At 60.0% G+C, this 69533-nt stretch overlaps 1 protein-coding gene and 1 long non-coding RNA gene across 3 annotated transcripts; both read right to left on the reverse strand.

Annotated features, from left to right (window-relative positions):
• Nucleotides 1-709: 709 nt before the first annotated feature.
• Nucleotides 710-32794, reverse strand: NKD2 (NKD inhibitor of WNT signaling pathway 2). 2 transcript variants are annotated; one of them, XM_023625894.2, is made up of 10 exons: nucleotides 32569-32794; nucleotides 32444-32479; nucleotides 32055-32155; nucleotides 7298-7358; nucleotides 5875-6002; nucleotides 5368-5463; nucleotides 4559-4706; nucleotides 3849-3933; nucleotides 3116-3243; nucleotides 710-2244 (listed from the first exon to the last, which is right to left on the reverse strand). In XM_023625894.2, the coding sequence occupies exons 1-10, from the start codon at nucleotides 32591-32593 to the stop codon at nucleotides 1679-1681; spliced, it is 1374 nt and encodes a 457-aa protein (XP_023481662.1). In that variant the 5' UTR covers nucleotides 32594-32794; the 3' UTR covers nucleotides 710-1678. The 2 variants fall into 2 exon arrangements, with proteins under 2 accessions (XP_023481662.1, XP_070102245.1); XM_070246144.1 differs by lacking the exon at nucleotides 32569-32794 and having other exon boundaries at nucleotides 6870-7358.
• On the reverse strand, nucleotides 16622-19405 carry LOC138919769 (uncharacterized). Its single transcript, XR_011430304.1, has 2 exons — nucleotides 19202-19405; nucleotides 16622-17049 (listed from the first exon to the last, which is right to left on the reverse strand). It is a non-coding gene; the product is annotated as an uncharacterized lncRNA (long non-coding RNA).
• Nucleotides 32795-69533: the final 36739 nt, after the last annotated feature.

Consider the following 69533-nt stretch of genomic DNA (forward strand, 5'->3'; position numbering starts at 1 on the left):
TTCCTCACTCCCTCATTCCTCACTCACTCACTCGGTCACTCACTCCCCACTCACTCCTCACTCCTCACTCCTTCACACACTTGCTCACATGCTCACTCACATGCTCATTCACTCACTCTTAAAACAGCATCAACAGGAACGTGATGTCTAAAGGGGAAGAGAAGACAGTGGTGGAAGATGCATCAGCCTCTCCAGATCCTTGTTTGCAAAGAGCCAGTGTCTCCGTATGAACCTTGGTCCACACAGCCCAGACAGGAGTGTGAAGTGTGCCCTTGCCATGAGCCCAATATTGGACTGAGGTTTTCTTTTTTTTTCTGAGGAAGATTGGCCCTGGGCTAACATCTGTGCCATCTTGCTCTATTTTTTGTATGTGGGACGCTGCCACAGCACGGCTTGAAGAGCAGTGTGTAGGTCCATGCCTGGGTTCAGAACCAGTGAACCCCGGACCACCAAAGCAGAGCACATGAACTTAACTGCTGCGCCACCTGGTCGGCCCCATGGCTGAGGTTTTTTTGAGCAGTAAAATGGGAAAAGAAACTTGCCCATAAATATGGGGTTGTGTGTGCCCGTGTATATGTTGATTTTCCTTCCACAAATGTACAAACAGTGTGGCCCACCCAGCAGGGCTGCCTGCCCGCTGCACCGAGGCTACAGGCTGGTGCAGGTGGACTGACCACATCTATTTAAAAAGCTCGTTTTAAAACAGGTATAACATGTTATAAAATGCAGGTTTTTATTATGACTCAGGGGAAAAAGCTCAAGCACGAGTTGACCACCAATTTGCTTTATCCTTAAAGACAGAGCCAAGAAGGCAGAGCAACGTCTCTGGCACAGACACACAGGTTGCCAGCACGCCCACTGGCTCCTCTCGGACGGAGCAGCAGCCTCCTGCCTCAGTGGGACCACTGCCAGCCGAGGTTCCTGGACTCAGCGACACCATCATTACCCACACATCCTGGCACCTCCTGCCGACCTGGGACCCTCTCCTAACCCCCAGGAGGGGATCACGCTTCCCCAGAGCTGAGTGTCATGGAAGCTGCGCCACGAGTATTGCGATGCCTGGGTGAGTCCTCTGAGGACGAGAACCTGGCCTCCTGCCCAGCTGTCTGCGTGGTTTAGGCAGAGTCCACCACCTCCCCTGGCCCTGCTGTTGCGTCTGTGTCCACTTAAGATGCTGGTGGCACGTGAGACCAGAGCTGCCCGCAGCCGTGCCAGCCCGCCTGCCTCTGCTCTCTATGCTCTCCCAGGAACTGTCCCGTCTGTCCCGTGTGGCCGTGTCCCGGAGTGGAACTCACCACCACACACACAGCGCTGAGGGGCAGCTCCCCAGACCCACGCCTTTGGCTTTATAAAGAAGACATTACACGAGGCTGCCATGCTGCACCTCCCAGCCCCGTGCGCCCAGAGCACGTGGCGCCCTGAGAAACAGACTCGAAGGCCGTCCAGCAGAGTCCCTTCAATGCTGCGGGGCCTCGTTTTGGAATCACAGACGAAAGATACAAGTGCGTTTTTCTAGGCTTATGTACGATCTTTATGGATTACACAAAATAGCTTTGTAAACCGGGAAACGTCAGTGGCATCAAATGAGTTGATCTCGACGCAGCGTCCGCGGCAGCAGGAGAGGAGCCGAGGCAGGGCCTGCTCTGCCGTGTCCTCGTGGCGTGGGGCTGGGGCCGCGCTAGGACGGGGCGTGGTGGTGGTAGTGGTGGTGGTGGTGGTGCTCGTGGTGGTGGTGGTGTTCGTGGCGCTGGACCACGGGCACCGCGTAGCCCTCGCCCACCAGCACGGGCGGCAGGTCCCTCACCACCTCGTGCTCCACTGCCGCGGGCTGGCCCAGCGTCGCCTTGAGTGGCGAGTGGCCGTCCCTGCCCTTCTGCCGGTACCGCTTGTGGCCGTAGGACTGTGGCTGGGGCTGCGGGAGGTGGTGGCCGTCCTGGGGGGCCTGCGGCAGGGCGGCCGGTGGGTGGTAGCTGAAGGATCTCCCGGACTTGCCCCCGCTGGGCCCCCCGGGCGGCCTCCCCGAGCCCTTGGGAGACTTGAGGAGCTGCTTCTCCTGCCCCTTCAGCCGGGGTTGCCCATCCAGGGCCCGGGCAGCGGGCTCCGTGGCCAGCAGGGTATGGTCAGCCAGCACCTGGGACCTGCGGTGGTGCATGGTGTGGGCGTCCGACTCCTGCGAGCGGGACCTACTCTGGGGGCACATGGCCTTGCCCTGGTGCTCCTGCTTGGCCTGTGCTGGTGGCGACCCTGCAGACACGGGCACCCAATGAGACCCTCTGCGGGCCCTGCAGACACGGGCACCCCGTGAGACCCTCTGTGAGGACCCTGCAGACACGGGCACCCCGTGAGACCCTCTGCGACAACCCTGCAGACATGGGCACCCCGTGAGACCCTCTGTGAGGACCCTGCAGACACGGGCACCCAATGAGACCCTCTGCGGGCCCTGCAGACACGGGCACCCCGTGAGACCCTCTGTGAGGACCCTGCAGACACGGGCACCCAATGAGACCCTCTGCGGGCCCTGCAGACACGGGCACCCCGTGAGACCCTCTGTGAGGACCCTGCAGACACGGGCACCCAATGAGACCCTCTGCGGGACCCTGCAGACACAGACACCCCGTGAGACCCTCTGCGACAACCCTGCAGACATGGGCACCCCGGGAGGCCCTCTGCGGGACCCTGCAGACATGGGCACCCCGTGAGACCCTCTGTGAGGACCCTGCAGACACGGGCACCCCGTGAGACCCTCTGCGACAACCCTGCAGACATGGGCACCCTGTGAGGCCCTCTGGGGGACCCTGCAGACACGGGCACCCGTGAGGCCCTCTGCGGGGACCCTGCAGACACAGACACCCCGTGAGACCCTCTGCGACAACCCTGCAGACATGGGCACCCCGTGAGGCCCTCTGCGGGGACCCTGCAGACACGGGCACCCCGTGAGGCTCTCCGTGGGGCCTGGGACATCTCACCTTGGACCAGGTACACCCACACACCTGGCCGGGGCACCCCGTTGGACGCATGGTGCACTGTGGTTGGCTGGAGGGACCTGGGACCCTTAGGTTGGGCTCGTGCTCCTGAGTGTGGTGTCCACGCCTGGGGCACGGTCTCCAGTACCTACCGGGCCCAAATCTGGATGTGTAGTTCTCAATGCCGGCCAGGTCCAGGTAGTGGTTTCTCCGCTCCGTGTTCTCGTCCACGCAGTAGGACCCGCGCACAGGGCAGGGGTGGGGGTCGGCGCTGGGCCTCCTGGGGACAAGGCACTGACATTGTGCCACTGCGAGGCTGGAGCAGGCGGCAGAGATGTGGGGGGCACCTGCACACGCGGTATGGGGGTCCCCTGGGCTCTGATCAGCCTCCACTGCCCAAGGGACAGCGAGACAAAGGGTGGGTGTCCCTGGGGGGCCCCAAGGGACCCCGGTATCACTGTCGCGAACGCCTCAGGGAACCCACAGGAGCCCCACTCTCCTCTGGGCCACCCGTGAGGGCCTCAAGGCAGAGAGCAGGTCACCGTTCTGGGACCTCCATGGCCGCTGTGCCATCACCACAGCCAGCAGGTGGAACCAGGGGCGCCAGGGTGTGCCCGACCGAGGGTCTGGAGGCCACCGGGCTGCCCTTCAGCCTCACCTGCCTCTCAGACAGACGCAGGCATGTGCACTCCAGCCGGAGCGCCAGGTGCAGGGCCCCAAGATGCCACCTCCCCCACAGCAGGCAGTGCTGGGCTCCTCAGCGCCCAGGGCCGTCCTGGCCATCTGCCCTGAGGGGACAGCCCCCAGATCTGCAGGAAGCAGGGGCAGCAGCTGCTCCCACCTGAGGAGGCCCGCCTGGGGCGGACCCAGACCCCAGCCCCTCACCTGATGTGGGCGGACAGCCTCTTGTCAGCCACCCTTGAGTCCTCGGTCAGCTCGCCCTCCATCCCGCAGCGAGCGGGCTCCCGGTCTGGAAGAGGTGGTGGGGCACTCACTCCCTCATCCTCTGGCTGGTTCACTCAGTCGTCCAGTCGTCCGTTCACTCTCGAATGCATTCACTCATTCATCCATTTGGTCAGTCACTATTCATGCATTCATTCATCATTCATTCACTCAGTTACTACTAATGTACTCATTCATCCTCCACTCCCATGCATTCGCCCACTCAAGCATTCATGCCCTCGTTCATTCAGTCAGTCACTATTCATACACTCATTCATCAGTCAGTCACTATTCATGCATTCATTCATCATTCATTCACTCAGTTACTACCAATGTAGTCATTCATTTGTCCGCTCCCATGCATTCGCTCACTGGAGCATTCACGCATTCATTCATTCCTTCATTCACTGGAGAAGCAGTTTTGAGCCCCTGCCAGGTGCCAGGCCCTGCTCTGCATCTTCCGGAACCATGGGTGGGGATTCGTGCCCTGGGGGACAGGGGACACTGAACAGTAGACAGGAGTGACCAGGAACCCCTGGCTCTGCGGTGGGAGGCAAGAGCTGGGGGACGTTGTGGCGGGGGGCTGCCGTCTAAAGCAGGTCCTCAGGGCCTCTGAGCAGGGGACCTGCTGCTGTGGGGACTCCGGCCCTCACCCTGGCCAGCGGGGGGCCCCTCCTTCCTCTTGCCAGATGGCTCGGGGCTGACGGTCAGCTTCACACGGAGCGTCTTGCTGCTGCCCGATGAGTGGTTGACCGAGGCGTCCACAACCTCGTAGATGGTGTGCATCAGGCTGGACATGTCCTGCGGACAGCAGCAATGTCAGGGATGCAGGCGGTGCACGCTGCCAGGACACCACCGCCCGACGCCTCCTCCGGGCTGCCAGCCTGTCCAACTCACTCAGCGGCCCAGGCGCCCTGGCTCAGACACGACCGACTGTCTGGGCCGCCTGCTCTGACCCCATCCACCCCGTGCAGGCACCAAGCTGTCTGAGTAAGCGGCCCTGCTGTTGTAGCAATTGCATCTCTCTGATCTTTTAAATTTCAAACTGAATCCATGTTCAAAGGACTTAGCAATCAGGAAAACTACCCAAGTTTTGCTTTTTAACCCAAACACGCTTATTTTAGTCGCCCTACGTGCTGCTTCCTTTCAAGGGGCGTTTTGCCCGTCGTGGACACACAGGCCGGCAGAGGTGGGTGGGGCTCAGCGCCTCACGGGTGCTGCTGGCCCCGGCTGGAGTTCCCGCTGCACCAGAAAAGGTGCCGATGGCGCTGGGCCCCAGGGAGGAGACGTGGCCTCCAGCAGCTCCATGGTCACCGGGTCCCCTGCCCGCCTGCCTCCCTCACCCTGGAGCGGGGCCCAGCCCATCTCCCCATCACGAGACCAGGGGCCTGGTCGTCTGTCTGTCTGTCTGCTGCCAGCGCCCTTCCCCGGGGACCAGGCGATGCGGGCACAGGCAGATCACCTCCCTGGTGGCCTTTCCGCTGTTGTCAAAGCCGTAGAGCGTGAATGTCCACTCCTGGCGGTTGTCCTCCTCCACCGAGACGTCGCACTGGAGCGCCTGCAGGGCACGCAGGGCAGAGCGCGGGCTTGTCCTCCCCCTGCGCCGGGACCCTGAGCCTCCGCCTGCCCCCTCCCGCTGCTCCGTCACACTCCTGCCCTGTGCGGCCGGGGAGACAGGACGGTTTGTAAAGTCGCCTCCCATACCATTCCTGTGGTGGGGCACGCCACGCCTGGGAAAGTCCCGCAAGTTATTTGGTGCCACATCGGCCAGTTTTGGCGGAATTCACGGCAACACCCTCTGCCCACAGGAGCACGGGATGCTGGGAGCACGTTCAACCCTTCCAACCAGCTGAACCTCAGGTGAACCGTCCAGGCTGCCAGGTCCACAGATGCCCACTTTAGGGCCGATACGCACCACACGGGCCCCGGGACCTGCCTGCAGGAGAGCCAGGCTGGGGCAAAGACCTACGTCGATGTCCAGGCGCTTCCTGCCCAGTCCTCGCGGGGCCTCGCGGTGTGCTGCTCTCTCTCCATCGTCCGCGCTGAAGAGCTGTCCTGGGCCCTCGAGGCCCTCGGCCTTCTCAGGTGGAAGCACCACTGGGGGGACGAGAGGTGGAGAAGGGGCTCATTTCCCCCTGGTTCAGCCCAAGCAGGTGATGCTGGGCAGTGGGGACGCTGGAAGGTGTGGCCCCGGGAGCCGTCCAAGCCCTGACCCTCTCCAGACGGGCCTGAGTGGAGAGCCTGTCCTTCCAGAACAAGGGCATCAAGGGACCCGTGCCGGGGTCGGCCGTCGCCCGGGTCGGCCACGGCCTGGTGCTCCCTCAGCCCTCGCCCGGGTCGGCCACGGCTGGGTGCGCCCTCCTGCCTGTGCCCCAACCGCCCAGCAGTGGCTTTGGAGTACAGGGTGGGGAGGAGGCTGCCCCACAGGCCCCTGAGGGCTGGTCCCTCCTGTGGGCTCCAGGGGGTCACTGCATTGTCTGGCTTCCCCTCCCCGTCGACACGTCCAGTTTCCCAACAGCCCTCAATGCCAGGATCCACAGAAGCCGCCTGCACTGAGCCTGTCAGCTGAGTGGCCTCCGGGCGTGATGGACGGTGAGCATCTCCGCTCTGGCTCATGTTCTCCAGGAAGGGGACCAGGCGTCTCCCGTTCAGACCTGCCGAGAGGTGCTTGGACAGGTGCGAGCTGGGAAGATGGCTAAGGGCCCGAGTTCCCAGCGAGGAAGCTCTCAGAGCCCCTCTGACAGTAGCCCTGCTGGTTTGCCCCCTGCACCCCGTGTGACGCCTGCCCTGCATGATGCTGAGGACACTCACCCTGGGCCCTGCCCGCGGGCAAGCTTGGGGATAACCTGCCGTGGATCTGCTCTTGGCAGTGACTCAAGCCGTCAACACTCACAGCTGACCGTTTCCGACAGCCTGATGATGCTGACGCAGGACATCAGACCCAGAGCCGACCCGTGGACTCACCCGATCCCTCTCTTGGGAGTTGGGCCATGCCGCCTGCATGTCCAGGCTCACGGGAACTCTGAAGGTGGACAAGCTCCTGTGACTCGAGCTTTGGCTTCTCTGATGCCCAGACCCAAGACCCAAGACCCAAGGCGCCTGCTTTGGGTAAGGAGGCCGAGTGAAAGGCGTTCCCAAGTCCATTTCAGGAACAAATTGCTTATAAAAGTAGGGGATGGATGCAGCTCACAGCTCGCCTGCGCCTGAGAGCGGCCATCACTGGGGACCTGTAGCCACCAGGGTTGGGCCGGGTCTGGTGGGCCAAGCTGAGGAGATGGCGTGTGGGTGGTCCTCGTCTTCAGGGGCTCAGCTCGTCCGGGCGGGCCTGAGGGCAGGTCCCGGGCAGGTGCCTCGGGTGCGAGGGAGTCCATGAGGTTTGGGGAAGGACTTACCCTCTAGGGGACACTGGTCCTCCCGAGAAAGTCCCTCCTTGGGGTCCCCACTGGGCAGCTCCTGCAGGGAGGAGAGTGGAGCTGCGTGACCACGCAGCTGAGCGGGGCACATCGTGGACACCCCACGAACTCCAGGTGCCAGAGCCGACTCCAGCTTCCCGGGAGGCCACATGCTCAGTCCACGGCCTCTCCGTGCCCCACTTAGCCTCAGATCTTGAGACAGCAAAGCACACGCACATCCCACCGTGTTGTTGTTTCCACCAGACCCGTCCCCAGGACGAGGCTCGGCGGCTGCCACTGCACCGGCTGCCTCACGCTGAGACCCACATGCCCGTGGAGGGCCTGGCCTCTGTCTGACAGCGCGGCCCGATGAGAACAGAACTCACGTGTGACCTTTGCTGAGAGAGGCAGGCACGGGACAGACATCAGGCTGCAGACGGGGGACCCACCTGCCCTCTGCTGCCCAGCCCCGCTCGAGGCACTTCCCGCCAGAGCCGGACACAAGAAAGGAAGTGATGCTCCTCAGCTGCCCGAGAACCTGGGCAGTCGGACCTGGGCGGCAGACAGGGAGGCGCCTCCCCCAGGGCGCCTGGCACCCCAGACGCTCAGCAGTCCTTGGTCAGGGTCCTCACAGGGGATGGTAGAAGGTTCCAGACAGACCCGCTGCCCCCCGAGGGTACAGGCAGTGGGGAGGGGACGGGACCCCCGCTCTTACCCACAAACAGGCCTAAAGTTGCCCCCACAGTGGTGAGTACTGTTGGGTGGAACCAATGCGTCCCGCCAGCTCTCCTCTTGTGCAGATGCACAACTCGAAGAGGTCAAGTGTACAGCAGGCCGTCCCAGGGAGCCTGGGTGGGCACGGACCCCTCAGGCCCAGGTGGCCAGAGAGAGATCAAGCCACACTCGGCCGTGGGAGCCGCCTCGTCCCTCCCCCTTTCTGTTTCATCAAAGCCTCTGAACCCCCTGGGGTGGCCTGGTGGCATCCTCACGCTGGCCGGTGACCACAGGAGCCTCTGTCGCCCCGAGGCACCCCTGGTCACGGGAGGAAACTGGGGGACGTGCGTCAGCTCTGCCTCCACAGCCCCAGCCACGCGGCCCCCACCTTTCACGCGCCCTCAGGTTTCCTGTCCCAGGGACCTGGGTCCACCAGCTGCTGGACACTGCGGCTTTGTGCCAGCACCCTCCCCCCAGGGCTGTGTCCATCGGCCAGAGGAAAAGGGACACAGATCTTCCTCAAAGTGAGGACGCCCAACATGGTCAGAGAGCACAGCATCGTCAGCTTGCGCTTTCCGAGAGGCTCCACAGCAAACAAAACAAAAACCACGAGAAACCAGAACGCTTTCACCCAAGTGCACAAACTGATTAGTCAGCAGAGGTGTTGACGAGGAACATGGACGCCCTCAAACGCCCAGGTGCAGGTAAACGAGGAGGTGAGCGCAGACCCACCAGCCCGGCACTTGCTGGCCCAGGTTTGGGGAGGAGCCGGACTGCCCCTCCGCAGGGAGGAGGGGACCCAATGGGCCTCGGGTCTCCCCAGGACCACCGGGGTGCGGCAGGGGAGGACACGAGGGAGGGAGCGTGGACAGCAGACAGCAGACAGCAGATGTCCACTGGCTGCAGGCACCACCTCGGGCCCACTGAAGCAACCTGGCAGTGGGACAGTGCCTGGGAAGGACGATCGGGCCAGCGTCCCTGGGCCGGGCCGGGCTCTCGGCGGCAGAGGGAGGACCTGGCACCTTCCCGCCTCCTGGCCCCGCGGCCGTCATGCCCTCAGGATGACACTGCCTCCAGTCTGTCTTCAGGATGCCAGCTGGGAAATATGCTTGGACTCGTTTTAATAAGAAACAAAACACCCAGTTCTGAAAAGGTGCCACTTCCCTCCTCATGTAAAGCCCTGACACGCAAAGGGCTTGGCTTCGCGCCGTGCTGCGGGTAGGCTCGGTGTCCCAGAGCCCCAAGCCAGCCTGAAGAACTTCTCTCACCAGTGCGACAGGGCTGAGCTCCGACCCAGGTGACATTAAGATAAAACCAACACTTCTAAAAACCTGACTTTCAGTGAAATTTTTCTGCAGAATTAAAACTAGCTGTGAAGCTGAGGTCCAGGCATTCGTGGGGGGCAGGAGGGCGCCGGGACTCTGGGACGTGGCCTCAGGGGGCAGGGCCAGGGCAGAGGGCTGCGGGTCAGCGGCATCCGAGACCACAAGCAGAGGGTGCCAGGGTCAGCTGCAGCTGCAAGCTTTAAGGCCATCAAGTGTGCGGGGCTGGAGCCCGGGGCGGGGGGGCCGTGGCTCCCAGTATCAGTACCCCGAATACTGGGACCTCGGGGGCTCCAGCTCAGAACTTCTCCCCTGGGACTCAGGGTGGGGTGGGGTGGGGTGGACAGGGAGCCTGCCTGGTGAAGAGCCCCTCCAGGGCTCTGACCATCCCCTCCTCCACCACATCCCCCGAAAGGTACCCGGCCAGGCTCCGTGTTTGGCTAACGGTCAGAATGCTTAGATCCTGCATGATTCTAGATGCTTCCACCCCGGCCCGAGCACTCGACGCCCATCTAGTTACAGTCAGAGAAGTAAAAGGAATGCAGTAACTATCCTGGGTCGAAGGGTGTGAGAGCAAGCTGTGCACGGCGAGTCTCGCTGAGAGAGCTAGGGTCGCTCAGTGACACGCCAGGAAGCCTCCAAGACCCGCTTCCAGGAAGGGCTGCGTCCCGGAGGAGCCCTGCTGCAGAGGCTTCTGTAGGACCACGGACACCAGCAGACGGACAAGCGGGGACCAGCAGTTTCACGTCACTTCAACTCGGCTGAAAATGTCAAAGGAAAACCAAAACCTACCCACGTACTCTCCATGTGAGGTCAAAATAGTTAAAAATTCAAAAATACATTCCCCTTCTTGTTTTCAAAATAATCTGAGCATTTTGGTGTACTGTGTTGGTTACAGACAGGAGTATAATAAATGCATTGGGATGGGGGAAGGTTCCAGAAGAAACCCAGCAACTCAAAGCAGACCAGTCTGCACAGATCCTGGGCTGGTCTCCTGGAGACGCTCCCAAAGCTCCACTAATGATGCGCTAACACGGTGATGGCACGGTAACCAGGATGGACACAGTGATCAGCGACGGATACAGTAGCCACTCACCACTTATTTCCCTAACGCGCCTGGAGGTTCCACTGGAAAGGAGGTTCATCCACGTACAGCCCAACATTAGAACACACAGTGTTCACCTAAGAGCCAGATCAACAACCACCCCGGGGATGCAGAGGACCAAATAAGGAGCAAGAGCTTTTGTGGGGAGGTAACAATTCTCGTCCTGTAACTGGCGATTTCAGTGAAGCCCGTCCTGGTTACACATAAATGCCCTTTCATCTGTGCTCCTTTGGTAAATGGAAGGGCCAAGAGCGCTAATTGCAACCTATAAAACCTACCTCAGGGCTTCTGGCCAGTGCAGCCCCTCCCCGCCGTGATCTGCGAGGCAGCCGAACCCCACATAACTGGGGCCCTCTAGTGAGACTGGGGTGCAAACGGACACCCATGTCCTGATGTCCCAAGCAGGGGCCCGCCTCCAGAGGCAGTGACCCCCGGGGTGGGGACCAGCCCACCATGCTGAGCGTGGCCCCCTCCCCTGCTCTGAGCCCCCCTTCTGGAGCACCCCTCACTCCCTTTGCCCCCCAAAGAAGCCCCAGCCTCCCGCATATAAGACCCTCCAAGCCAGCTCTCACTCTCCTCTGGCCCCAGTTCCTCACCTCCCTGCCTGGCCAAGCTCCCGTGGAGGGTCCTCGGCACCACCCTCCTTACTCCCTGTGGCTGACGGTGGCTCTGACCCCACTCTGTCCCTGCCGTGACCTGGGACGTCCTCATCAAGCCAGCAGGGGCCTCTTGGCCGCTCAGCCCACCCAGTGATGTTCAGGCCTGATCTGGGGCACCTGGCCCTGGGGGGCAGCCCTCTTCTCAGGCCCCAGCTCCACCTCCTGCTGCCCTGGCAGCATTGGCCATTCCTTCTCCGGCATCTGCTGGACCCTCCTGTGGCAGGGTGCTCTGGGGACTGGATCAGAGCCACGGCCCCCTACGCTTTACAAGCGCCCAGGTCATTCTTTCGCATGTCAATGCCCAGCGTGCACTAGGGTGCTTGTCCAGCTTCTGAACTCTCAGAATCCACCCGAGGTCCTGGCATGGACACGGGGTCTGTGGCCGGTGCTCAGTGGCCAACAAGCTTACCGGGGCTGCACCTTCCGACCTTCCCCAGAGCTTGTCAACACCCCCACCTCCTAAGATGCTGCCACCAGGCAAAGTGAAGTCCCTCGGGCCAGCAGTGCTCAGGGCAAATTCAGTCCTTGCTCTGTCCCGGGAAGGGCCGGTGGCTCCCGTTTTCAACACAGACAAATCCTGTGCAGTGTTTCCCTCAGAAGACCCGGGTTAGTCCGGCCTAGAGTCTTTCAAGGAGGGGAGCATGGAGTTGGGTGTATTTGGGCTTCAATAAGCAGGAGCCGTAAGGACAACAAGGCTCGGGGGACAGGCCGTTAATGTCCTGTGGCTGCAGAACAAATGGCCACAAACTGAATTGCTGCTTAAAACAACAGGAATTCATCCTCTCACAGTTCTGGGGCCAGAAGTCAGAAACTAAGGTGTCTGCAGGACCAGGCTCCCTCCGGAGGCTGGGGGGGGGCAGAAGCGGGGGACCTTCCTGCCTTCTCCTCTAGCGGGTGCCCCCATGTCCCTGGGCTTGTGGCCATGCCGCTCCAACCTCTGCTCTGTTGTGACGTGGGCTCCTCCTGCGTCGTCTCCTCCGTGTCACATCTCCCACTGCCTCCCTCCCACAGACACGTGCGAGGCAGCTGGGGCCACCTCCTAACCCCCATCCCAAGAGCCTTCACTTCACCACATCTGCAAAGACATGTTTTCCATGTAAGGCCACAGCCACAGGGTCGAGGGATGACGACAGGGACGTTCTTGGGGCCATGACTCAGCTCACCACCTTCTGGAAGCTGGGCCTGGTCTCGGGTTTGCTACAAACTGGTTGACAGTCCTGAATCAGCCACCTAATCGTTCCGGCCGCCATTTCCTTCTGGAGAAACAAGGAAGGGGTTCCCTGAGCGCCACCGCGTGCCAGCAGCATTCCACACACGCAGGCCGAGGCACCGAGGCACCCTGCGCACCAGGCCGAGGCACTGGGGGACCCCCACGCACGCAGGCCATGGCACTGGTGCCACCGGCGCATGCACGCACGCCAAGGGACTGGCCCCCAAACTAGGCGGAGCGCTGCCACACGCTGCCATACAGGTTAACACCACCGGCTGTGATTATGACCTGAGCTTGCTCTCTGGGGCTTCCTTCTTCTCAACAAGCCTGAGGGTAAAGGAGAGACGGGTTCCTGCCTCAGAGCTGGGGTTACATCTGGAAGTGTGAGGAACAGACTGTGCCAGGAGCGGCGACGTGTCTGCTTCCAAAAGTGGATTCTTCACAGACTCGAGAGGCCTCTCCAGCTTTCGTTTTGGGGAATCCCATCTTGCCCTGGGGGCAAATATTTACTCCCACCCGGAAATCCAGTTGAGGCCAGAGGAGCAAGAGCATAGTTTTCTCTCTGTGAAAGATCCAGGGACATTCTGTTGTGACAAGTATCCAGAGTGTCCCTCGTGGAGAGCTGGGCCGCTGGCTCTGGGCAGGCAGAGCACGTGTGCACACCTGCCTCGACCCCCTACGCGGGTGCGGAACTGCCCCTCGCGTCCGTTAAAGATACTGTGAGATGCTCCAAGCTCTAGGTTCTGGACGCACTGGCCCCATTGAATGTGAGGTCAAGGCTGCTTCCGAGGGCGGGGCCCGGTACACTTGCGTCCTGCGTCTGCTCCGAGGCGCAGTGGAGGTGGGGGCAGGAGGGGCTCCGAGGTGGGGGGAACAGGAGGTGGGGGAGACAGAGATGGGGAGGGCAGGGCTGACAGGAGGGGAGAACGGAGCAGGCCTGTTGGTGGCATTTTCCAGAACTAACTGCTCTTGACAGAACAGTCACTAGACGCCCCCAGGTCCCTCAGGAGAGGGTGGCCCTAAATGCCGGGTGGACATTTGGGGTCTCGAGTCCCGTGGGGCCCACACTTGCTGTCACGAAGGTCACCTAGAAGGTGCTGTTCTCTGAGTATTCCCACCAAGTCAGAACCAAGATGGCTCTTCTCTGCCCAGGTTCCTTCACCCCCGGCAAACGGTGCTTCTGGACTCACAGAGACCTCCTCCCTCCCACCTGCTCCCCAGCGGAATTCCCCCTTGGCCCTGTTCACACCAGCCCCACCTCCCACAGCTGGGCTGTGGGGACTGGACGGCCCTCATTGCTGGGGCTGCTGCCGGCCTGGCCTGGTGGGGTTTCTGGCGTCAGGCTAGCCTGACCCCTCCGGGCCTCGAGCGGTGAGGGAGGAGACCCTAAAACTGCGACCACCTCGACCAGCTTCTGCAGCCAGCACTGCCCAACCAGCCACAGAACTCTCCAGAAGCAAAAGGCCTCCGTGCCAGGGGCCCCCAGGACAAGCTTTCCCCTCTGTGGGGGCAGCTCAGCCCAGGCTTAATCCTGCAAACACTGGCAGCCCTGGGTACTGGGGACCAGGGTCAGGAGCTGCCTGCTGGGTCATGGCAGATCGTAGGGCCATGGGGCCATAGTGGGCATCACGGGCAGGCGCAGTTCATGGGGCTCAGAGAGGAGGCTGAGGGGCAGGAGAGAGGCCAGGTGTGGCCAGGGCCCCCAGGCAGGCACCCATCAGCCTGGTGCTGCAGGTGGCCAAGGCCACTTCTGGGCAGTTTGGGCTGGGCAGGGGGCAGGGCCGATGCGACGTCCAGGCCAGGATGACCGGGGCCAGGGACGTGCCTGGGCTTCTGCTCGGGCTGTCGGGACACTGGATGTGGGGAGGCTTGGGGTCATCACGCACCGGACAGAACTGGGCCACGCGGGAAAGGGCAAAAGGACAGGCCGGACTGAGCGACCCAAAGGGCCGGATGCCCCAGAGCGCTTGAGGGGAAGAGGAGAGGCTGGTGGCTAGTGAGGAGTGGGGAGGAAGCAGGAAGGAGGGGTGTGGGGGCTGCAGGTGGAGGGGTGGGAGCGGGGAGGGGCTGCAGCCGCAGGCCGAGCTCTGCAGGAGCCTGGGTCCAGCTGGGGAAACAGGGGACCTGGAAGGCGACTGCTCCACGGTCTTTAAACGCGCCGACCCCCACTCCCCAGGTCCAGGAACGCAGGGCGGCTCAGACGCCTCCAGCTTGGAGGGTTGGTGTCGGAGGAAATGGAGGCAGGGCTCCTTCCAGAGTTTGTTTTTTATAAGAAACGCTCCGGGGGAGGTGGAGGCTGCGTCCCGTCGGTGGAATTTGACTTCAAGGTGATCCGCCAGCGCGTCTGTCTGGAACCGCCACGGCCGCTTTGAAGTCCCAGCCTCGGTTTCAGCGGCTAAACAGTTTCAGATGTGACAATGCCGTTTTATGGGCCTAATAATTCTGACACATGTGCGGCTGGGGCCCGCGGAGGGTTCCCGTTCCAGGGGCCGCTGCGCACGTTATTCTCAACTCCTGATTTTGAAGCGAAAGATTAAGGCCGATGAAACGAAAGCCTTCACGGGAAGGGGCGGCGCCCAGGCGCCCACACCCGACACAGATGGTTTTAGTTTCTTTCTTGCAAAATCACAACAAGGCTTGGAGAGCCGAGAGGGGTGTTTCTAGGTTTGCCCGTCGGTGCTTCTCGGTTAGGACTGTTCAGTCAGACTTTGTAACAACCGAGTTTGGAATTGTCATCTAGACACCCCGTACTCTGGGGACCAGGGTCTCTCCTCAAATAAATGCGTGAGTCTCGTCACGCAGCCATGCTCTGCTGTGGTCACTTCCCGTACGAGCTCAGAAAGTAACAATGATTCCGTCTCCGTCTTCATCTTGGCCCACCGCAGTTGTTCAATGCTTTGATCATTTTAATAAGATAAGAATGTTTTACACGCCCCACGTGTCCTGGTCTACAGAGATTTTTTTGTTGGTACCGACTCACCCAAAGGAACACCCTGACCCCTGACAGGGTCCCCAGGGACCCCACACTGGGACCTTGCCGGAGAGTGGTGGCCAAGCTTGTGGCAGGAGTCACTGAAAACATATGCCATGGTGGATGGGTGTGTCCACTGAGGGCACATGCCACGGGGGAAGGGGCATCCATGAGGGCACGCACCAAGAGCGACGGGAGTGTCCACTGAGAGTATGCGCCACGGGGGACGGGGCGCATCTAGCGAGGGCATGCGCGACGGGGTGTCCAGTGAGGGCACACACCAAGAGCAACACGGGTGTCCAGTGAGGGCACGCGCGACGGGGGACGGGAGCGTCCACTGAGGGCATGCACCAAGAGCAATGAAACTGTCCAGTGAGGGCACGCGCCATGGGGGACAGGGGCGTCCAGTGAGGGCATGTGCAACGGGGGTGTCCAGTGAGGGCACGCACCAAGAGCAACACGAGTGTCCAGTGAGAGCACATGCCACGGGGGACGGGAGCATCCAGCGAGGGCATGGGCCACGGGGGATGGGTGTGTCCACTGAGGGCACGTGCCACGGGTGATGGGGTTGTCCAGCGAGGGAACGTGCCGTGGGCGATGGGGGCGTCCAGCGAGGGAACGTGCCATGGGTGATGGGGGCGTCCAGTGAGGGCATGCACCATGGGCAATGGGGGTGTCCAGCAAGGGCACATCCCACGGGTGACAGGGGTGTCCACTGAGGGCACATGCCACGGGTGATGGGGGCGTCCAGCGAGGGCACGTGCCACGGGGGACCGGGGCATCCAGTGAGGGCACACCATCAGGGACCCAGCCCGGCAGCCAGCCCAGAGTGCATCACTATGAATGAGTGAGTGACTGGGTGGCCCCGGGCCACCTGAAGGAGAGACAGCTGCATCACCAAGCACACGCAGGGAAAAGACCACATTAGCGGAGGGCCGGCAAGGAGCTGGGTGAAAAACCCAGTGGCCAGGATTCTCTCTCCCCTCTGCTTAGAGAGAGGGTCACGGTGACTGGTGTCATCCACATTAAGTGATGTGATTGGGAGGAGAAGCTGAGAGAGCACCTGACCCCAAGCCTCACGCTCGTCCCTGGGAACTGGAAGCCACGTCCCCTGGTGTCACCACCGTCAAGCAGGTGTGGCTGTGGAGGGCAGGCTGCGGGGGTCGGGGTGGGGTGAGGCATTTCAGCACCAATGTTACATATATGTGAACGTGTATGTGTGTGTATGCACCTAGCCTATGTACATGTGCACATATGTCTGTATACACACACTATACATATACACAGTATATATGCACACACACACAATTTCCACCCCAGACAATTGAGAAATGACCACAAAATATGCCAAAATGTCAGTGATTTCAATTCTCAGCATCTTGAAGTTTTGTTTTCAGTTTAACCCTGAGTGTTAGAGACTCACTTTGCAGAAAATCTGCAGACCAACTTTCCTTCTTGCAACCACACCTGCTGTTTTTGTCTTCAGAGCTAACGATTTGTAATTTCACAGAAAGAGAACAATCAAGGATGATCGACTTTCCAAATCCTGCAGCTGTCCTCTGAGCTCACGGCCACAAGACTCACAAAGTATAAGCAAGACCCACATCACCCAAAGTCCTGAACCCTCGCGCCCTCGACCGTTCCCGTTGAGACAAGGTGTGGATCCACTGGTTTGAGACGCAGGATTCTGGTGTTCCCTGTACCCGAATCTTCCACAGGAAAGACCACGGACACGGCATCTTCCTTCATCTGTATCAGAGCCGTAAGTTTCCTATTTTAAAGGAGGATTAATTCCGAAACTGGAAAAGAACCCCGTGCATTTAAAGTTATTTAGTTTAGAAAGAGCACATGTCACGGTTCTGTGTTAGCGTCCTCAGCAGAGACAGACCGGAGTGTGGAGGGCTTCAATTTGGTTGCCCACCAGGACCCTAAGGGCCAAGCTACTCTGAAAAAAGTCACAAGCCTTTTTTTTCCTTTGAAAGCCCCTCCATAGCGTCATGTGGAAACAGCCTGCACTTGCAACTCCATGACCTCCAAACCCCCTCTGTGGTTGTTGACCAGGGCTCCTGAGATGAAAGGGGCATGGAGTGGAGAACGTCTGAGGCCTATGCCCCTAGGCACCCCCTGCACTCGCCTGCATTCCCCTTACACACCTTGCACCCTGCCTGTACACGCCCTGCACCCCCAGCACACGCCAGCACTGTGCCTGCACCCCCTGCACCCTGCCGGCACCTGCCTTGCACGTGCCAGCACCCTGATTGCACCTGCACTGCACCGGCCTGCACCAACATGCACCCTGCCTGCACCCCACCTGCACCCCCTGCACCCATGTGCACCAACCTGCACCCCCTGCACCCTGCCGCCCCCTGCCTGGCACCCACCTGCACCCCATGTGCACCCCGCCTGCACCCACACTGCACCCCCTGTGCACCAACCTGCACCCCCTGCACCCTGCCGCCACCTGCCTGGCACCCACCTGCACCCCATGTGCACCCCACCTGCACCCACACTGCACTCCCTGTGCACCAACCTGCACCCCCTGCACCCTGCCGGCACCGGCCTGGCACCCACCTGCACCCCATGTGCACCCCGCCTGCACCTGCACTGAACTCACCTGCACCCCACGTGCACCCCACCTGCTCCCTGACTGCAGCCACACTCAACCTGCCTGTACCCCACCTGCACCCCACCTGCACCCTGACTGCACTTGCACTGAACCTGCCTGCAGCCCACATGCACCGCACCTGCACCCTGACGGCACCCACACGGAACTCGCCTGCACCCTGTGCGCACCCTGCCTGCACCCGCGCAGCTCTGTGTCTGGCAGCAGCTTCAGCGGGTTCTCAAAGGAGCCGAGAGGAAGCCTAAGCTCCTTCTACAAACATGAACCCAAATCCACCCTTAGAGGAATCCAGTTGTGACCCCACACGTGAAAGATAAGCGTTTGGAGGAGACCCACACACACCTCTGCTGAGCAATGGTCTGGTCTCAGAACTGGCGCCAGGCCCAGGGCAGCCGCCTGATGTGGGAAACAGGGGTGCACAGGGCGAACCCCGAGCACAGGGCACCCACCTGGCAGCCCCTCTCTGGGTTGTCGGAAGGCACCAGAGAGGGAGAGACGGCCCAGTGTGGCGTTTCTCAGGATGGAGACGGCTCCTGCTAGTGACCAGTGAGGCTGTCCAGCTCCTGGGGCAGCGGCCTGATCTCACTGCCCATGGAATGACCCAGGACTCGCCTGTCGGGGCTCTGAGCCCCCAGACAGTGCCGTGGACAGACGTGACCAGCGTCCACTGCCACCCCTGCTGTCCCCAAGAAACTGCAAAGCAGGATGGGCATTCCCTGTCCTGCACCCAGAGGAGAGGCAGGTTCCTCCTGGGTGGGGCCGCCTCCTCCCCACAACAAGCCGGAGGGAGGGAAGGAGGGCCCCCAGAACCAGCCCAGGATCTCAGGCACGTCCCCTCACCGCAGCCTGGAGGCCGGCGTCGCCCTGAGCCCCGCCCAGGAGGGGGCCACGCTGACGGGACTCTGACCACCACTGGGCGGCCCCAGGGGAGGGGCCAGAGGCAGGCGGGCGCAGGTCCCTCTGACCACAGGCCCAGAGCTCCAGCAAGCTGTCCAGTCTCACGGCTGAGGGCACTGTCAGCTCCCGCCGCCACAGCCTGCCCGCTTTGGGGACGAGGGGCCATGGTGTCACTGCCTGGGTGCGAGGACCCCACACGTGGTTGATCCATCACCCAAGGACTCCCAGAGCTCCTGAAGACACCAGAGCTGGTCGCAGCTTAGAACGATCTCGGGCCTCTGGGGAACTCAGGAAACACCGACAAGCCTGGCCTTTCCCGAGGTCCAAGCTGGCTTTGTTTGAACCAAACCCAAATCCTTTAAAACAAACCACTGGGAGGAGAGAAAGGACAGGACATCCCCACCTGTAGGCTCCGGCCAGTTGCTCCGAAGCTGGGGACCCCCGAGAACTCCACTTGGTGGGTAGGGGTGGCCCCCGTCCCAGAGCACTGCTGAGGGCCGCCGGCTGCTCTCTGCGCAGGCACTATTGTCACAGACGCAGTGTCCAGCCTCCCAGAGTGGCAGAAAGGTCTGGGAGGCAACGATGTCGATATTCAGCGGAGCTGCTTCTGGGAGGAGGGGTGGGGGCATGGGTCAGGTTATTCTTTCTATTTTCCCGTTTTCACAACAGTTCCTTGCACACTTCACCTCAGCCACAAATGTGGTAAAGCCCAGGGGACACTCCCTGCCCCCTTCTGGCCCCTCCCCCACTGCAAGTCCCTCTGCCCAGCTCCTGCCCCAGGGCCTTTGCAACCGCTGGCCCCTGTCTGGAGATGTCGGGGATGGCTATGCCCACTTTTTCGGGCCTTTCGTTGATGCCACCTTACCACTGCCTGCCCCCATGTCCCCGTGTCGATGGCTGCCTGCACCCCAACTTGAGTCTCTCACATCCTCCCTGCTGTGGTTCTCCACGTACCATGGGCACCAGTGGGCACCGTCCAATTGCCCGCTTTGCCCCCCTCACAGCCCAGAGCAGCACTGATGCCTGCAGCAGGCGTGTGGGCTGCCGGTCGGAGCACAGGCTCTGGGGGTCCGCCTGGTGGGGTCCTGGCTGCACGACTCCATGCAGTGGTGTGACTCAGTTTCCTTCCCATGAAAGGGAAACGACCACTGTGGGGAGTAGCCGAGTGCCGGGAACAGCACTGCCGTCCTGGGTTAACGAGAGCAGCCGGCGCCCTGGGGTCCGCCCGGGTCTGCAGCTTTAGTTAACTCCCTCCCTCTCCCACCACGAGATCTACAAACCGTTTTTCTCTGGCCGCCTTAAAATGTTTCTCCTTATTTCTGGCTTTCAGCAATTTGACGGCAACGCGCCCTGAAGTGGTTCTCTATTCTGCGGGGGCCTCGGGTCTGCGGTTTAGAGTTGTGTCAAATCTGAAAATTGGGGGCCACGTTTCCTCGAACACTCGGTCGTCCCCTTTCCATCCTCTCCTTCTGGGACTCCAGGTCCACGGATGTCAGGCTGCCCGATACTGTCCCACGGGCCACTGACGCCCTGCTCGTGTCATTTTCAGTCCTTTTCCTCTCTGCGCTTCGTTTTGGGTGATTTTATTGCTCCTGCTCGCAGGTCACTAACCTTTCCTTCCACTGTGTCTCATCCGCCATCGATCCCTTCAGCGTATCGTTCAGCCACACAGTGCAATTTCATCTCCACAAGCTGCACTCGGGTTTTCTAATATCTTCTTCCACTTCCTGCCTCCCCATGATCACACTTTCTCCACCTTCTTGAACATGTGGAGCATATTTACAATCACCATTTTAACATCCTTGTCTGCTAATTCCCTCCTCTCTGTTGTGGTTCGGTCTGTTTCTATTGATTAATTTTCTTCCAGTCATTGGTCACCCTTTCTCAGTTCCTCGCATGCCCAGGGGATTCTGACTGGATGCTGGACTATGCGGCCTTCTGCTGTTTGAGCTGGGCTTTGTTCTATTCCTGCAAACACTGCTGTATCTTGTTACAGGATGCAGGTTTTTGGTCTGAGCCGTGCTTTGCTCGGGCAGGGCAGGAGCAGCCTCCAGGCTGGACGGTTGGCCGGGCTCCTCCGGTGAGGCCTCCGAGGACCCTGCCTGCTCTGCTCGGGTGAAGGAGCACAGGGTCTTCCCAGACCTGCCTGGACCGCAGCAGCTGTGGTCCCTGGATCTTTCTAGTGGTTCTTTCCCAGCTTCTTACACAATGCAGGTCAGCCCCTGCCATGGGCCTGCGGGGGCCTGGGCACACCCCCACGCTCTCTGAGCAGACCCTCCGCCCCCGTGGTCACCGAGACCCCCCAGGGCTGTCTGGGCTCCCTCTCTCCATGCAGTGGCCTGGAAACTGCTTCCTGGCTGCAGTCACTTCACCTCGGCACCTCGCTGACTTCCTTCCTCGCAGATTGCTGCCCTGTGCTGCCTGTTGTCTGAAAATCGTTGTTTCGAGTATTTGGCCTAGCCTTCCAGTCGTTTCAGGCAGACAGGCAAACCCAGTCCCGCCAGCTTGGCCAGATTAAACACCTCGTAGCACCCATTATTCAGGCTGCTTGGTCAGCCCCTCTGGTCAGCCCAGTTTCCAGGCACGCCCGGCCCGTTGGCGCCGATGCCGGCCGAGTCTGGACCAGGTCTCTCCTCCAGGACATCTTTTCACTGCTCTCCTTCCTCATCCACAAACTCACACACTTCTGATGTCATGAGGCACCTTTTAAAACGATGCAGGGAAAGGACCACGACACCAAGTGTCAGCAGTCCCACGACTCCTTCCCACGTTCCCTCGAGCGGAACCTCCCTTGGGTCACAAACCAGGGTCCTCGGCTGTGTTCCCACCAGCTTAGTCTGCACCTGGGAGGGGTTTCTCACCCCCTCGCTGCCGCTCTGCCTCCAACCCTTTGGGGAGAGGGTGGCATCTTCCTGTGGGCGAGAAGCAGGTCCTGATGTAGCATGTGGGACGCAGGACGTGGGCCCACCGAGCGCGGCCTTTTCCCGTAGATATGAGAACCACACAAACTCTGGTGCCAGTGTTCCAATTGCGTTTCTTACCCATGAAGAGATTCTGCCAATTTCAAAATCGAAACCTCCCCATATTTGCTGGCGAGTAGGGGTCTGGACATCTCTGCAAGACACTCGCTGCTGATTCCGTTGACGATTCCTTGAAAAACGTGAGGACCACCAAGCTAGGCAGGGGTCTCTGCCTCCTCAAACTCCAGCCGCAGAGGACGGAGGCCCCCGTGGTTTGCTAGACCTCACATGGAGCCTTCTAGAGCCGCACCGTCCACGTGGCAGCCGCGGCCGCACGAGGCTGTTTAAATTTAAATTCCTCAAATGAAACCACTTGGGAATCCAGATCCTCTGTGCCACCGCCACATTTCAAGCCCTAACGTGACCAGTGGTGACCACTGTGGGCAGCGTGATACGGACCACGTCCAGTTCTGCTGGACGGCGCCACTCTCGAGATCCGGTCCAGTGTCCCCAGCTCCAGGGGAGAACCTGAAGCCTTGAAACACACGGTGACTCGCCGAGGTCACAGAGACAGCCAGCTGGACGCCTGCCCGGTCAGGCTCCCCTCCACGCCACCCCGCCTCCAGCTCACAGGACGCTGCCTGCGAACGCCTCGGTGAGCTCCTTTAGGCCAGGACCAGGGTGGCCCCAGCTTCCCCCAGCTCCTGGGCAGACTGAGAGCCTGTTCAGGGGGCTTCCAAATTCAGAGGCCCCAACGTCTGACCCACTGCTGAGCAAGAAGCTGCTGGACGCCCGCGAGGAGTGGGCTGCTGTTGTCCACGGAACACCAACGCTAGCCTCGCACCCTCTGCGGGGCAGATGTCCAGGTTCTGGCCATCCACTGTGGTTCTGAGCCCCTGGGTGAGTGCTATCCTGGCGGCCCAGCAGGCAGCTGAGGACCACAGGCTCCTGGCTCGGGCTCCTCCTGTGCTTCTGGGTCCGCAGCAGGCCCTCGGAGCCTTTCGAGCCACCTCGTGGTGTGGGGCCCCAGACTGAGCTTGGCAGGCGCCCGCAAATGCCCATCGTACAGAGACCCCAGGTTCCCAGAAGGAGGGCGAGCACACAGGCAGCAGAGGGGGATGGGGCGTGCACAGGGATTCCCCACTCTGCAGGTACCGAGGTGTCAAGGACAGCTGCTCTGGGGCATCGCATCTGGGCCTGCGTGCTAGCATCGGCTTCCCAGGGCCACCAGTCGGGGAACAGCTGCGGGCTCTGTCCTTGCCTCCAGAGCTGGCCTGGGAAGGCCTCTGGAAGCCCCCGGGGAGAATACTGCGTCTTCTGGCAGCGTGCATGGAGCCACCTCCACCAGCCTCCACAGGACCATGGGACACAGTACGGCATGGCAGGCCGCCCCCCAGCCTCAGCCACACGTGCGCACAGGGGTCATGCTTGGGGGGCCAGAGCTCCTGCGTCCTTCCACCGAGCAAGGCCCTGCAAAGCTGGAGGAGTCCGGAAGGTTCTGCAGTCCAGCCTGCATGCAGGGGGCCTGTGGACGTGTGGAAAAAGAGTGGGGTGCCCAGGGCCACACGGGAGGGGCCCCATGGGTGTGCAGAGAGTGCAGGGTGGGTCGGGGGCACCAGCAGGCACCCCTGGGAGGGATGTGGGGCCCATGGAAGCTCAGAGACCCAGCTCGGCCAGCCTGAGGGGCCCAGACAGCCCGTCGTCGGGAAGATGGATTAAACGGCCAGGTGGGAGGGCAAGGGTCTGAAATAGGCAGGGCCACTGCCGTGGTGAGTGGCCTGAGGCCCCAGACCGCCCAGATGTCCACGGGCAGGGTCCCTGAGCCAAGGAGTGAGTGGAAACCCCGGGGTCAGAAGTGACGGATGAGATCCCCGCAGAGCAGGAGGCCGGGGGAGCGCCGGGCAGCACGGCCACCTGGTCCGCACTCAGATTCCGGGGGTGCAGGGTGGTTCTGAGAGGAAGGACACCCTCGTCTGGCTGTATGTGGACAGCAGGCCCAACGCCAGGCCCAGCGACAGGCTGACTGGGGGCTGCATCTGCGGGGCGAGTGGAGGTCGAGCAAGTGACCCACGCGCAGCTACCAGGGCAGGGGAGGAGACCGTGGTGGGGTGCGCAGAGGAGAGGACTCTGGGCCGAGTGCCCCTGGATGCCAGGGACACGGTGCCGCTCAGAGACCAGGCCCCTGGACGGGCCTGTGGGGACGGAGGGCAGATCCTGCTCCCTGACACTGAGCACAGAAAGCCTGTACCTCACCAGCACGAGGCAAAGAAAGTGGCAGAATCCAGTGTGTCAGCCAACGGGCAGTGTCTTTCCCATCAGGAGAGAAGTCAGAGCCACTGGGCCCTCCTATCGAGCGGCAGGATGGAGGCTCAGGCGCCAAGGCTGTGGGCACAGCGGCGGTGCCGACGCAGGCAGAGCTCGGCCCTGGAGTCCACATGGCCCTGGGAGGGCACTGAGCATGGCGGGTGGGCAGCTGCCCCCCAGGGTCTGCGGTGAGGAGAGCAGCCTCAGGCCACGGGCACGGCGGGGAGAGGCTGGAGGCCCAAACGCCGACCCAGGAGGGCCAGACGCCCCAGGTCCCCGGGCGGGTGGAGACATGCCATGGGTCCTGGGGTCAGTGCCCGGCCACTAGAGAGGTCCTTCCAGGGAGCACGACGAAGTCAGGTCTCTAACCTCAGAAATCACAGAGGACGTGCAGGGGCCTCGCCTGCCCGTGAGCTCATGTGAGGAGCGGAGCCACAGAGGGATGTCGACGTGAGACCTGAGACCCGGGCGGCTGCAGGCAGGGTGCAGCCCCGGAGGGTTGTGCTGTCCGCTGACGGGAGAGCCCAGGACAGCGGCCTGTGGCCTCATCTCACCAGAGCTGGCGGCAAGGACGGCCACTTTTCTAATTAACTGGTAAGTCCCGGCCAGGCGACCAGGGGCTCAGGCACAGCAGGCCCTGAATTCACGTCCATCAAGACCCTGGGGCGGCTGTGCTACAGTCGTCTCCAGCTGGAATTTCGTGTTAAATATGCCTTTTCGCTCCTCTGAGCTCAAAACCAGTTATGATTTCCCTGGAAGACGCTGCAGAACGAGAGGAAAACAAATCCTTCGCCTTGAGCTGCCGAGGGCCGGCCATCTCCATCAGCCAATTGCAGCGAGCGCGGCGGACAGGATGGAATGGACCCTGTCTGTCTCACATCAGCCAGAGGCTGCCAGTGGCGCCCTGCCAATGTTCCACCAACACGAAGGCGGTCGAGGCGCACAAGCCCGGCCATGGGCGATTCACGGTGGGAGTGGGTGAGGTCCCCACGAAGCCCTGCGTCCAACCACTCGGGCTCTCAGCAGAGAGGCGGTCCAGCGAGGCCGTCCTGACCCAGGCCAGTGCTGAGTTCTGTTGTCTCCTCCAGGACTGCATGGTGAGCTCTACCCCATGGTTGCTGCTGCACCTGGTGAGGCGTCTGGTGCAAGGATGGGGTCGCTCTTACCTTGTGTACCTCTGGAGCAGTGAGGTGTGAGCAGACACCAGGAGGCGGGGAGGCAGCGAGCAGGGCTGTGGGGGCTGGGCCTCTGGGCAGAGGAACAGCATGTGCAAAGGCCCTGGGGCAGGACCAGCGAGGAGGCAGGAGCAGAGTGGGTGCCGTCTGGGGAGGTTCAGGGGCAAGCCACGGGGTGAAGGGTATCGGCCTCCTGGACTTTCAATCCGAGGAGGTGCTGGGATCGGCCTTCTGTTCCAAAGACCCCTCAGAGGTGGAGGGAAGAGAGAAGCAAGGTGGGGAGAGGGGCAGGGTGAGGAACAGGCACGTGGAGGGGGAGCTGGTGGAAACAGCTGGCTCTGAATGAGAGTCCGAGGTGGCAGGGTTTTCGAAGGGACGGACGTGGGTGTGACAGGCAGAGGATGAGTTCCTCTGTGGAGGAGGAGCCGGCGAGCTTGCAGCCCACCCTGTTCCCACAGGGCGCAGGTGGCTCCCTCCTGCCTGAACTTTGCTACGAGGAGGGACCCAGAAGACAGCCGGGGTGCGAAGTCCCCTTCACATCTGGGGACACTGCACACGGAGTGACATGTAGCCCCTTCAGGACCCGCCTGGGAGGAGGGGCTTCCTCAGTCTGAAGTGGACCCCTGAGCATTTCTTCTCAAGCCAGGTATTCTATGCACTTAAATCAGCCCTAAGCTGCTTAAAAGCTGGCCGAGCGGGGCCAGGGAGGGTGAGCGGGACTGGGGGGGCTGAGAGGGGCCGGAGGGGGGCCGGAGACGGGCCCAGCCAGGCGAGTGGAGCTGAGGGGGCCGAGCGGGGCCAGGGAGGGTGAGCGGGACTGGGGGGGCTGAGAGGGGCCGGAGGGGGGCCGGAGACGGGCCCAGCCGGGCGAGTGGGGCTGAGGGGGCCGAGCGGGGCCAGGGAGGGTGAGCGGGACTGGGGGGGCTGAGAGGGGCCGGAGGGGGGCCGGAGACGGGCCCAGCCGGGCAAGTGGGGCTGAGGGGGCCGAGCGGGGCCAGGGAGGGTGAGCGGGACTGGGGGGGCTGAGAGGGGCCGGAGGGGGGCCGGAGACGGGCCCAGCCGGGCGAGTGGGGCTGAGGGGGCCGAGCGGGGCCAGGGAGGGTGAGCGGGACTGGGGGGGCTGAGAGGGGCCGGAGGGGGGCCGGAGACGGGCCCAGCCGGGCGAGTGGGGCTGAGGGGGCCGAGCGGGGCCAGGGAGGCCAAGGGTGGCCGGGGGTGGGGGGCCCAGGGAGGCGAGCGGGGCAGAGGGGTGCTGAGCAGGGCAAGTGGGCTGGCTGTGAGGACCCGGCCCTCAGCGCCCTCCCTTCCAGGCCAGGACCCCACAGAACTGTAAACTGGCCCGACTGGGAGCAGAGGCTGTGGCTTGCGGAGCAGGGCCCTCGAGCTCCACGGCTCAGCAAGAGCCCCTCGACACCCTGGAGGGCTGTCTGCATTCAGGGCTGGGCGACGCCTCGGTTTTCCTGAGCAGAGAACTCAAGTCGAGAGACACGCTCTTAGGTCAACAAATATTAAAGTTGAGCAACTTTAACTGTCACCCAACGTGGACACTGCCGGGGGTGGGCCTCAAAATAAGGATTTAAGATCAAAGCATTAATGTGGAGCCCACGCCAACCTCGACAGAAGACCTTTGCTGACCACATTCGTTATTCACGTCCCTTTTGTGCCAAAGTGGAAAATGGAGAATATTTCGAGTTTACGTTTTCACGGGTAATGCCCTGGGCTGAAGTGTTCCCCCAAATCCACATCCACCCAGACCTCAAACGTGCCCTTTTTTGGAAATCAGGTCTTTGCAGACATGATTCGTTAGGATGAGGTTCCACTGGATTTAGGGTGGGCCCTGAGAGACAGACATGGGGAGAGGCCACGTGAAGACGGAGGCAGAGGTGGACTGCGAGCACAGGGACGCCTGGAGCCCCAGGAGCTGGAAGACGTGGGGGGACCCTTCACAGAGCCTTTGAAGAGAGCATAGCCCTCGATAAAGACTTCCTGCCCCTGGGCCCAAGAGAGAAGAAAGAGCTGCTGTTTTGGGCCCCCACTTGGTGGCACGTGGTCACAGCAGCCCCAGGAACCAACATGCTCCCCAGCCCCGAGGTCGGGGTGCTGGCCACAGGCCTCCCCTGGTGGACACAAGGGTGCCTGCAGCCAAGGGAATGAGGGGTACACTCTGCCCCCGGGCCAAGCACCCACAGTAGCCACACAGCCCTCCAGGGGCGCCTGGTCAGGGTGGCCCTTAGCGCCCCCAGGAGTCCGACGCCATTGGCTGCAAGTCCACAGATGACCCCAGCCCCCTGCATCCCCCACCGAGTGGCGGCCGTCAGGAGAGCACAGAGGACCCCTTCTCCGGCAAGTCCTGCCACAGAAGCACCCGTCCCCATTTCCAGGTGAGGAAATGAGAACTTCAGCTGCTCACCCCAGAAACACTCAGCGCAGCCAGATCCCACAGGGCCCCCGGGCCGGGCCCGTCTCCCCGCTCCAGCAGTGTTTCCCACAAAGTGCCTGGTGGCTCCTCAGACGTGGATGAGCTGGGGCCCCCAGCCCATCCTTAGGTCATGTGGGGTCCAGGGGCACAGTGGGGCTGAGGGGCTGATGCCACCCAACCTTGGGGAGGGTCCCCTGGTGCCCGGCGAGCCTGGGCCCCCAGGCCTGTCATCAGCGCCCTGCATCCCTGTGAGCCCCCGGCCTCTGTGCTTGTTTGTGCTGGTCTGGGGGCAGAGATGCACCTGCTAGTACCCCAGGGCTGGGTGCACAGTGGGCCCCCAAAAGAAAGGGATGAGCTCCCAGCCCTGACGTCCAGACGCCAGACACAGCTGGGACCCCACGAGGTCACGGCCATGCCAGAACACGGGTCATGGAAGACTGAGGGTCAGCCTGCACAGCTGCACTGTGGCCGGAGTGCCTGCCCACTATCTGTCCACTGGTCCACCCATCCTGTTGAAAGTCATACAGATGACGCCGTGCCCTCCACGAGGCCTGTGGCCCGACGGCTGGGAGGAGCCAGGCGTCCACGCCTCCTCGTCTCAGGACACCCACGCTGTCCTCTCCAGCGTCTCCTGCAAATGCCTGTTTACTGCCGGCACCATGGCTCTCCGCATTGACTGTGGACAGGGTGGCGTCCAGACCGTGTGGGAAGCCACAGGAATTTCCCAGGAATTTCCCCACGAAGCCACAGAGTTGACGTCTGAACTGCTCCACTGACAGACGCGTCAGTCCCATGTCACCATGTCCTCTGGCCGTGTGGTGGGCAGCTGGGCAGGCGAGCAGCGGCTCCTGAGCTGCCAGGGGAGGGGAGGAGCAGCCCACCCCCACTGCGGCCGGAGGACGGCCTGCTGCAGGGACACGAGGGCTCCGAGCCCTGGGACCAGCTCCAGGGAATTCTAACAAGTTGGAAGGCATCAAACCGTGGGGCTGAGCCCCCAGATTCCAGAAGCAACGAGAGCCCACCTGTGGGCAAGGCCACGCCTTGGGCAGACGGAGTTTGCTGGGAGCCAGACGGCCTGCCCAGAGGAGAGTCTCTCAGTGTGGGGGGATCCTCAGGGCTCGCCCCTCGACTCCCTGTGAGGCGCCTCTGTGGGAACAGGTGCAATGTGTCAGTGCCCATGAAACTGCCGTGCAGACGCATGTGGTACTGTGAGTGGACCCTTGACGCTGAGGTCTGCCCGAGACAGGACGGGCAGAGCCCTGCCCAGCGGCAGTCACACAGCCCGGGGGCTGAGCGGCTGCATGTTCCGCGGATGGCTCCAGAGTCCCAGGCAGCAGCCCTCGCCTGCGCCCCCGAGGCCTCCTCCACTCACACACTCGCGTCTCGAGTCTCAGTTAAAACGCCCCCTCCAGAGTGAGCTGGAACGCCCCTCTTCCAGCCTTGCTTAATGGAAATCTGTGTTCAGGTCACAACAAAATTTCAGTTGTTAGTGGTGATTCTTGTCTCCTGGACTTTTCCCGCCAGGTTCAGGGAGTGTTGGGGAAACTACAGATGGGCAGGCAGGTGGTGAGCGACTACCTGCAGGGAAAGGAGTGTTTCCAGGACAGGGACGACCGTGTCTCCACAGAGCCTTGCTGTGACCCTTCTGCTGTGTGGCTGGTCCTCCGTTTAGAAACAGGAGTGCCAAGTGCTGCTGGTGCTGCCACCTATTGCCTCTCATAATTTCGATGCACAGACGACCTCAGCTAGTGCCCTCCCCAGATCGTCCGTGTCCCTCTTGCCCGCACGCCACAGCACCCTGGCCCTTTGGTGGACCTCAGTGATGAAGCGATGCAGGTCCTGCTGAGACCAAATTGCAGCATTCCTCAGAACTGACAGGGAAGACTATCCTAGACGGTGACGCGGGCGGCCCACCTGCTGGAAATGCTATTTGTGAGTTTTTCTTAGATGTGCACAAAGTGGGCACCAGGAGCCAACGTGGCTCAGTAACAACTAATGGACAAACCAACTCCATTTCCTTTATTTTGTGGTGGGGAGTTCGTGGACGTGCACTTCATTTCCACAAGGGCATCTGCCACAGTTCTTGTGGCCACACAGTGCACCCCAGGTGACCTGCACAGAAGTGAACAAGGGAGGAGCATGTCCCCTCGCTGGCCTGTCAGATGTCACTGGCTGTGCTGGCCTTCCTTGGGGACATCACCTGGGAGAACACGGACGAAGGATGGAGCTCTGGACACTACACAGAGAAAGGGGAGAGGATACTGCAAATAGGAGGGATGTGGGGCTCAACACCCAAACGTCCCCTGACTGAGCAACTTCCAGGGCAGAACTGGGAGCAGGGGCGGCCAGGACAGCTGGGCCCAGGCAGGAGCCGCCCAGTGTGTGCCCAGTGACGCCAGGCCAGCGAGGGAGCCGCGATCACGGCTGTGCACTGTGCTGGGTCGGGCCCTGGGCAGTGGGTCTAAATTGCAGAGGCTCCCACGGCCGAAGGGGAACACGGAAAAAGCCGTGCCGTTGTCTTCCAGCTGAGATGCCTTTACCGAAGGACCACTTGTCCTTCGAGATTTGGCTCTCTCCACATCTTGGTGTTAGGTAAGAAAGGACTTTTCTTTCTGACATGAGGTTATCCAGTCCATCCCGGCTGCTGTGACAAACACCATAGCCCGTGTGGCTCACACATAGCAGACATTTATTTCCCACAGGGCTGGAGGCTGGAGTCCGAGATCAGGGTTCAGGCAGAGTCGGTGTCTGCGAGGCCCTTTCTGATCCACGATGGTGCCTCCTGGCTGTGACGTCATGTTTCAGAGGGGCGGGGATGTCCCTTTTGGCCTCCTCCTATGAGGGCCCTGATCCCATCCTGAGGCTCCACCCCCATGACTGCATCACCTCCCAAGGCCCCGCCCCCAGCACCATCGCCTTGGGTTGGGTTTCAACATATGGATTTTGGGGGACACGCGTCTGACTACCGCAGAGGGCAAAACACAGAGGGAACAACCCAAGCCAAACCCTACACCAGGCTTTTAAAAATGTCCCAAGACTGTGGAATGCATGGGCCTAAAAGGCCGTCACACTCCCAGCTCTGCAACCTCACAGCAACACAGGAGCACGTCCTTCCCGAGACGGTCTTCTAGGGCAGCCCCACGGTCCGGGGAAGCCCCGCTGGGGTGACGGAACCCGCTACATCACAGCCACGTCCTGCACGAACGCCTGCACTCGCCCGAGCACTCCAAGAACTGGGTGGACAGTGCCAGGTCCAGCGTGCCCATGCCCCAGGCAGAAGGCCCCCAGGCTGGACAGCAGACGGAACAGGGGCCAGCCTAAGCCCTTGACCACGACACCGACGCCCACCCCAGGCTCCAGCCAGTCCCAAATTTACACACAGGAGAACCAAGCTGCAAAGAGGCACCAGCCCCTTGTCCGCACTCCCACCTCCCTGGGGCAGACAGCGTCGGCAGAAAGGAGGGAGATGGGCCTTGGCTGCTCCCTGGGCGGTCTGGCCCTGGTCCCGAGGACCGAGGAGCACACGTCCATCCAGCCTGACTGTGCTGAACCAAGAAGATGCATTTCCCACCTTTACAGCTGTGGGGTTAAGACTTCACTCCCAGAAAGCATGAACTGTAACTCGAGAATGTACTGGATTTCGGGGCACATCTGGGCCCCTCCTCAGGACGAACTCCCACAAGCGTTCACAGAAACGCCCAGAACGTTTCACTATCAACTGGCCAGAGCAATGAACTTCCAAAAAGGGAGCTGAGGACCAGTGAGCTGGTGCACCGTGTCAGGGGACTCTGGGGGGGCGGGCGGCAGTGCACGAGTGGGGGGTCTCAGCATTGGTGTGGCCATCTACACGGATGCGTTCACACCAATACCACCACCACTCACCCACCGCTTTCTCCTGCTTGGCCAACACAAGCGGCTCTAGTTTACCCAAAGCCCCCTGGGGCCAGAGCTTCGGCAGCTCTCTGCTTCTGGAAGCAGCACCTTCCAAATCCACACTCAGGGACGACCTCTGCCTGAGTGGGACCCAGGCCCCCGGGGCAGCCCCTGCAGTCTGGGTGGCCAGCTGTCCATCTGGAGCCGGCCTTTCCCATGAGCCTCCCTCAGGCCGTTGGTCACCCACCCGCACATGGGAGGCATGTACTCCGGCCATCTTTGCTGTGCGAGTGACCGATGCCAAAGCGAATCAGGCAACAGCCTCCAGCATCAGATGTGGAGGCCTGACCCAGGACCCCCGCCTGGGACATCGAGGCCCGGGCCGGACAGGCTCTCTCCGCCCAGTGGGCGTCACTCCTGCACGGCCATCTCCGCCTGTGGCCTGCGCCTTCTTGGTCCCGGGTCCGCGCCAGCGGGCACAACTGTGGCACCCGCGTCCCTTGGCCCCGCACCCCCCGCGCCTACCTGCTTGTCCCGCGCGCGGTGCTCCACGCCGCCGCCGTGCCGCTCCACCTCCTCCGTGCCTTTGCGGCCACTCGCGAACGCGGACACCACGACGCTGTCCCCTGCGGCCCGCCGAGCGGACGCGCGGGAAACGGGCACCGAGGAGGGAAGGAGACGCGCGTGAGGCCCGCGGGCGCTGCGCCCTGGCCGAGTCCCGCCGCCTGGCGCGCCCACCCCATCTCGGCGCGGCCGGGGCGCAAGGCAGCCGGGCGGGGCGGGGTTGGGGGGAGCCTGCGCGCGCCCGGAGACCCAGCGCAGTGTCCCCCGAGGGCTCCGGAGCAGGATGCGCGCGGGGCTCTGGGCTCGCGTCCCGGCTGGGCAGCCCCGCGCCCCGCCGCCCGCCCGCTCACCTTCGGGGCTCTCTCTCCGCTTGGAGGCTGCAGCGGCTGCGGCCCGAGGGCGCGGGGAGAGGAAGGGACAGTGAGTGGCCGCGCCCACCGCCCGCCCGCCGCCCGCCCGCCCGGCCGCAGCTCACCGTGCTTGGACTGGAACTTCCCCATGTCGCCGCCCCGGGGCCCCCGCGCGCCCGTCTGCCCGCGCCCCGCGCCGCGCTCAGGTGCGGGTCTGGGGGCCGCGGCCGGGCATCCGCGGGGGCCGCATGCACCGGCCGGAGCGGCGGGAGGGCGGGGAGCCGGGGTCGGGGGGCCAGGACCGCAGGGCCCGGAGGGCTCGGCGACTGCGGCGACAGCAGCGGCTGGGCTCCCTCTGAGCGCGCGCGCCCGCGCCCGGGCTTTAACCGCGGCCCCCGCAGCGCCCCCGGCGGCCGCCGCCCGTAGCGCAGCCCCCAGACCCCCGCCCACCTCCCGCGGGCGCGCCGCCTCCGGGGAGCCCGCCCAGGGCCTGGCCCTGCGGCGGGGCGGGACGAGAGCAAATCCGGGTCGTGGGGGGACGGCGTCCGTCAGCGGCGAGGACTCGGGACAAGCCGCCTGTGAGGTGGTCAGGGGCCGCAATGGACCCTGCGGTTCTGTGCTCACCCTTTCTGCAGACAGCCCTGACCTCCCCCTAAGCCATCCCCGGTGCAGGGATCCCCAATTCTAGGGGAGGCCGAGAGCCCCTCCCTTTGCAGGAGAGGACCCTGGGGCACCGCCGAGGACTTTACATACCCGGCCTGCACCCCCGGTGGCTGCTGGTGGCGGCGAGTCCTGCAGTAAGCTGGCGGCAGGCAGGTGCAGAGGACAGAGGCATCGCCTGGAGTTTAGACCCACTGGCCCTAGGCCCTGACGGGCACAGCGTGCAGGCATCCTCGTGGCCACCACTTCGCTGCTCCCTCACTTGCCAGGCGCCACCAGGCACACACTGGCCGGCTCCTGTCCAGATCCAGCTGCCACCGGCCACACCTGCTCCTGATTCTGCCCTGGAAGTTGCCCAGTTGGGAGATGTTGGGTGTTAAGCCCCTCGCCCCTTTTATTTCCAGCCCAGTGTCCTGTACTCTTCACTCTGTGTAGCATCCAAAGCCTGGTCCGTAGTCCCCGAGAGAATGAGCTTCTGAGGGAGAAGTGGCGGGAGAGGGTGTCTCCAGGCAGGACCAACTCCCAGTCCTGGCCTGGCTGGTGTGGACAGGCTGGCTTCCTCCTCAAAGGTCCAGCTCCAGCCTCTTTCCACTCCACATTAGTCAAGGACGGACCAGCGGTGGTGCAGGCTGGACATGCCTCATGCCCTCTCTCCTTGGCTTTGCCTGGAGCAGGGCCTTTGCTGGCGTCCTGAGCAGGGGGGCCAGGGATCAGCCACCCCCGGGAGCTTGGGCCTGGCCACCTGCACTGGGCCGCCTGCAGGTGAGGGGCAGGGCCAACGGGCACCTTCCCTCAGCTCGGCCTCCTTCCCCAAGCCCAGGCAGCTGCCCTGGAGACCCCTCCCTCAGTGCAAGCCCTAGCCCTGCAGGGCCACCGTCCTTGCCCTCTTCTCCACCTCCCTAGACCCCAGCTTGCCACTCTCGCCCGACTTCTCCCCTCACTTCACCTGAACCTCATGCCCAGCGAGCATCTGTATTACCCACTGTGGTTTCACCTCAGCAGGTGTCCGTGACCACGTGGTCACTCCCACATCTCCAGTCTCCATGGATGACCCCACCATGGCCCAGTGCTGGCTCGGAGCTCTGGAGGTGGGCTGCCGTGGCTGAGGTCACTCGTATGCCCAGGCCTGGCCTACCCCCTCGATGGAGCTTGGCATCCCCAGCTCACCGCTGCAGCCCCCAGCTGCCTTGACCCTCCCTACCTTTCACCCTGACCTCCAGTCAAGGCTGGGGGACAATCCACAAGTGTCATCCATCCAATTCTCAGGGCACTTAGTCACAGCTGCTGCTGTCACCCTACTTTACAGCAGCCCCAAGCGCCACGCCATTCCCGCAGGTGCACAGCTGGTCAGAGATTGAGCTGGAGTCCTGCTCCTGGTCCAGGCAGACCCCTGCACCGACTGTCAGCCTGGAACCGTACACATGGGTGTGAGCACAAGGCGCGTGAACTGTGCAGTGGGCAGCCTCGCCTGTGAGCTCTCCCACAATCCCTGAGGGTCCCCAGCTGAAGGTCCAGCTGCCAAGCAGGCCACTCTGGGCAAGCAGACGTCCTAGCACCTAGCACCGGGAGGCAGGGGCCTCACTGAGCCTGCAGCGGCCCAGGCTCCGACCCTGGTGACAGCGCCTTCCACGTGGCAGGCAGGTCCAGGGCCTGGGTCGAGGCCCCTCTCCCTTGGCGACCCTCCCAGGCTCTGCCAGCCGTCCTCTCTGCCGTCCACTAACCTCACCCCACACAGCCTTCAACCTCCAATTTAGAAGGTAGCCATCTGTCCTCTTCTGTGGTGTCCTGTGTCCTGTTGATGTGCCTGTGACAACAGTAATGATAATCCTACTGTGCATTATGCAAAGTCACAGCTTCGCAATTAAAGACTTCCAGTGCGTTGTGTTGACCCCCAGCTCCATGCCCCAGCTCAAGGGCAGGCTTGCGACCTGTATGAGCTGAGCTGTGCGATGACGCCTGCATGCTCACTGGCACGGACGTTGGGAAGCCGGCAGCCCCACACTCCACCGGGGCGGCTGGCTGGACGCAGGGCCAGGTGTGCTGTCGGGAGTGTCAAGTCTCCTTCCTTCTGGCTGAGGCTCTGCTCTTTGCTGAAGGCAGAAGTCACGAGGCTGGAGAGGGCAGGCAGGTGTCTGCGAAGGCAGGTTGGGTGCGGGTGCCCCGGAACCAATCCAGCGCCCTTCCATACCCCCAGGTTGGCCTGCCCTGGGCCACTCCTGAGCCTGGGCCCTGCTCTGGTTGGCGTCTGTCATCACACCTACGTTGTTACTCAGAGCTCAGCAGCAGGACTGTAAAGCAGAAACTTCTTGCCTGTTCGACTTTGGCCTGGACGACCTGGCAAAGCTTTTAAGTTTCTTCTTCTTTTTTTTTTTTTTTTAAAGATTATCACCTGAGCTAACAATGGTTACCAATTTTCTTTTTCTGCTTTTTCTCCCCAAAGCCCCCCAGCACATAGTTGGATATTCCAGCTGTGAGTGCCTCTGGTGGTGCTTAAGTTTATTCTTTAACAGCTGTATTGACACGTAATTCACACAGCCTACAGCTCACCCACTTAAAGGGCACAATTCAATGGTTTTTAGTATATTCACAGAGATGTGCAACCATCAGCAGTCCGTTTTAGAACACTTCCATCACCCCAGAAAGAAATTCATTATCCTTCAGCTCCCGCCAATCTTCCCCTCAACCCCCAGCCCCCAGGGGCCACTCTCTGCCTGCTGTCTCCATGGGTTGCCTGTTGTGGATGTTTCATGTGAACAGAATTGTGTGACGTGTGCCCTTTTGTGTCTGGCTTCTTTCACTCAGTGGAGTATGTCTGAGGTTCATGCGTGTTGTAGCGTGTGTCAGACCTTCATTGCTTTCCATGCCTGAATAACGTTCCATTGTGTGGGTAGACGCTGTTTTGTGTATCCGTCATCTGCTGGTAGACATCTGGGTTGTTTCCTCCACCTTTTGGCTATTGTGAACGAGCTGCTACGGACACTCGTGCACAAGCCTCACGTGGACATGTTTCCAGTTCTCCTGGGTACATGCCTGGGGTGGAATTGCTGGGTCACGTGGTCACTCTGTTTAACCTCATGAGGAGCTACCTCCCTCGGGTCCAGTGCTTTCCACAGAGGCTGCATGATTCACAGTCTCGCCAGCCGGGAGGAAGGCCCTGATTTCTCCACACCCTCGCCAATACTTGTTACTATGACTTTTTGATTCTAGCCATCCTGGTGAGTGTGACGCAGTGTATGTGTCGTGTTGTGGTTTGGGTTTGCGTTTCCCTTATGGTAAAGCTGTCAGCATCTTTTCATGTGCTTATTGGCCATTTGCATATCTTCCTTGGAGAAATGTCTTTTCAAATCTTTGCCCTTTTTTTCTCTTCTTCTCCCCAAAGCCCCCCAGTACATAGCTATATATTCTAGTTGTTGGTCCTTCTGGTTGTGCTGTGTGGGACGCCGCCTCAGCATGGCCTGATGAGCGGTGCCAGGTCTGCACCCAGGATCTGAACTGGCAAAACCCTAGGCGGCCGGAGCAGAGGGTGCCAATTTAACCACTCGGCCACGGGGCCAGCCCCTCTTTGCCCTTTTTACTGTGGAGAAGTAAAAGTTCTTTATATATTATGGATACAAGTTCCTTATTAGATACATGATTTGCAAATATTTTTCCCCTGTTCTGTGGCTTGTCTTTTCACTTTCTGATGGTGTTGTTTGAAGGACAGCAGTTTTCCATTTTGAAGTCCAGTTTATCTATTTTGTCTTTTTTTGTTTGTGCTTTTGGTGGCGTACCTCTGAATTCTTTGGGTCTTAATTTTTGTCTTTCTGCCCACATGGCTGTAGCCAGGAGGTAGGGCACAGCCAGTCATTGTGGGAAGTCCCTCGAGGTTATTGGTGCTGGGAATTCTTGACTGCAAGAAACTCAACTCAGACTCGCTGGGCCCCAAACAGGGCCACAAAACAGAACCACAAACGAGCAGAGGTGGGACACACCCCTAGGAAACTCTGGGACCTTCTCTGCCAGATGACTCTGGATTTCCTCCATAGGTGTGGACACAGCCACCTCAGCTCAGGGCAATCCCACCCACACCCAGCAACTGTGAAAGAAGCAGGGAGGGCCCACCTGCTCCTGCTGGGAGGGTCCCGGGAAAAGGCCCATGTGCAGGGCAGGAAGACGGGGCAGTAGTGGCCACCTGGTCAGTGTCCACCTTGTGCTTGGGAGGGTGATGGCAGAAGGGGGACATGCCAGACTGATGCGGACAATGGCTATCACCATCACAGAGTCCAAATTAAGGGTCCCAGCCGGGACAGAGGCGTCACTGTGCCCAGGACTATGGACCCCAAATCCAGAGTCGTCTTTGAATAGGTCAGGAGGAAAGGCTGGCTTACTTGCAATGTCCTGCATCTTCTACTTGGTCCTGTGGTGGACATGGAGTGGGCCATGGTTTCCTAGCCTCATGGAGCAAGGCTGCCAGGTGGCCCAGAGTGGCTGCAAAGACAGGGTACGGATTGAAGTTTCCAGAGAATGGCCACTGCCCCCCACACCCCTGCTATCCCAGGCTGCCCTCGGCTGGGAGACAGATCCCTGAAACGAGGGGACAGGAGGATGGTGTGCATGCCATGTGGGCAGCAGACAGGGCCCCAGCTCTCCCTTTGCCCCCAGGCCTAGGTCCCGGGCAGACCTCAGTGGTGCCCGGGTCCTCAGCCTGATTTCTTGGAGACAGTGCAGAGGGGCTGGGTCCGGCCACAGGCTGCTCTTTGCTCACTGTTCCTACATCCTGGTTGCTCTCTGTCTGGTGGCATCATCACCTCAGCCTGGGGCCCCCCACCTGCTCCTTGGAAAGGCCCCTGGGCTCTGAGGGGTCTGCACCTCATTCCCTCTGGTAAAGGCTGCTCCTCCTGGCACGCACGTTCCCTCCCGAGGCTTGGTGCTCGGTCCCAGGAAGAGCACAAGCCTCACCCCTTGTCCAGGCACCTGAGCAGGAGCATCTGTGGAAAGCCTGCCCACCCATCCCGACACCTGGGAGCCACAGAGTCCTCACGCACGTGTACTACGAGCCCTGGGTCCTTCATCCAGGGGTGCGTTGAGTGGCGCTCACACCACAGACCCCAGAGGAGCTCATCTGGCCTGGACGCCTCGTCTTCACTGGGCGAGGCTGTGGCCATGGCCCTGCTCCCTGGGCACACACCTCCGTCCTCCTGGCCCAGGTGAGACACTGGTCCCCTCTCTGCTGGGCTGCCCAGGACTCCATCAAGAGACCAGGGGCCCCTAGATGGCCCTCAGCTCAGGCTTCCCGTGAGCCTCCCACAGACCAGAGGAGACAGCCTCGGAGCACACGGCTCAGCGATGCGCATGCGGCTCCGCTCGGCTGTGGGGGTCTGTGTGCACCTTTGCGTGGCCTGCGTTGTGCACACAGTGTCACAGGATATCCTGAGTGTCCGGCTTCCCCGTGTCTCCAGCTGGATGGGGCCTGAGAGGAGAGAGGTGCTCTGGGATGGGGCCCTCACTGTGGGTCCCCGACTCCCAGATTTCAGGGTGTACTCACTGCTGAGCTCAGCAAGGAGAGGCTGGACTGGCAGCTTGGAAAACAAGGTGTCCACTAGTCCATCATGCAAGGCCTCTCCTCAGAGGGCATCCATCAGCTCTTGGACTCACCAGCCTGGACCAGGGGTCTGCAGGGCCTGGGGAACCCATAGGCCCTGGGCACTGTGGCCTTCGCAGGCCCCTTTTCTCCATAAAAGGACACTAACAATTATATCTTATAATTGTGCCAGGCCCAGTCCTGATGGCGGGCTTTCCCGGCCTCCCCACCAAAGCACTGGGTCCCGGTGGACACAGGGATCGGGCAACGGTGCCCACCGTGCCCTGTGAGGCCAAGGCTGTGCCACCCATCTGGGCCCAGGCCGTAGGTAGCTCCAGGGAAGCTGGTTCAAGCCGAGTGCCATTTGTCACCGTCACCAGCAGAGTGCCAAGCCCGGGGCTGCCCTCCACTGCCTCCCAATCCTGCAGGCTCGAGGGTTGGCAGCCAGACTCCCGGCCAAGCCCAGGCTCCTGGGAGAAGCCCCTCGCCCAGCCAGCCTTGGCTCCCCGGCCGGAGGGCACGAACTGGGAACAGCAAGTCCCTGCCCTGCTCACAATTGTGTAGCGATAGCCCCATTCAAAGGAGGACCCTCCAAGTAAAGACCCTACAGCTTGCTCTTCAGTGTTGCACCCTTACCGTCTCGGTTTATAACACACGTTGTCTGGCAGCAATGCCAGAAATCTGACCAAGAGCAAACTCAGTGCCACTGGGCGTGGCTTTAACTGAGTGCTGACTTTTCCCTGGACGCCGTGGGGTAGGAAGGGGCCCGTTCTGTCTGAAGACACGGGGACACAAACAAGAAGCCACCCCCAGATTCCTTCCAGACAGGATCCGCAGGAGCACACTGTGCTGCTTCCGCGGGGCGGGGGGGTGGGTGGATGGGGTGCCATGCTGCCTGCCCTCACCCCGTGCGCCTCGGGGGCTCGACCCCTGGGGGGTGGGGGCCTATGGACAGGCTCCTCTGCTGAACCCAGACCCCACCCAGCTCCTCCACCCAGGGTGCCCGCTATTGCATTCTAAAGGGCGGCCCTGGGATGCAGCGGCCCCCTCGTGCCCCACGCCTGCTGAACTCTCCCCACTCTGTCTGTCCCTCCAGGTGAGAGATCCTTCTAGAACTGGGCCACCAGTTCCAGGGCTCCGCAGAGCTGCTCGTTCGCATGTTCTGTCAAGCTCTGGCCTCAAGCCTATGGTGATGCTTACGGCAGAATGTGGCCTCATCCCCTCTGTCTTTCCAACTGGCAGGGCAAGCCAGGTCGCCGTCCCTGGGTCCCCACGTTCATGCTCTGGGGCGGCCTCTCCTTGCCGTCTGCCAGTACAGCGAGCATCATGTTTGCATCCATGGTGCCGTCATGATGTGGCCGCCGTGCGGTCACCATGTGCTTTTCTCACCAGTCTCTGGACCAGTGTTGCTTTCAGAGAAATATCTGTGCAAATACTTCATGCACATTTATGTTTAGGGAGCCCCCTCTCCCCGAAAGAACACACCTAATTCTCAGCATTCGTGTAGATGGATCAGTGGGAACAGTGGAGGGAGGTTCTGTGGAGAGACAACGAGCTTCCAGGGTGTGCCGGGAGGCGGGGACGGCATCTGCCCAAAACGATCTGGTGAGGTGATATGTGGGGGACCGAGCACTGCCCCGCATAGTGGGGGCCCACGAACACCTGTCCCGGCAGGAGCTGGGGGAGGAGTCAGGCTGGGGCGGGGGGAAGGCTTCAGGGAGGAGGCGGCTGGACCCTGGCTGGAGGCGTCCATAGAACCCCAGTCCGGAAGAAGGAGATCTTTGGTCCAGGCCACTGCTCCAGCCGAGGGTGGGCGGGCCGTGGACCGCACAGATTTGAGACAAAATACACATGAGGTCGTTGTGAGGCTGCAGAGTCTGGGCTTGTGACAGGTGGGTAAGGGGGAGGCACTGAAGGTTCTAGAGGGGGAGCAGCATGCAGAGGGAGTGGGCTGGCACAGTCAGGAGGCTGGTTAGGCAGCCAGGGAACTGGGCAGAAGCCGGCCCTGGACGAGGCAAGGTGGTCAGATCCCCTGGGGGAGACCAGAGAGGGAGACTTGGCAGCTGAGCTGTGGGGAGAACAGCAAAGCCAGTGCCTGGAACCAACCAGAGGGTGGAGCTGGGGGCCTCGGAGAGGCCACATGGACCCACTGGACATGGGTGCTGGAGGGCAGAGGGGACACGCCCAGACCCACAGTGCCCCCCCGCCCTCGTGGAGGGAATGGGGCCGCCAGTTCTTTGATCCCACAAAGGACCCTTGCAGAGGAGGGAGGGGCTCAGTTAGGCTCAGCCGGAGGGAGGGGTCCTGGCTTCCCAAATCCTCAAAGGTCAGCTCAGCTCCAGCAGGAGCCCAGAGGCAGGAGGCTGCCACACAGAGGTCAGGCTGGAGGGTGAGAAAGCTGGCCTGACCCCTCCTCTCCTCCCTGCCATCTTCTCCCCCAACCTTTGGGTCCCCGCTGCCTCCAGATGTGGGAGGAGCTGGGGTGAGACCCTGTTTGTTTAGGGAGCGGAGGACATGCCTGGGACCAGCAGACGGGAGCCTGTTTGTCTCCAGCACTCACCCTGAAGTGGGCAGCCTTTTCCTCCGGGGGCTGAGGGCCACCCCCTTCTCTCCCGGGCCTTTGGGTCTCCTGGGAGGAGGTGTCCTCACCTCTGAATTCTGTGCTGTGATCAACATCCTACTGGAAACGCTCTGTGACTCGTGAAAACTGCTAACTTGTTGAGCGACATCCCAGGGTCCCCAGGACACAGCCGAGGGCTGGAGAAGTGGGCTTGACCCAGGCGTTCGGTAGATTGTCGGGGGAACCCTGACAAGCAGAAGGAAAACCTGGCGCTTCACACACCCTGGTGGGAGCACCGCAGAGTCAGCTGGGCCGCAGGCAGCCTCTGCGTCCGCATCCCCTCCCGGCTCCAGACCAGGCCGGTGGCCGAGGACAGCAGCCCACAGACTCCCCGGGCGAGTTAGCCTCTAGCGGCACCAGGTGATCACGCCTGGGTCAGAGGAGGACGGCACAGCGGGCGACTGGGCGGGTGCTGATGGGGTCTGGGCGTGGGTGGGTGGGCTCAGGGGCATGGCCCACCGTCCCCCTACCTGGCAGAGTTTTGTGGGTGAGAGGGACCTGGGCGCTCTAGTGTCCTCAGCAGTGACCAGGCCCAGCCAGGCGGCCAGAGAGCTTTGTCCACCCCCGGCTCCGAGGGGAGTCCTGAGGCCCCGGCTCTAAGCTGGACCTGACAACCTCCCACCTCAGGGAGGAGAATCCTGCTGGCCGTTTCCAGGGCAGACTCGAGACAGGAGGGGGCAGAGGGCCAGAGTCTTGAGCTGGGCTCCAGCTGCCCTGAGTCTTCACTGCAGCCTGTGGTTTCTCAGCAGGACTCTTGCGAGATCGTGTCCAGTGTCTGGGGAGTTAATTTAGTCGAGGTGGACACCATAGCCCTAGGCCCCTCGTCTAGCTTGGGTGAGCTGCGACCCTGCCCTGGGGCGAGTGGACGTCCCCCTGCCCCGTGCCCTCTGGGGCTCTCCTTGGGGACGTGCAGGCCCTCTGAAGGGCGGCCGTGGGAGGAGCCCACTGTTTAGGGAGCCGGTTCTTGTGCTTCGTCTCCTCTCAGAGGCCCACGCTGCCTCTCGTGCTGGGATTCCCACGCTAAATGGCCCATCGTGAGGTCGTTAAGAGTGGCTGCTCCCCACTGGGCCCCAGCATGTGACTCAAGAAGGCGCCTCTGGCGGGCAGACTACAGTGGCGCCCCACCCCGGGGGCCCCCACCACACTCACCCCTTCACTCCTGGCCGGCCGTCCACACTGTCTGGGCAGAGGCCTCATTCAGCTCTGTGCTGCCAGGGTGGTCAGCCCACAGGCCTCAGTGGGGGCAGAGCGGGTCGTTGTCCTTCCCACAGCACGAGGGGCCGGTCCTCCCGTGGGCTCATGCGCCCCCTGCCACGGACCCTGCTCTTCCCGGCCGGGAATGAGGCCCAGGCCAAGCACTCCTGCGCCCAGTCCTATAGCCAGCAGCCTGAGATTCTGGCACCATGGGGTGCGCTGCAGTGACACACTGGGTTCTGGCAGAGGAAGGGGCCAGCCCGGCGGCCGAGGTAGGGCTGGGGCAGCGGGCCGCCCGAGTTGGAATCTGGGGGGAAAGACTGGCTGTAGAGTGCTTCCCTCCGTCACCCTTTGGGCTGGGCTCCAGTCTATTACGGGATTTGTGGGGCGTGACCTTGGTGCCACGACTGAGGTGGACGTGCGGTCAACGCAGCGGTGTTGCAGGGCCTTGCGAGCCTGTGCAGACGGCACATCCCGCTCGGCTGGTCTGTCCAGGGTCGTCTTGGGTGCCTACAGTCTGTACAGAAGAATCCTTTTGCATCGACCTCGATGTCACCGTGGGGAAGGGCTCTGCCTTGGCTGGTCAGCCAGCGGCCTGCCCCTGCTGCTGGTGTGGCTGCTGGAAGACCCTACCGGAACGGTATGGACACAGAAAGTCTGGCCAGTGGGGGAGGAAAGCCTGGAAGGCCGGGCCACTGGTGTTGGATTCCACCCTCGCGTGTTTAGAGAGCGCAGTGTGTCTCTGGAAGCCGCAGAGGTAAACGGTGAGCACTCATGCACGACCGCTGGGCCCCACCCAGGGACGTGCGCGGGGGCTGAGTTCCCAGATGCTTGTGCTGCGAGGGCCACGACACGACCCTGCCCCGCCCTCCTGGGGACTTTGCTGCTGAGAATCCCAGACAGTGAGGGCGCCTGGGTGACCCCAAGGAAGCGGAGCGTGAGAACCACTGCCTGCGCGCCCATGAACCCAGGGCCCAGGGATGCGTTCACTTTGACCGCGGTCCATGTCCACGGCTCTGCCCATGGCCCGAGGGCCACATCTCTGAGCATGTGCTTGCTCCATGCTGACGCCTCTCTTGATCCTGGTGGATGGTGACTTGGTGGGAAGCACAGTGGCTCCCTGCCCACAGCTGTGCCTCTGGTGCTCCTCTCGCCCTCCTCTCTCAGGCTCAGCAAGTCAACCATACTGTTTGCTGATGGCTTTGTGCTGCAGACCCAGAGAAGCCGGGGGAGTGGTCTTCTCCTCCATGGGCTCCGAAGGTGTTTGCATCAGTTACCGGAGCCCGGAGATTTAAAGGTTGGGGGAGAAGGCTGTGCAGAGGGAGGCGTGGCTGGCACCCTGTCAGACTCAGCCCACAGATGCACAGGAGCCCGAGCGCTGAGCACATCACCCTCCTTGCGGGACCTGAGGGTCCGTCCCTCTTCTTGATCCACTTGGCTGCTGGTCCACCTTCTGTGCCTGAATTAGCCGCTCCAAATCCTCCCCATTCCCTCCCCTGTCAAAGGCCTGTCACCCTCGTGGGCCGTTTGAGGACGTGCATCTGAACGACAAGCTGCCTGGACTCGGGTCCAGCGATTCTGCCTGGGCGACGGGTGTGTGAAGATGACCCACCAGAGCATCAGTGACATGGAGCAGAGGCAGGAGCCACAGCAGCTTGTGGGGGTGAGCTTGTTCCGTGTCCAGGAAAGTTCACGCGTGCGTCCACCTGCTGATAGGACCAGGTACCCACAGCAGCCAGCCCCTGTTCTAGGCGCAGAGAGCCCAGTGGGCAGGAGGGTGGCCCTGTCCGCGGCCTTGGGACGGACGCTAGGCGGAGAGTCAGATACAGCATGGCAGGAACACCACGAGTAGAACAAAGCAGGCGGCCTGGGAGAAGGTAAGGATGCCATGTCGGTCAGCCGGTGCTGCTCCCATCAGTGGCTGAGTGGCTGGGGCCCCGCAGGGCGGGTGGGGGCTGGGCTGGAGGTTGGGCTGGGCTGGGCAGCTCTGCCGAGTGGTCCTGCCCGGACTGCCTCTCGTCCTCCTGGGACCAGGGGGCTGGGCGAGACATCCTCACGGTGGAGGCACAGCGCCCGGCCTCTTGAGCTGGAGCCTCAGGGCCAGCGCACACCCACTTCTGCCTCGTGCTGTCGGTCACAGCAGGCCATGTGGGTGACCCTAGAGAGGCGGGAAGTAGGCCACGCGGGGGGGGTGGGTGGGAGGGTGCTGCAGAGCTGTGGGGCAGAGGGCAGATAGGGAGGAAGGCAAAGAACTGGGACAAAGGATGGGGATTTCTACAGACGCCAAGAGCTCGGTGAGCAGCAGGGGGGAGGCCTGCGTCTGGAAGGCTGCGCCTGTGAAATGCGCACACCTTGTGGATGACCGGCAGGCGGGGGAAGGCGTCTGCAGAGATGCCAGACATGCTGGCCGTGCGGCTTTCTGCGAGGGGCATTGGGTGCTCGGCTCGTCCTCCTGTGTCTGGTCTGTGGTGTTGTCTGGGTCCTCCCTGGGGCAAGGGAGCTGTCGTCCTCTAGCGCCTCTCCCTCCCTGGCGACGGAAGCTCCCTGTTCTCTCTGGGCACCAGGGACTGCGTTTCTGGACTCCTCCGTGGATGGTCAGGGCTCCGCGACAAGTCCAGGCCAAAGGGCTGTGAGCAGAGGTGTCTGTGTCACTTCCCAGCAAGCTGCAAGAGGACAGAGCAGTGAGGCACCGAGGGCGGGTGGGGGAGCGCCCGAGGCAGCAGTGGGTCAGCTCATTGCAGACACTACAAACCAGAGAAAAAGCCAGGCACCTGCTGTGGGGGGTGGGTGGACGTGGTGACGAGAACCAACTCCCCCAGAGACCCCAGCAGAGGCTCCCCCACCTCCTCTTGCTCGCCCGCCTTCTCTGCCTCGCCCTCAACAGCCACCTGCTTCACCCAGTCAGAGGTCCCAGGAGCTGCCACACCAGGCTGTCCAGCCCCCGACGTTAGCTGAAGCCAAGGGCCACAGCTCCCCCATCCCGAGCCAGGCAGCGGCCATGCTAGTCCTGCACCTTCCCCGTGGGCCTGCTGGACGGGAGTGCTGCTGGGCGCTCGTTAGCTTGTGATGCCCCCGGACGGCCCTCTGATTCCCAGATGGTCATTCAAAGCCCCGCCCGTGGTCTTAGGAATGAGGCTTCGACCATGTGACCAAAGTTTTCTGTTCATCGAGGTGCACGGTGCCTCCTGTGAAGCGCACACTTGATGCAGGTGTGCGAGTGTACACACTGAGGACCAATCCCAGATCAGCATCTGGAACCTTCCTCCTGGACCCCAGGCCCCCCAGTCAGGAGAGTCCCCACCAGAGGCCCCTCCTTTGCTGACCTCCCAGGTGAGGGTTGGGGGTCACACGGCCTGTGCCCTTTGGCATGGGGCTGCCTCCCCATTTTGTGCTGATGCTTCATGGGTGATCTTGAAAATTGCATCAACTTCTGGGAAGCACGGTTTGCAGGCCCCACGCTACCCTGAACCTTGACACAGGCACTGGGGGGCTGGTGGCCGGGGGCTGTGGGACAGCTCACAGCAGCCCTGGGATCCTTGGCCAGGCGTGTAGGGGACCCACTTCCATGGGCACCCACCCCCGCTGGGCAGAGGGCGGGCGTCCGACCCCGACACACTGTGCCCCTGGGCAGGTGGCCCAGGGCACAGGCCGCCGGCCATCAGGGAGCCACTCAGGGACTTTAAGTGACCCAGACGGAGGCGGATCTCAACCCGGGGGGAAGTGGTTCTGGGCCCCGGCTCTGTTTGGGGTCCTCTTTGGTAAAATGAAGGTATTTTCCATCTCACCATGTTAGGTAAGGGTTTGGATCTCTGTGTGTGAGTGCTAATGACCGGTAACAACCACCACAGCAGCCGAGGTGGGCTGGCACAGGACCTGGTGCCTTTGCTGTGATGAAGCTTCTCGCCAGGAGCCTGTGGGTGCGTGTGGGTTACGTGAGCCGCGTCCTGGGGACAGATCCTCTGTCCTGTGAGCTCAGCTCTGCTGCCCTCACTCCGCTGGAGCCACCGAGAGACTCGGCGCCTGTCGGCAGCTCCAGATGCCCCAGGACACTGACGTGGGAGACTCGCTCTGGTCCAGAATCAGCAGTGTCCTCTGCTGAGAAGCATCCTTGCCTCCTGGGCTCTGAAAGCGCCTCCAGCCAAGATGCGGAGGGCCCAATATCCCCAAGAACTGACAGGACAGTGACCATGAGGCTGAGGGAGAATTGAGTGGAAACAAGCCAGTTGTGAGGTTCGTTCTCAATCTTTCTCTCTCACGTCACTGATCTTTGTTATCACAACGAGCGAGAGTGACTCAAGTCACTGGAAATATGGCCAAATTGAGTGTTTTCTTCTGGAAAGGACGACGTCTGTAACTCCGGGCGACTGGAGAGAACCAGGACACACGGACGCTCACTGTCCCCAGGGCGGCTCCTGCCCTCGGGCCGTCAAGTTCGTCTCAGTCAGCAGAGCTGAACAAGGTCTGGTATCCGCTTCGAAACAGATGGCAGTGAGGTGCGGGGTACAGTGATCTCCAACACGGCACGGCCGACGGTGCCCGGACCTGGGCGTCTTCCCCACCCCTGCCCCGGTCACCTGGGAGCCAGCCGAGGGCGGGACGCCCAGAACCATCACTGGCCCAAGCTGCGTCCGAGGGCCAGTGCACTAGCAGCAATGCAGGGGGTCATAAGATCTGTCCGTATGGATAAAATGCTTCATAATATTCACCCACACACATTTATCAGAATTACTTTTTCCAGGTTGTAGTTTTGTAAAATAAATTGTTCGTTACCTTTTCTCATTATGAATGTTCTGCCTGATTATTTTAGAAAATGCAGAAAAATATTCATGAGGAAATAAAAATTTCCCCCAATCCCTCTCCCCCGAGATAGCCACGTCGTTATCCAGAATTTTGTTTTCTGTTTATTTTACTGAAAATTACTTCGTGATCGTTTTCTCATACCTACAAATATTCTTTGAAAGCACAGTTGACATTTCTGCCTGCTACTCCCCGGACGACCGTGGGGACAGTCACCACCATGTCCCTCCTGTCGCACGGCTACGTTGTCTGCGCTTTGCCACCGTAGGTGACACTGTGACTCCTGCCTCCTCACCAATCAGTGTCCACGCTGCTGGTGGCTCCCAGGGCTCCTGGCAGAGGGACAGAACGGCTCGTCCCCTCAGGAGGTGCGGAGCTAACGTGCTTTTCAGAAAGCTCTGGCCAGCTCACCCTTCCATCTGTGACATACGGGCAAGCCCATGGCATTCGAAAGTGTGGTAAACTAAAGAATGAAATCCCAGTTTTGTCTCAGTGTTTTTCTCTTTGGCTGTGGTCAGGGTTGACATCTGTGCTGAATAGACAGCTACATTTCGATTCCTATCATGACGTTATTTTAATTGGGGGATAAGAGCTTTTCGTATATGAAGGATACGTTTTAACTGTCATTTTGTTGCAAAACCCAGTCTGCTTTTAGATTTGTTTGTTTTTTTCCTGACTCACAGAAGTTTAACATTTCTATGTAGTAAAAAATACCTACATTTTCTTATTTAATTCAACAGGGTTTATCCTAAGAGAGCCTTTGCCCCTTGGAGTGGCTGCTTTGTAGCTGGGGTGTGAAGCGTGGCAGCCCATGGTGTCTTTAAGCCCAGCGCCCACCACTGGAGACCCCCGAAGTCTAGAGGGCAGACCAGGCCCTCGGCTGCCTCAGCCATCCTGGAGCATGCAGCCCAGCAGGATGGAAGAGGGATGGGGGCATTTGGGGCCACCCTCTCAGGCTCGCCTGCTGCTAGAAGCTGGTCTGTGGTCCCAGAGGGCCTGTGACAGTAGGGGCCAGGTGTAGGGGGGGCCAGGACTGGGGCACCAGCGAGGGAGGAGCAAGAACATCCCGACAGCCCAGTGGGCAGGAGTGTGGCGGGTCCCAGTGCTGTGCGGAGGGAAAGGCCAGACCCCTTGCGTAAGTGGACCTGTGAGCTGAGGGAAGGATATCCAGCCAGAGAGGCAGCCCCCATCCCTGGTCCTGAAAAGCCCAAGCAGAGGCGACGTGGAGTGAGGGTCCTCCACACTCTTTCCAAGGACTCTCTCTCCTCCGGCAGACCCAGGTCCCCCTGGATTTCCTTCTGGCAAATGGCCTCTCCCTGGTTCCAGGGTTGACACTCCCCAAGGCCAGGGTGCAAAGAGGGGAGCAGGCTTCTGGCTTTCTTTCCAGAAGGCCATGGGGTGGTGGCAGAGCAGGACGCAGCCTGGCCAGGAAGCCACGGCTCAGCGGGCTGGGATATGACTGTCTTGTCCGTCTCGCTCTCCAGGACAGGCTCTGGAGGGATCCTGTCAGCCATGGTGTCCTTGGAGCCACTGGCAGGAGGCCGTCCTGACATCAGGCTGTGTCTGGATCCCGCTGGACCAGCTGCCCAGATGACAGGTGTGGCTAACTGCACACCTCTCCTGAGCACACTGGCTCTCGAGGCCTCCTCATCACGCTTTCACCATGACGCCACCTGCTTATGGGCCAAGCAGCCTGTTTCCTGGAGCCCCAGGCCCACCTGATGGCCAGCGCCTGTGTGTACTCAATAAACTGCATGGGGCGCGCCGACATTGTGTTCTTCAGGCTCCTGAAGGGCCCCACGTGGGTGGCCCTCACCATGTCCTCCTGAAAGTCCAGGTGAACTCGGGGCCACCAAGGCAGAAGAGGGTTGTACAGGAGGGCATCCCTCTACCCACATCCCCTAGATGCACATGCGCACACACACGTATGTGTGCAACCTGAGCAAACAAGCACAAATGTACACACACATGCACGTGCACACACACTCACACATGCATATACGTGTGTGCACAGATACACAAGGCACATACGCACACACGTTCACAAACACGCACGCACACAAGTGTGTCCACAGTCACACACGCACACACACACACGATCACAAACATGCACACACATGCACAGTGTGTTCACAGGCACACATGCATGCTCTCAAACACACAGACACACGTGTTCACGGGCACACACGCAGGCACATGTGTGTCACAAATATACATGCACACATGCACGTGGGACCAGGTGCCCTTGGCATTGTCCGGGGTCCACCATCCTCTCCAGTTCCCCGCCCCCGCCCCACTTCCTGGCCCTGCACTCAGGTTAATGATTTGCAATTGCTGTCTTGAAATTCTTAATGGCTTTTAAACAAGGAGCAATGCATTTCCAACTTGCCCTGGGTCCTACTAATTCTGCCTGCTCCTACTTCCTGCTCATTCTGGCTGCTCCTGCTTCCTGGCATCCTGGGGGCAGTGGGAGCCATGCTAGTGAAGGCTGGGTCCCTGACCAAGCTGGTCCCAAATGGGAGGGGGCGTTTGGCTGGCTCCTCACCCCCTCCCTCCTCTCTTCTCCCCCTCCCATCCCTCCATCCTTCCTTCTTTCTGTCTGTCTTTCTGCCTCCCTCTCCTTCTTCGCCTTCTCTCTCTGCCCCTTCCCTCACCCGCTCCCCTCCTCTCCTCTCTCCTTTTCCTCCCTCTCCTCTCCCTGCCCGCTCCCCCAGGGCCTGCAGGCACCTCCCTCCTCAGCATTCACTAATGGGGGAGGGTCTTTTCCCAGCTGTTGCTCAACAGCAGCCCAGGGTTTCTAGCCACTCACGGATTGTGCAACTGGCAGACACATTTTGGAATTTGGGACCCAATCTTGGGAGGGGGCAGTGTACACGGATCCTGGCTCTCATTCCTGCACCCGTTGACCCCCACTGACTTCAGCCACTTGTCCCTCAGCCCCGCCTCCCTCCAGGTCAGCAACAGGACAGATGGGCTGAGAGGCGGGGCTGCACGGCCTGCTGGGTTCCTAGACTCTAAATCTCAAGTCCCCCAGAAACTGGCTGTGTCTGAGACTGTCCCCACTTCCATTTGGTTTCTTCCTGCTTGCACAAGATCCTTGGGAAATAACCACAAATTCTGCCTTCCTAGCTGACTGGAGGGTGAACTCTGACCTCCTCCCCGCAGCCCACCCAGCACTCGTCCCAGGAGTGGTGTCCTCGGGAGCGGCTGGATGCAGGCGAGGGGTGGCCCTGTGCTGGTCCAGCTGTTACAGATGCTCAGCCCGGCCTGGGGGGTCTGGGACCATTTTCTTCATCTGTGCAGTAGGGTCCCTGACACCAAAGCCAGGATTGTCTTCATGAGGGTCCCAGGACCAGACAAGTGGTACCCTTGGCCTTCATCCTGGCATCCCTCTAAGCACGTCCAGGCAAGGGAAGGTTTGCCTGCGATCAAGGGGCCACTGCCAGCGGGATGTGGCTCAATCCCCTTTCCCAGGCACTTCTCAAACCGCAGAAGCCCAACCAGCTCCTCAGTGATTGAGAATTCCTGAGGGCGTCCTGTCGACCCCGAGGGTGGGGGCCTGTCTCACTCAGGGCACACAGCAGATGCTTAATAATGGCTGCATCTTCCAGCTGAACTTTCTCTTTCCTGGTTTCCAAGTGTCCTGGATGTCCCAAGCTGGGAAGGCACCTAAAGATCTAGTCCCCGCTGTCCGAGGGTCTCCTTCGGTCACTGATCACCCAGGTGGAGCCCTCAGGTGGGCGCAGGTGAGTCCACTGCTCTCTGGCCCTCCGTCCTGTGATCCTTCCCTCCGTCTCGTGGCTCCTGGGCTGTGGCCCGTCCGCCGTGACACTGGCATCAAAGGTTTGCTTCCTGCAGAAATCTCAGTTCAATGCCTGCAGCCTTCCAGAATGTCACTGAGGGAAAGTCTCCTCTGGGCTCAGCCGGCCATGGACACCCCCGGGGGTGTGGGACGGGCTTCCCCTGGGCTGCGCGGGCCCCTCTGGCCTGTCTTCACTCCGGGGTCATCCTCCTGCCTCGAGGGGGCATCAGAAGAGATGGCACGTTTCCTGGACTGAGATGCGGACAAAAGCGTTCTGCTCTTCAGGGTGGAAAACCCTGGCAGCCCCGCCCCGCCATGCTCTTTGCCACCGAGTCGCCCCAGGCCCACAGCTTGGCTCCTCGGCTGTGTCGACGAAATCCATAACCAATCTATAAATGAAAATTTGGGTGAGTTTATTCTGAGCTAAAATGTGAGGACCATGACCCAGGGCCTTTCTTCCGGAAGGAAGGGCACCAAACAAGTGGGGTGGACAGAGTGGTTATATACCCCAAAGAGGATGTTTCACATATGCTTGAAATGTCCCTTTTACTCATAATTGCAAGACTGCTCTGTCGGCAACAGCGATTGACAGACACAGCAGGTAGGTCTGCTCACTGGGTGGACACAGCAGGGTGGCTGGTCTGTTGTCTCGAGCTGGGTGGTCACAGGTGAGCTGGGTGGTCAAAGGTGAGCACAGCAATCAGTTCCTAGCGTAAGGAAAGATGCTTATCCTTAAGGGAATGCCAATGTTCGGGGAAGTTGCACCTTTATCTTAAGGCCTTTGTTCTTGCCATGGGAAATGTTTAAAGCAGATATACAGTGTGTGCTCAATGGCCATGGTCAGGCCCTTTTGGAAAAACAAAGTCAGGCTGAATTGGGTTTATAACAAATGGTTTCCTCATATACTACAATATATCCTATTGCTTGCCATTTCTATTTGTCAGCTGCTTTATCCCAGAGCTCGGGGGAGCTCAGTCTTCTCCTCAAAGGCTCCCCGCGGAGCCGTCCTGGGGCCAGGCGGTTTCATCTCTCGGCTCCCCCAGAAGGGGCTGAACCCCGACTGCCCTTGGCCGCATTCTGCGCATTCCACATCTGGTCAGATGTGGGCTGTGGGGTGATACAGGACAGCCCCTGCAGCCCAAAGGCCAGCCAAGGGGTAAGCTGGGCTTTGTGACACCCCCCTGCAGGGTGTCCACCTGGCTCAGTCCTATAAATCGCCTGGTGGGGGCTGGGCAGCAGCTGGCCCCGGCCCCTGGCCGTCAGAGCCGGAGTCTGGGAACCTTGCGCTGGGCTGGAGGCCCTGAAGGCTCTGAGCGTGGGGGGCGCGAGCTGTTCCCTCTGGTGATCAGGTGGTCGATGCTCCCTGAGGGAGATGATGCATCCCCTGTCACAGCCGGTGGGCCCACCCCGGGGCAGGGTGTGAGGTGGGGAAGGCTCTGGAGACCTCCCAGAACCCAGCAGGTCCACAACCAGCCAAGCGGGCAGTGGAGGCCAGTGGGCAGGAGCAGCTGCGATGCAAGGCATCCTGGGGGGCACCCAGACCACCCGGTGACCAAGGGAGTCGGGGAAGCCTGGGCTATGGAGGGGACAGTGGGCTGGGTCTCCAGGGAGGTGGGCGTCTGATGACCACAGGGAGGCAGTCCTGGCCAGGGAGGGCTCAGGGGGCGCTAGTCAGCATGGACGGGAAGCCAGGCGTCGTCCTGACCCCAGGAGTGGATGTATTTGGCAGGCACTGCTGGGATGGGGCCCGGGCAGCGCGAGGGGCTTCAGGTCAGGGCCTTGTCTGGTTGTCTGATGGCGGGTGGGTCCCTCCACCTTTTCATCCCTGTAACGGGCGTGATTACGGCCATCTCCAGCCAAGACATGGTGAGGAGAAGGCAGGAAGCCCGGCACTGAGCAGGAAGCACAGGAAGCCCGGTGCCGCCTGCACCAGGAGGTCTGACCTCGAGAGCACCTCTGCTCCCCTCCTGCAGCCTTGCGAGGGGCTCACTCCTGTGAAGGGCACACTTGGGCAGGGGGCTGACACATGTGGGGGGCTCACCCATGTGAGGGGCTCCCCCATGTGAGGGGCTCCCCTGTTGGAGGGGTTCCCTACTGTGAGGGGCTCGCCTGTGTGAGGGGCTCTCCCTGTGAGGGGCTCCCCCGTGTAAGGGGCTCCCCTCCCTGAGGGTCTCCCTTGTGATGTCAAGCGTGGATCCAGCCTCTCCGTGGGGAGGCAGCCGTGGATGGTCGAGAGCATGTGGCCATGGGCTCAGGTCCCCCCTTCTACCCTCGAAAGCCCACTCGCCTGAGGTGTGGAGGGAACGGACGCCGTGAACTCACCTGGGCGAGTCCTCCCTCCGCCTCGGGGCTCCCAGGCCCCTCTGCAGCTGGCTCTGGGTCCCAGCTTCCTGCCATCTGGGACTGCCCCCAAACCCCCGTACAAGCCTCTGAGGGGCCGCATGGGTCCTGGCAACATCGGGAGGCTCAATGGTGTCACAGGAAACCCAATCTTTTGGGCGCTTGGGCCGTGAGTCACGTCGTCTGCTCCGCCAGCACAGGGGACCCGGGCATCACGGATGCTGCTGTCACAACAGCCATCGCCCTGAGGCTCCACATCCTGGGGGGCACGGAGAGGGAGGAGGGCCTCTTCCTCGTTGTCGTGGGCCTGACCTCGCCTCCCTTCCTCCAGTGCCACCCTCTGCTTCGAGCATCCCTGCTCTGACTGGGACAGAGAGACAGACGGACGGAGGGACGGATGGACGGACAGAGACCTGGCCATGCTGTCTGGTCCACGCTCTGGGCCTCTGTCCCTGCAGAGGACTTTGTCCAGGTGGACACCGGCTGGGACTGGGGGACACGGAGCCGGGCTGCCCCTTCCCTGCGGTACCCGGGCCTTGGCTTCCGTCCTTTCCCGGCCTGGGCTGAGCTCCAGGACGACCCTTTCTCATGAATCTGAAAACCTTGAGGCTGAAGGAGGAAGCCACATCGGTGGAGATACCATGGGCGGATCCTTAGCGGGTTGTGGGTGGGAAGCTGGGGGGCTTGCCTGTGATTGTGAGGGTCCCGCCCCTCGGCGGGCTGAGGGGAGACGCACAGAGAAGCAGGAGGCCCTGTCGGGTCTGCGGTCAGGGTGGGCCCACCAACCAGGGGTGAAGGACCAGACGTGTCTGAGGGGCCTTGAGGTGCAATGAGGCATCCGGGCCCCTCAGCTCAGGCAGCCACAGCAACACCACCGGGCCCCCGATCCTCGGGTGGGTAGGAACCTGTGTGGGATCTGTTGTCTCTGGCTCAAGGGCAAAACCCTTCTCCCATCCGCACCCCACAGCATCCCCATTTGGAGGACCCCGGCCACGGCTCCGTGTTGTCCTTGTCCCAGCTGCCTGAGCCGGGAGTGTGTCTCTCCAGGCAGCCAGGGGGCCCACCAAGTCCATGCTTCGAGCCATCTGTCACCCCCTCCAGGACTTGCCACCAGCAGTAGGGTGCATGCCTGGTTGTCCTGGGGGTCACCCACCAGGGTCGGCGTGGGCAGTGGGTCAAGCCGCGTCTCCCCTCCGTCTGCCCAGTTCCTGGAACCCGAGATGTTTCCCTTCCTGGAGTTCTGTACCTGGGAGTTACAGTAGGTTGAATTGTGTCCCCTCAAAGTCATGGCCTCCTGAAACCTCAGAATACGGCCCTATTTGGAAATAGGGTCTCTGTAGAAGAAATTAAGGGAAGGCTCAAGATGAGATCATCCTGGATTAGGGTGGCCCTAAATCCAATGAGTGTCCTGACAAGGACAGAAAGGGACACACAGACATAGGGGGAGGCAGAGGTTGGAGTGACAGGACCACACTCCCAGGAATGCCTGGGGCCCAGGAGCTGAAGAGGCAGGAAGGTCCCCCCAACACCTTGATGTTGGGCGTCGGCCTCCTGCGCTGTGAGAGGATGCATGTCTGCTGTTTGAAGCCGCTGAGGTGGTCCTTGGTGACGGTGACCACAGGACACGGGCACAGGCGTTCTCTAGGTTCCCAACAGCTGCGTGGTAAGAAACATGCCCGTTTCTGTTCCCAACACCGCAGTGGAGTCAGAGCCTTGGGGAGGATGACGGCCTTGCAGAGTGACCCCCTCGCCATTGCCACGGGACCACAGTGGCCAGCTGAGCCCGTGGAAGAGAGGGCAAGGCCTCAGCTGGGAGGAAGGGTCCTCTGGGTGCTGCCTGGGCTCAGCCTTGCAGGGGACACACCCAATCGTTCTCTCACATCTGGGAGGCAGCTAGTGCAGACGTGCTGAACCCTTCCCTCTGGCTTCCCAGCTGCGAACATCTGCCGAGACTGCCATGCCTCAAGATCACTCAGACCTGGAGTAGCCAGGCACTGACGGGGGTGTGTGGATCGCCAGGTCCCACGAGGCACTGACGGGGGTGTGTGGATCGCCAGGTACCACGAGGCACTGACGGGGGTGTGTGGATCGCCAGGTACCACGAGGCACTGATGGGGGTGTGTGGATCGCCAGGTCCCACCAGGCACTGATGGGGGTGTGTGGATCGCCAGGTCCCACGAGGCACTGACGGGAGTGTGTGGATCGCCAGGTCCCACGAGGCACTGACGGGAGTGTGTGGATCGCCAGGTCCCACCAGGCACTGATGGGGGTGTGTGGATCGCCAGGTACCACCAGGCACTGACGGGAGTGTGTGGATCACCAGGTCCCACCAGGCACTGACGGGAGTGTGTGGATCACCAGGTCCCACCAGGCACTGACGGGAGTGTGTGGATCGCCAGGTACCACGAGGCACTGATGGGAGTGTGTGGATCGCCAGGTCCCAACAGGCACTGACGGGAGTGTGTGGATCGCCAGGTACCACGAGGCACTGATGGGAGTGTGTGGATCGCCAGGTCCCAACAGGCACTGACGGGAGTGCGTGGATCGCCAGGTACCACGAGGCACTGACGGGAGTGTGTGGATCGCCAGGTACCAGGAGGCACTGATGGGAGTGTGTGGATCGCCAGGTCCCACCAGGCACTGACGGAGGTGTGCGGGTGGGATGGGCGGGAGGAGCGCAGTCCCAGAAGCCTCCGCTCTCAGAAGCCCCCCCCCCGCCCCCGCTCTCTGGCTGTGGTCCTCACTTTGCCCCCAAGATGGGGCAGCGCGTCATCTTCACTGCTTTCCGTGCACTGAACTTCCCCTTCCAAGCATGCTCTGGCGCCTCCCCTGCCCAGTCCCTGGTGTGGCAGCGTCATTGCACCTGTGGAGCAGTGCGCGTCCCTGAGCCGGATCTGCTGAGGGCAGCCCTGCAGACACAGCATCTGCGCCTTGGAGGGACAGCTCCTCCTCCTCTGAAGCTCAGGAAAGCCCCCCGACAGGACCGGCTGGTTTTGGGGGGTGTCCCAGGTGGATACAGCGCATCCCGCCAAGGGCACCTCCATGCCCCGCATTGGCTGATATGCCCACACACGACCGCAGCAAGGAGAGGGCCAGCCAGGAGGCCTCCCCACCTGGATGTTGTGTGGGTGCAGCACTCAGCATGTCCCCACCCGGACTCCTGTTCCCCCGGAGCCTGCTTTCCCTCATCCTTCCCCATTCTAGCAGATGGGAAATTCCAGTCGCTCCTGCCTCTTGCCTCGAATCCGGCCCACCATCAGTCGACTTGGGGGTTCCACCTGCAGAGCACGTGTGCACCACAGCCCCTCCTCTCTCCTGCCCCTCAGCCCTGCCTGGGGTGTGGGGCCGCTCCCAGCTCCCTCGTCTTCCCACCGCATCCTCACTGCTCTCCAGCCAGAGTGACTTGGTAACAAGTAGGCAGTAATGTCCCTTCTCTGCTCAAAACGCCACCACACCTCCACCTCCCAGGGAGCAAGTGCTGAGCATTCACACTGGCCTCAGGGCGCTGCATGACCTTCCCCGCCCGCCCCTCAAGGTTCTCATCTGGCTGCCCGTCCCCTCCACATCAGCAATAGCAGTCTCATTACCTGGCAGTAAGTGTGCCAAGGTTGGTCCTGCCTCAGGGCCTTTGCACGTGCAGTCCGCCTGCCTGGAGCACTCCTTCCAGAGGCTCCCTCTGCACCTCCCAAATCCTGCTCAAGTGGCCCGTGCTGGTCACTGAGAGGCCCCCTCCTCCTTATGCATTTGTTCATTGCCTGTCCGCTGCCTCTGCCCACTGTAGGCTCCATGAAGCCTAGGGATTTGAGTGTTCTTCCACTGCCCAACACAGGGCAGTAATTATTTGTTGAATGAATGAACGAGTGAGTGAAAAGTGTCAGGAAGCCTTCACAGTGGGTCACCTAGACTTGCATCCACAGCTGAAACCCGGAGAACTCTCTCCCCTTGCAGACTGGAGGCAGAATCCTGGAAGGGCTGTGATGTCGCGCTCTACTCGTGCTGTGATAACAAACAACCACAGACGGGGTGGCTTATGGACAACAGACGCTTATCTCTCATAGTTCTGGGGGCTGGAAGGTGCCATGCCGGGTCAGGGAGCTGGCCTGGGCGGGCTCTGGGGAGGGCCCACTCGGGGCTGCAGACGGCGCCTTCAGGCTGTGTGCTCAGCGGCAGAGAGCAGAGCCAAGGGAACGCTGACCCCCTCCAGGGGCCCTGCCCTCACGGGCTCCTCTAAACCCAGTCACGTCCCATAGGGCCACCTCCAAACACCGTCACACGGAGGTCAGGGTTCAACAGATGAATCTGGGGGACACAGACATCCAGTCCGCAGCACACGGTGAATAGAAAGCTTACGAACTGAGCATCTGAAACGCCTGGGGCGGGTTCGGGTCTGTGGGGACCCTCTGAGGACCCTTCTAAAGGAGATGAGGTTTTCCGCTCCGTGAATGGTGTCCCCACTCACTTCACACAAGGGCCCGGGTGTGTCAGAATTGCCCTTGTCGGGGAGGCGCTGTCGTTGGTTACCTGCACGAGGAATCAGCTTCATGGGGTGGAGGAGAGTGCGCAGCTGCTTCTGACAGCTTCCTGCTGGAACGTCCTCGCAGAGGGAGCTGGAGGGTGTGGTCAGCAGACAGTGGCTTTCACGAACTCTGCTCATCACGGCAAATACTACCACCTCCCCCTACGCTGATTACCCAGTCTGGGGCAATGGAACGGGGCCCAGGCACACGACCCCTCCTCGGGCCCCCGGGATGCCGTGATGGGGCTACGTCCAGGGCGCATGCGGTGTCCCAGGAGAAAGGTCGGGGCCCTTTAACCCCGCTCCCAAGTCAGGCATGGTCCCTTCTCTGCGCTCTGTTCTTTGAGGCTGTCAGAAGCCCCCAGGTTCGGGGGGTGGGTCGCCTCTCGGTGTGCGGAGTGGCTGAGGTTCCCTGAGCTGCTGTGGAGGAAGGGGAACCTGCTCAGAGCGAGGCCGGCCTTTTGCGAGAACTCCCTGTGGCTTTGCTGGAAGATTCCTCCTCCGGTGCCGTTTTCTTCGTTTTCACCACAGGCCGAGGAGAGCTTCCTTACGGGCTCTCGCTGGCCTGGGGCCTGGCTTCTGGGAACCACTAGTCCAGTGCCTCTCCAGGAGAATTTGCAAATAAAGGCAGGAGAGATACGGAACGATGACCTCAGGGCTGGCGCTCGGGATGGGTCCTCCTTGGTGGGAACGGCCTGAACAGAGAGCTGTGGCGACTGTCCTCCCCCCCCCACAAGTGGCAGAGGAGCCCAATGACACCCAGGTCAAAGTCCACGTGAGCCGCCGACCCCAGCTCGCTGGCCCCAGCTTGCCGGCCTGGGGAAGGGGAGCTGTGCTCGCAGGGACTCGGAGCTGCTGAGGCCGGTGGAGTCCTCGGCGTCCAGCAGGTCACCAGTCTGGCCAGGCCGCCCAGGGGCTGAGAACTTCTCAGCTCGGCTGCCCGTGAGAACCCACAGGGGACCTCGCCTGTAGGAGTGCCCAGGGCCTGGGCCCCGCGGGTCCCACCGAAGGGGTCTGTGCCCCCTGATGCCACTGTGCAGTCGGAGCTGGGAGTGGTGTCAGAACAGCCGGCACCTGGCAGCTGCTGCGTCCGCCCCCGGGCCCGCTACACTTGTGCTCATGGCAGCCGGTGTGACGTGGGAGCCGACCACCCTCGTGTGAGGCTAGATCGAGTTTGATTCCCTTCTTAACTACGAGGTCCGACGACTGGAGTTGTGAAGTCGTTCAATTCCACATGTACAGGGCCTGTCGGGTGCCAGCGCTGGCCTGGGCATCCGTCTGCCTTTCAGATCCAGCGTCCCCAGCTCAGCTCTGGCCGTACCGACGGCTGTGCATGGCCGCGGGTGGACGACTGCGCGGACCCCAGGGGCACTTCGTTGACCGTGGCATGGGCTAGTGTCTGGAGCAAGGACTCGAGTCTTGGGCTGACCCCACACAAACTCGCAAAGCAGAAGGACGGGGCCCCGCTAGTGCCCCCTCCTCTCAGCGGCAGGCTGTTCTGGGGCCGAGTGTCTGAGACGGGGACGTGGGAACAGCTTCACCAATCTGAGGAGCTGAGCACTGAGGAACTCGGGCCTGTCCTTCTGCTGGGGCGCCACTCATGGGAACCTTTCCTACAGACCCCCTCGGGGACGTGTGTGCACGTGTACGTGTGTATGCGTGTGGGGCGTGCCGTGTCCTTATTGCAGCCCTGCTTTCAAGTAAACGAAATCACTGGAAACACCCTAACTGTCCCCCAATGGGAATGTGAGTGTAATTGTCACATTTGTATGATGGAATGCTATGCAGCCTTTAAAACGGTCGAGTCTGAGCAGACTCGCGTGGAAGAACGTCCAGGACTCACTGTTAAATGAAACACATAGCTGGCCTCAGGACGTGTCATTGCTACGATTCCGCTTGTACAAAAATAACTCTCCGTGTGTGTGTGCACGGAAGTGTGTGCAGAGCACACACAGTAGGCTGTTCACGAGTTACTTCTATCAGAAGGAGATGAGAGACTTCTGTTTCAGTTCTGAACTTTTATTTTTTACAGTAAACACATGTTTTTTAATAGACAGGGGAAAAACTTTGAAAAACCACCAGTTTAAGGAGATGCGATGGCAGAACCGAGTGCCACACTCACACGAAGGACTGGCCGTCAGCCGCGCGTGGAGCTGGTTCGGGGCAAGGGTGCTTCTGCGGTCCTCGCTCAGAGGCCTGGCTGACTGGCTAACTGTCTTCGAGCAGTTTCCTTTGGTTCTAAGTGAGTTTCCAACGCCTGCAGCTCCACCAGGGAGGTCTGATGAAAAGTGAGGTGGAGCGGGAAGGCAGCGAGGAGACGCTCGGAGACGCTCGGAGACGCTCCGTTTCCCTTCTGGACCAGTCTGTGGGAACCCTGGGTTGGTGTTGTTTTCTCACTCATTTTGCCTTCAAGGAACAATAGTCCAAAGTCTGTGTTGAAAACTGACAGACGATGTCACAGTACCAGCGGGGTCAGCGTCTTCGACCTTAGAGATCGGGAGCCCGTCTGATCCATGTGGCTGGACTCTGGGCCGTACTGTCTCCGTCTGGCCGACGGGCACCCTGAGCGACGGGCTGGTGCTCTGACCATCTGGGGCCGGAGCCCCAGTGATGGCGCGGGAGGGGGAGAGGGGTCTGCGGGCACAGATCTGGGTGGATCATTCCCCTTTCAGGTGGTTTTATAGATCAGCTGGCACAAAGACACGTTGCTTTTCCAGAGACAGCTTGCTGGAAAAAGTGTTTCTTCTTCTTTCCATAAAGTAAAGGAAAAACAGAGCTTCTCTCTGGCTCTGAGAACAGGAATGGCTCAGACTCAAAACAAGCAGGACAGGGAGGTATACTGTCCTTTCATTCCTTTACCATATCTTCCCCTGGAGCACGTTGGCTTAGAGACAGCAGGTAAAAGGGGGCGGGGGGGCACCTGCAGCCTAACGCAGAGGACCAGACCCTCCCACCAGGACCCTGACCCAGAGGACGAGGCCCCCACCAGGACCCTGACCCAGAGGACGAGGCCCCCACCAGGACCCTGACCCAGAGGACGAGGCCCCCACCAGGACCCTGACCCAGAGGACGAGGCCCCCACCAGGACCCTGACCCAGAGGACGAGGCCCCCACCAGGACCCTGACCCAGAGGACGAGGCCTCCACCAGGACCCTGATGCAGGGGATGTTATGGGGATAAACCAGAGCAAATCTCGGTGCCGAGTAGAGCTGGTTGTTGGGAGACGTCAATGTGAGGTCAGCTTGCTTTTCACAGCTTCTGTATTTTACGTTTTCTCCAATGAGCATACGTTGTTTTGATTTTTTTAAATCTACCAGTAAATGTTACTTTTATGTTCTTTCTTTAGCTGTGGAACATTATTGTTTCGGAGGCGTTTCTCTGATTTAATAGCTTCATTGAGATAATTCACATGCCATGTAACTCGCCCATTTAAAGTGCACACTTCAGTGGTTTTGGGCGTATTCACCGAGTTGCACAACCATCACCACAGTCCAAGTTTAGAGCATTTTCATCACCCCGAGAAGAACCGCCCGCCCCCCTAGCCCCTGGCAACACTGACCTAGTTTCTATCTCCGTGGATGTGTCTGTTCTGGACATTTTGCACAAATGGAACATGGTGTCTGGCTTCTTTCACTCAGCATCGTGCTCTCGAGGTCTCTTCATGCCGTGGCGTGCCTCAGAACTTCACTCCTGGTCACGGTGAGCACTGCCCCGCTGCACGGATGGACCACATTTTGCTCATCCTCCATCAGGTGATGGGCACTGGGGCTATTTGCACCTTTTGGCTGTTGTGAACAGTGCTGCTGTGAACATGTGTGCAAAGGGGCTTGTTTGAGGCCCCTTTAGTATTCCACGTGCCATCTGCCCCCACCCCAGGTGAAGGACACCCCTCCTGGGCTGCATCAGCTGGAGCCAAGAGAGGGAAAGAGAAACACAAAACGTTCTGGAAGATAACACTGCTCCAGCAGCATTTCCACGTCCCACCCCAGACCGTGGTCCTGAGAGATGAGCACCCAGCCTCTGTCCGCACGCCCCCCGACGCCCTCCGGGCCTCTGTCCTGAAGGACAGCGGGGCTGTTTGAGCGTTTTATAACTGGGTGAGTGGGCTTCCTGTGGCTGCTGTGACAGGTTACATCTATGGCCTCACAGCTCCAGAGGTCGCAGGTCCAAAGTGGGTCCCCCTGGGCTCCACCGCAGCTGTGCATGGCGCTGGTCCTTCTGGGGGCTGCAGGGGAGATTCTGTGCCTTGCCCTTTCCAGCTTCTCCAGGTCACTGGCAGCCCTTGGCTCATGGGCCTCCCTCCATCTCAGAGCCAGCATCGTGGCCGGTCCTCCTTATGTGCATCTCTGACTCTCCGTCTCCTGCTCCGCCCTCTTTAGAAGACCCCCGTGATTACACCGGGCCACCGGATAGTCCAGGGTCACGGCCATTTCAAGGCCAGCTGATTAGCAAACTTAATCCCCCTTTGCCACATACTCTAACCTACCTACTCACAGGACTGGGGATCAGGACAGGGGTGTCTTTGGGGGGCCGCTGTTCTGCCTATGGCATCCAGCATTTGCTCCATATTCAGATGGAAGCAAAGGTGACGCTGCAAAATGTGCAGGCATGTCTTGATGCCAGCTCTGCCCAGCGATCAGTTTCTCTGAGGAATCTCAGGAAATCACAGATTCCTCCTTCTGTTCTCTCACACCCATCACCTCTCCTCCCTGTAACAGCCTCAGTCCTGCCTGGCTGCTCCAGAAAGGGTGTGTGTAAGGGGCTAAGACAGCCGGGGGGTCAGGTGGGGCCCAGAGAGAGAGAAGGAGAGAGAGAGCAGAGACAGAGAGAGAGAGACAGAGACAGAGAGAGAGAGACAGAGACAGAGAGGAGAGAGAGGGAGAGAGAGCAGAGACAGAGAGAGAGAGAGCAGAGACAGGGAGAGAGAGACAGAGACAGAGAGAGAGAGACAGAGACAGAGAGGAGAGAGAGGGAGAGAGAGGAGAGAGAGGGAGAGAGAACAGAGACAGAGAGAGAGAGACAGAGACAGAGAGGAGAGAGACAGGGACGGAGAGGAGAGACAGAGACAGAGAGGAGAGAGACAGGGACGGAGAGGGTTGAAGGTCAGCATCTACTGACCCCGCCGGCCTGGTGGGACAAGCTGTTTTCAGGGTGAAATGCTCTTTCTGGCTCAGGCTCAGGGCATCACCCTATAGCTTCTGGGTGTCTGGGGTGTGGCACCAGGCAGAACAGGGGTCTGTTGTTCGGGTACCCCTGTCCCCAGGGCCCAGGCGGGCGGGCTGTCGTCAGATTTGGAAGCTGGCATTGATTATGCGTCCCTGAGAAAGTTCCACTCTGCGCTCGGACTTTCCAGTCCCTTTTAACCAGAGGGAACAAATCCGAGCCAGCGTCCTGGGCGCCTGCCAGGACCATCCCACTCCCCCGCGGGTGCCGCTCCGCTGCTCCTGTGTCCCGCTCGTCCTGGAAGGAAGGACCAGCAAACATGCGGGTTTGTCTCTCCGTTTAAACTGAGGCGGAACACAGTCAGGAGCCTCAGTTCACAGTGCAGCTTTGATTAAGTTACATTTATTGTTTCCTTCCCTGAATCAAGGCAGACGGTGGCACCAGCCCCCAGGAGGCCACACTGTCCTCCTCCTGCTGCCATGGGCTGCTTTCCGCATTCTTCAGCCTCACCCGGGCAGAGCCCCTGCGTGGACCCGCGGCCTTCCTGTCCTGGCCCCGTCACTGAGACGCCCATGCCCCTGCAGCAGCGTCCCCGGATTCTCCATCCTGCTGCTGACCCGGTGGTGGGTTGTTCCTGCTTGCTGCTTGGTGTATGAAGCTTCCAGAACTCTCGTGCCCCCCTGACAGCGCACCTCTGAACTCACTTACTTTGGTGTGAGCTCGGGTGCAATTGGGGCCTGCGGGGTGGGAGTGCCGATCTTGGCAGATGCTGCCGAGCACACTTCCCCAGTGGCGCCCCGAATCGCACTGCTGTGGGTGGCCCCACGTCCTGGGCCCTTAGTCTCCCGAGCCTTCCTCACACCCAATGTCTGCGTCTGCAGAGTCGGCTGGCTGTGGTTTCCGTGTCTATTTCCACGATTATCGGTCACATTAAGCACCTTCTCCTTCACATACCGGCCACTTGTAGGGCCTCCCTTGTGAAGTGTGAGGTTCTAGCCCCTTTGTAACTGGCCGTCCATCCCTTGGTTTTAGGGCCCCCGTCACGGTCCCACATCAGAACCGCAAGTCCTAAGCATCTTCCCCATGGGTGGGGCTGGACTTCTCCCCTGCAGTGGTGTTTCCAGATGGACAGAAGTTCTTAATTTTCATAAAGTCCCATTACCCGTCCTCTCTTAGGATTCGTGCTGTCTGCATCCTGTTGAGCAATCCACCCCCGGGGCATGGGGACATCTTCCTGTTGTTTTAGGCACTCCCATTTAGGTCTGGGATCCGTTTTAAATTTATTTTTGTGTTTGATGTGTGGTGTGGATCAAGGTTCATTCTGCCCTCCCGTGCAGAGGTCCCATATATTTGGCACCACTTATTGACAAGACTGTCCCGCCTGCTTGTCTGCAGCAGGGCCTTTGTCACGAGCAACGTGACTGCCGTGTGGCTCACGGTCTTTGCCTTCCCTCCCAGAGCCACACTCTCCCGCCACCCTGCCAGCCTGCATCTCCTGCCGGGACAGGGCAGTGAACGAAGGAAGGTGCCCGGGCGTGTAGAGGCTGCCCTGACGGCCACTTCGCCCTGTGGAATGCTGGCATCCACCTCCCACCGCAGGGCCCTGACTCCCAGGCGATCACCAGGGTGGGGAGTCGCACTTTAACTCTCACATCTGTGCTTGAAAGCTCGGGACAGAAGCCCTTGGAGAAGCGGATGCTACCCCTTCCGCCGGCCTCCTGCCACAGGGAGGGGACCCTCCCGCTGGCCGCCCACAGGCCGGCACCAGGCCCCACAGAGAGCCCTTTATGGGCCGCTGGGATGTGCGCAGTGCTCCGGGGCGAGGAATGCCTTGTTTTCCAGGAAAGCCTTTAACGAGACTCACCAGCCAAGACAGTACAAGAGAAATAAATAAGGCACAATCGAATCCTTTATTCTAAACACTCCCGCCCACTCTTCAGAGACCCACTGTGATCGCGTTGGGTTTCTTGCCTGTTCCCGTCTGCCTCACGATGCTTCGGCTCTGGTGGGGAGGAGGCTGGTTTTCCCTGTGACTATAGTGTTTATTAAATATCGATTGCAGTAATAAGAAGCAATTTCCTCCAAAGTCAGGAGGAAAAGAAAACATATCGAGTACACCAGAGCGTTTTTGACTCATTCTTGTTTTAGAAGGCGGAGCCCGTGAAGACAAAGCTGGCACTTGTGGTTCCAGCCGTGGAATCTGCGATTTCTCAGCTCATGACCATTTTGGGGAAAGTGGAAGGCACTTTGAGAACTGCTTTTGTCATACTTGTCGCAGGGAAGGGACATCTCGACAGTTCCTTGATAAATGCGTGAAAAATAAGAAAATCCAAAGCAAACGCATAAGGAATAGGTCCTGGGAACAGCAGCAGAATGCTGAGGGGAGCCGGCCTTCAGGTGCCCACGGGCCGGCCAGACGACTCCACACATTCGAATCCATGTTGTCACCAGGAGGTTGAGGGGTGCAGGCTGGGCGGGCCTTGCTAGTGGCCTGGCCTGGTCACCATTGGGCCCTCGCTCTGCGCCCAGCAGGAGCATCTGCCCCCAGGGACCCTCCCATGATAGCCACACCCAGGCCCATCCATCCTCCGCAAACTCGACCTGATGTTTGGGAGGAGACGTGTGTTTCCCGAGGGTGGGAATTCGGGCCCCTGATGTCTGAATTTGAGTCTCTCCCTCAACCACTTCCCAGGTCCCTGCATGACCTTGGTCCAGGGGTCTTGTGGACAAGGACAGGGTCTCGAACAGACATGGCGCCCCCAGACAACCTCATGGTGTGAAAAGCAGCTATTTGCTAAAGGTGAGCACGAGGCCCTGGGGGCTGCCGTGAGGGGCACGTGGCATCCTTGCCCTCGCCCCTGAGGAGGTGGAGGAGGCCATGTCGTGGGAGGGAGAGCCGGTTGTGGGAGGGAGAGCCGGTCCTACGGTGGTCTCCGCTTGCTTCTGCAGCCACCTCCCAGGAGAGCCAGCCCCTGGACTCCTGGCTCAAGGAGGGCAGCACGGGGCCTCCCTCTTGCCTGTATGTGACCGTGAGACTGCTCCGGTGCTCCCAGTGTCCTGGGAGAATGCGACTTGCTGGAAATGCAGTGGAAGGAAAGATCCCATTCAGAACAGCATCCAGAAGCCTGCGATACCCAACTTTATGAGATATTCAGTGAGATAAACAATAAAATGAGGAAACCCAACTGAGGTCCATACAAGAAGGTGGATACCCCTGGTCCTCCTGAAGGACAACCATGTCTGTCCAGCGGCACATTCTCCAGATTGATCCATCGGTTACAGCCCAACGGCAGTTATTGGCAATTTATAGAAAATAATTCTTAAATGTATTTGGAAAAAAATTTAATAATGGCTGGGGAAGTCCTCAAAAGAAAGAATAACCAGGAGTGACTTTCCCTACAAGATATCAAAACACATAAAACTGTGCTAGCAAATCAATGTGGCGTTGGTGTAAAGTCAGCAGTAGATGCAAGGACTTCAGGAATTAACTATCGATAGAGATGGCACATCAATGGAGACCAGTTGCTAACAGATGGATCATTTTTAAGCTGTTTTGGGGGAAAATAACTCTGATCTCTACTTTACTTCTTAACTAAAATATATACTAAGTAGATCGCAATGCAATACGCACCACGTAGATCACAATGTAACAGAAATATCCATCTGTATTTTATTCTGATTCTTTATGTTTTCACTTCTGTACCTTTGCTTTACTTTTGGAGATCAGGTGCAGCCCTGTCAGGTGACTTGTTCTCTTCTTGCCTGGTTGTTTCCGGACATTTTGCTTTGTGCCCGGCCCCCAGGCTGCTCTGTGTACCCCCATGTGATTGACGTGTCCTTGTCTGCTCATGTGCCGTGTACATACACAGGGATGTTTCCTGAACTTGTTTTTAATTGACATAATTAATATTTGCTATTTACCTTATCCTTAGCTGTTGATTATTTTAAACTCAGTACCATATTTTAAAGACATATCCAAGATATATGCTGTTGTTCATACCCCTAGTTTGCTGATTCTCAGACTTGGCTGCATTTGGAACAGCCTGGGAGCTTCTGAACTAACTGATGTCTGGGTCCCAGCCCTGGAGACTGATCTAATGGATTTAATGATTTAATGTGACTTAATTTAAGGGGTGCAGCCTGGGCATCGTGGTCTTAAAGTGTCCCAACAGCCTCAATGTGCACAAAGTGGAGTGGGTCTCTGGCTTGTTGCTCCCTCGGAAGAGGGCACCACGGTCATCCCCTTCCACCTAGTGGCCTCCACCCACCTTCTCCCACAAAAAATGCTGCCATGACTCCCTTGTTGAGTCTCTAACAGACTTATACGTGCATTTCTCTGAGGTTTGTACTTGCAAATGGCGTTTCTGGGGCAAAGGGTCAGCACAAATTTCCCAGGTTCTGTTAAATTGCTCCCCAAAATACTGGCACGGTTGATTCCCGCCGCTGCAGTGCACCCCACATTCCTGCATGCTTCCTGAGCGCCCACCTTCTACTTTCTCCTAGTCTGGTGGGCACAAGGTGACACTTCCTGCAGTGGCTCCTGCCTGTCTCTGGTTATGGGTGAGGCTGAACGTCACCACTGGTCAGTCACATGGGTTCCCTTCTGTGAATCGCCCACTCATGTCGTCTGCCCAAATACTGCTTCCCATGCTTTGCCTGATGGTTTGCAGGAGTTTACTGTAAATCTAGAGAGCAATCTCTTGTAGGTTTTTGATATTGGAACGAGGTCCTCACAATCTGTTGCTTGTCCAGTGGTGTCTCCAATGTCCCTCACTGAATGGACACATCTGGTTTCGATGTAGGCGAACCCGGCAGGTTTCCTCCTTATGGTCTGTGGTTTTCCGGTTGTGAAGACAGTCTCTTACGTTTTCCCCTATTAGTTTTAAGGCTTACTACTTTGCATTTAGGTCTCCAATCCAGTTTCGCTTTTTGCTTATGGTGTGAGGCAGGGACCCCACTTCATCTTTCCCGGGTAGACAGCCAGCATTCCCACCGCTCACTGACTAGGCATCCTCCCTCTGTAGGTGTGGCTCACGTCGGTCACACAGCTCGTTCTCACGGATGGGCATCTACTGGGGGGCCCCTTTCTGTCCCATCAGGCTGTTTGCCTGTCCTTGCACATTACCCCAACTGTTTTATTTCCAAGCCTGTCTTGTGTGTTAATATCAGCAAGGGCAACTCCTAATTTTGTTGTTGCTGTTGCAAATAGGATCTTCCTGTCCCTCGTATTTGAGCTGGCAGTTGCTGGCGTGGAGGGCTGACTTGGTGCTGTCATTTTGCCCTGGGCCGTGCTGCAGAACTCTTTGGTTTGGTCACACTACTTGTCCATTAACCCTGTGGACTCTCTGTAGGTGAGCGCATTGCTCACATGTTCTAGTTTCTTTTCCTTCTCTTTGGAGGCTGGAAGCTAAAACTCTTTTGAAATACAGTGGGATAGAGGCCACCCTTATTTTGTTCCTGGTCTTAAATGGAGGGCACCGACTCTTTGTCTGCTGAATGCTCCATAGTTGTAAGTCGTTGGTCCACAACTGGAAAGTTCACCTTTATTCCTAGCATCTGAGAGCTTAAAAAAAAATCATAGATTTGAATTTCATCAGAAGCTTTTTTTCACATCTACTGAATTAACGTGTTAATTCCCTTTTACACCATGAATGAGACAAATTACACTAGTATATGTTCTGCAGCTAAACCACTATGCATCTCTAGGCTGCAATCGTGGTGGGGTAACTAGCTGATCCGTAATGCATTGTTTGTCACCTATGTTACATGGTGAAATTATCTACAATTATCTTTTCTTATGCTCTCCCATGGTTTCAGAACTTAGAGGTTATGCTGGCCTTATTAACTTGAAAATTTATGGAAGAGAGGCATTGTCTTTCCTTTGAGCAATTTTTGGAGTGCACCTGACCTGCTGGGTGGACTGCGGCCAAATGGAGCCACCGTGGTCTTTGACTGCCGTCCCGACTCTCCAGTGAGTATTGGCCTGTTATTCTGCTTTTTCTTGCACTAATTTTGGCATTTTATATTTTTCCAAAAATGCTTCCATTTTACTTAGGTTCTTGAATGTATTGGTGTTTATAATATTTTCTTTCTTTGCTTTCTTGTCTGTATAATTGGCATAGGTTGGCTTTTCTATTATTTAGTTAAAGAATTTTGAGTAGATAATATATCTGTATGGTTTAATAAACATATAGAAATGTATACAGCGAAAATTACTCCCCCCTCCAGCTAATTTTCCCAGTTCCACTCCTCCAAGAGGTAATCAGGTTTATTACTTTTTTGTGCATACTTCCAGAGATTTTTTTTTTAATTTACATACAAGAAATGTAATACAAGAAAACACAAATCCGATCCCAATCTTTTTTTGTTTTTGACAAAAGAGACAACTTATCTGTGAAATATGTCAAATGGCTTTTCAGCATCTCTGAGACATAGTAA

The sequence above is a fragment of the Equus caballus genome, chromosome 21 (genome assembly GCF_041296265.1).
Source record: "Equus caballus isolate H_3958 breed thoroughbred chromosome 21, TB-T2T, whole genome shotgun sequence".
Classification (NCBI taxonomy): domain Eukaryota; kingdom Metazoa; phylum Chordata; class Mammalia; order Perissodactyla; family Equidae; genus Equus; species Equus caballus.

Bases quoted from the DNA above. Each gene is read 5' to 3' on its own strand.
- NKD2 (XM_023625894.2), bottom strand. From the start codon at position 32,593: ATGGGGAAGTTCCAGTCCAAGCACG. The intron at 5,464-5,874 runs GTAGGTCTTTGC...CGTGCCCTGCAG, and splicing joins GGAAGCGCCTGGACATCGAC to GCGCTCCAGTGCGACGTCTC. The intron at 2,245-3,115 runs GTAGGTACTGGA...CCGTGTCTGCAG, and splicing joins CACATCCAGATTTGGGCCCG to GGTCGCCACCAGCACAGGCC.